The following is a 70,477-nucleotide window of genomic DNA, read 5'->3' as shown; positions in this document are numbered from 1 at the left end:
GCCTCCTAACCCTTTTTGTTGAAATAAAATACATAGATTTGAGATCTTTCATTCTCTCAGGCTAAGACAAATATTTTAATTTGTTACTAATACTTGTGACACTTCTCTGAAGCCTCTTCAAAACATAAAGGTCGACCTCTCGTCATGGGCAGCAGAACTGGACACATGACTGCAGGAGCAGTCGCACCGGTACCAAAACCAAAGGTAAAATAAATGTTCTACTTCTCCTTGAGATTCCCCATCTTATTATTCTAGGATCCCAATGGTTCTTTTGGCCACCAGGTTACACTGGGATCTCATATTTAGCGCATATTTAACTCTTCTTGCCCCTAAATTGTGTTCAGAATCTCTGTGCTTCCTGCCCATTAGAATCCCCCATCTTTCAAACATCGCTACTGTCTTTGTTCCACGACACTATATCCCAATTTTGTAAGTGAAAGGCCTGAGAAGGGTAAACAGCTGAGATGCAGACAAGTGTCTCTGCTTACTCTTGTCTGTTAGCACCTGTAATATTTGTCTCAGACAAACCTGAGTGGCTGCAAGAAATTGTCTCATCAAAAGAAACAAGGAAAATAACCAAGATGCAGGCCTGTAGCCCTAAATATAAGGAAATCTGTACCCTTCATGCTCCTTCTGTGGAGCTCAAAGTTATAGATTGTCCAGCATGATAATGTTCATTTCCATGGGGAAAACTTGCCTTCTCGGCTTGTGATAGGACAAGAACCAATGGGCTTAAATTGCACCAAGGGAGGTTTAGGTTGGACATTAGGTAAAACTGTCAAGGTGGTTAAACAGTGGAATTCATTGCCTAGGGATGTGGTGAAATCTCCATCACTGGAGATATTGAAAAAAAGCCGATACAGATGCAGCAGCATGGACTGGTAGAGTGCTCTTTGGGAGTGAGGCACACTGGCTGCTGGCCCCACCCCCAGGGTCTACAGAACAGATGACTAACCGATAACAATATATGACGTTAATTGATTATTCAATTAGACGACATTTAACATACCAAGTTACAATCTGCCGGGTGGTGGTTACACTGGAATTTTCAGGAAGTCTTCATTCAGCTGCCTAACAAGATGCCCAAGACCCTGTCCTCATTTCATGCAGCTCAGTTAGAATCTTGTAGGTGTTTGTGGAGTTCAGGCATTCTCCTCCAAGGGGGTATGTGTTGCAGTTACTGGCACTGATGTTCATCTGCCATCTTTCTAACCCTTCCCTTATTTGCTTGGCTCCCTCTGAGGACTGCTCTGGTCTTCACTATAATTTGAGTAATCCAGGGCCATGGGCAATTGTTGCCACCTCACTGCTCAAGCCCCTTTCTCTATTGTTTATAACTCTACAATATTGATCACATTGTTTGTTATCAAGCCTGCAAAACCCCTCATTGTGCTTCCCTCCTTGCTCAGGCACCTTGAGATTGTTGAGAGGAATCCACGGTGTCCCGACTTCATGGCAGCTTTTAACCTCAACGCCTCTGACCCTTCAACATTCATCCTCATGGGCATCCCTGGCCTGGAGGCTGCTCACATCTGGATTTCCATCCCTTTCTGAGGGTGCTATCTCATTGGCTTGTTGGGAAATTTCCTGGTTCTGTTTTTTGTAGTCAAAGAGCAGACCCTGCACCAGCCGATGTACCTGCTGCTCTGCATGCTGGTGTTCACAGACATTGCCACCTCTTCCTCAGTGGTGCCGAAGGCCCTGTGTATATTTTGGTTTAATTGGAAAGGGATTACTCTGGCTGGCTGCCTCACCCAGACATTCTTCCTTAACACTGTTGTAGTTACGGAATCAGCTGTGCTAGTGGCAATGGCCTTCGATCGCTACATTGCCATTTGTAACCCCCTGAGGTACAGCACCATCCTCAGCAATGAACGAATAGCTAAGCTAGGGCTAGTGGGTTTGGTAAGAGCCCTTCTCATCATTCTGCCTATGCCTCTGCTTTTGAGCAGGTTGCCCTTCTGTGACAACCGCATTATCCCCCAAAATGACTGTGATTGCATGACTGTGGCGAAGCTCTTTTGTGGGGACATCGCCGTCATCAAGTTGCATGGTTTGGTGACAATGGTTGTTACCATGGGGATAGATCTAATGCTCATTGCCCTGTCCTAGGGTACGTCTAGACTACAGGCTTCTGTCGACAGAACTTTTGTCGACAGATACTGTCGACAAAACTTCTGTCGACAAAGAGCGTCTAGACTACATTGAGTTCTGTCGACAAAGCAAGCTGCTTTGTTGACATGGCAGTGTAGTCTAGACGCAACCCTACAGGCAATAACACCTTCTGTCGACAGAAGGTGTTATGCCTCGTAAAATGAGGTTTACCAGCGTCAACAAAACTGCTGAGTTCTGTCGACGTTATGTTGACAGAACTCAGCGGTAGTGTGGACGCAGGTATAGTTTTGTCGACAAAAGTCCACTTTTGTCGACAAAACCCTGTAGTCTAGACACACCCCTACAGTCTGATCATCAGGGCTGTCCTCAGAATCCCCTCCAAGGAAGCCCACCTGAAAGCCCTCAACACCTGCACCGCCCACCTCTGTGTGATGTTGTTATATTGTGCTCCCAGCCTGTTCTCGGCGATGACACACTGGTTTGGTCAGGGAATCGCTCCTTACGTTCACGTCATCTTCGCCAACATCTATCTCCTTGTCCCTTCCATGCTCAACCCCATCATTTATGGGGTCAAAACCAAAGAGCTTCATGAAGATGCGCCAGTGCCTCCGGAGAAAGGGTTGGTGTCCATCCCTGTAAAGGGAGAAATGCAAAATGAGGGTGGTTGCAGGATGTGGGAAATAATGTATAGCTATGAAAAATGTGGAAAGTGGGTTGTACGGAGTGGTGTCAACATTGACAACATTGACAGACGGAGCCTGATCATTCAGATTATAGAGAAGTTCAGAGAACTCTTCAGGGGGAACAGACCAAGCCTAGTAAATGATCAGCCAGATAGCAGAGGAATTTTAGTATCAGATACTGAAATATCGGCGACCCCCAGAGTGCAATGCTTGAACTTCATGAACACCTTATGAGGTTCTAATTTAATGGTACGAATTGGGAACAGGCACTTAGGGAACTTCAAGCATGGAGGGAAATGATCACAAACATTAAGATCACAAACATCACGATCACAGGATGAGCGTATGGGGAAATTTCTTAATGTTCAATCTAAACCTCTCTTGCTGCCCATTGCTTCTTGAGCTATCATCAGAGGCCAAGGAGAACAAATTCCCCCCTACTTGTGGCACCCTTTTAAATACCTGAAAACCTCTATCATGTTCCCTCTCAGTCTTCTCTTTTCCAAATTAAACAAGCCCATAGCTCATGTTTTCTAGATCTTTAATCATTTTTAGTGCTCTCTGGACCTTCTCCTATTTCTCCTCATCTTTCTTGAAATATGGCACCCAGGACTGGACACAATATTCAACATGAGGTCTAATCAATGCATAGTAGTGACTTCTTGTGGCTTGCTCATAAAACTCCCATTCATGCATCCCAGAATCATGTCTGGTGACTCTTGTTTAGCTTGTGATCCACTTTGACCCCTAGATCCCTTTCTGCTGTACTCCTTCCTAGACAGCATCTTCTCATTCTGCATGTGTGAAAGAGACTATTCCTTCCTAAATGGAACACTTTGCATTTGTCCTTATTAAACTTTGTCCTGTTTATCTCTGACCATTTCTCCAGTTTGTCTAGATCATTTTCAATTATGACCCTACCCTCCAAATCAGTTTTTGTGGAAGAGCAAATGCGCTTCTTTGGAAGCCTCTGTATTCCTCATGCCACGAGGAAGAAAGGGGCTTTTGAAAGAGGGTTTTTTCCTGACATTTGGCCCAGTCTACATGGGCCAAATTTCAGAAAAGCCTCTTCCGACAAAAGAATCGGAAAAAGCTACACAAAATTCGGTGCGTATTTTGCGTAATTTTTTCTGAAAAAAAAAGCAGCAGTGTAGACCTAGCCTGAAGGCTGTTTTTCTATTTATGACTGAGTTTTATTGAGCTGAGATGAATTGCTAAGCTTCAGAAAGCCTGAAGGAGAAACTAAATATATCTGTTGGAAAGTGCTAAGACGGGAAAGAATCTATAGGAACTGAGGACATTCTGCTGCAGCTTATTGGTGAGAGCTCTGAAATTGTATGTTTTTGAGAACTGGACTGTGTTACCCTGGAGCTGAGAGGTCCGTATCCCACAATGCGATCAGGCCCATTGTGCACTCCGCCACTGTGGATGAATAAAATAGAGCACCAGATATGGAAGGGTTCATTGGAAAACAGGCTTGTAGATGCAAGATCAAAGTCTGGCAGGTTTGGACAATCACAATGAGAGGTGTGGCCAGGCAAGTATTCGTGGGAGAAAGAAAGAAGAGAAGTGAATGAAAACTTGGGTCTAGATGCCTTTGATATGAGACATTGATTGGAAGTGAGGAAAAATGGTGATCCAGTAGGGATCCTATTTTCTTTGTACAAGGTTTAAATCGTTAGCGAATACAGGCTACTTTGGAGCAGTCCTCTGAACCATCTTGAGATATGTTTTCCTGAAAATGTTTTTCCCCATCAGGCTCTGGGAACATGTTGTAAATTACTCAGTACCTTACCAAATGTTACGTAAACATCTGGGATGCTCCAACTGTTTGATATTCTCATATCTTACACTAATATGTTTAAAGAAGAATGAACAAAGATACATTGTGAGGCATTTCCCACAACCCAATGGGACTAGCAGTAAAATGAGAATTGCTAAGTATTGATCTAAAGTGCTATAGCTTATAGTAGGAATTCCTATCACATTCGTGGTCCATTTTTGTCCAGTTCACAGCCATAGGGTTTTCAAATTGGTCAATTCCACAATTTCACGTGTTTCCATCTGATCTTTCATGGTCATATAATTCAAGAGGTCCCAATACACAATGGAATTATGGAGGAGTTTGTGAAATTCTCATTGGGGGTCCCAAGAGTTTCACCCTCATTTCTATGGGGTGCTGCATAGGCAGAAGCCTTCAAGCTTCCTGAAGTGAGAGGTGGCTCTGGGAGCTGGAGGTCTGTAGGAATCTCTCATGGAGATTGCCAGACAAAGGATTCTAGTTGTTAGTTTATGCAACTTGACAGATTAAGTCAGATTTTCTCAACCAATATAGGAAAAATAGGTGCCCCCATCCCAGAAAAAGCACCAGGAGTGGTAACGCCAATGAGACATCCCAAGCGACAACAGGGGCCCTGGGAGAAGAAGCCCCAAGCTCCCGGTACAGCTGTGGACATGAAGCCTGAGTAATCTTGAACCTGGATGTCCCTGAGTCTTGGTGAGGGGTGCAGAATCCCCGGGTCATGCTGGCACTGGGAATGTGTGGAAATCCCAACCCTGGGTTGTGGTAGCCCTAAACATGATAGCTTTGTGGGAGGAGGTCAAAGTCCCAAAGCCCAGGGGGTCATCCCAATATAAAATGCCTACAGCAGATGGAGTATTGGAACAATTGTGACCTGCCAGATCGATATCGACTTTTGTTCACCGCAATGGATAATGGTAAATACCTGTAACCCCCTTTTTCCTCCCCGAGTTACTCGGGAGCAGGTCACACTCACAGGTGTGCCTGGGCGCCTGATGGTTTTAATGTAAAAGGAGATCCTGAGTACCCCAGTGCTGATGTTGTTTAGTTGGGGAAACCCTATCCACCCCCTTGCTGCTGTCCCTTGCTCATAAAGAACATATAATGGTGGTGCCTCCACCTGGCTGGCCCTGTACACACTTACTGGTGTACCTTGGGAACCTCCAGGAATAAACTTATTCCAACAATAAACTGGATCTAATTCCAGAACAACAATTACAAATCATAAATAATATACATCTAATCATAGAATCATAGAATACTAGGACCGGAAGGGACCTCGAGAGGTCACTGAGTCCAGTCCCCTGCCCTCATGGCAGGACCCAGTACTGTCTAGACCATCCCTGATAGACATTTAGATTGCTTTAGAATGAACAACCTTTACTTAACTTAAAGAAACAGGATTTAACGATTAACAGTGAATAACATCAATTAACAAAGTACACAGACGTAAAAGGAACTTATCAAGCTGCAATTTGCACTGCCAATAGTTATCCCACCCCAGAGTGTGCACACCCCTGGACTCAGAGTCCCAGACTCTTGCTTGCGTGGGCACGCTTGAAGAACTGCAGCTGTAATAGAGATTCTCTATAGCTAGTGTGTATGTGGGTCCAAGCTAGGCAGCAGCTCTGGTTCACCGAGTTGGCCTCTCTGCCTCTCTTAGGACCCAGAGTTAGTCTGTATCTCTGAGAGGGCCGGCCTGAGCCCTTTTGTCGCCCTGGGCTCAGGCGCGCGGTGCTGTCCCCGGGCACAAGGCGCATGCGCGGGCCCGCCCGTTGGGCGTGGGCCCGCACCCCCAGGGTGTGCAGTCCTGCCCCGCGGGGTGCACAGCGCATGCGCTGCCGAGCCTGGCCCGGCCAGTGCTGCTGGCGCACGTGCCGGGCCGTGTAGGGCCCTGTAGCCATGGGGGGAAGGGCGTTGCTGGCCGGTGCTGAGGGGCTGGTGCCGCGGGAGCCGGGCGTGTGCTCCTGATAGCAACTGTAAGGGATGCCACACGCCCCTTACAGCTGCCATCAGGCGCCCCTCATCAGTTGGCGTCCTGGGCAGCTGCCCGGCTTGCCCATGCCTCTGTCCGGCCCTGATCTCTGAGGTCTGTCCCAGGCAACATTTTCCCAAAGATGCCCCATTGTTCACAGTCTCCTTCTGTGTGCTGGATGCAGAGTAGCTTCTAGCCACAAGTACAGCCCAAGGGCTTCCCCTCTAGGGCAATCCGAAGCAGCCTGCTAGATCCCAGTTCCAAAGGCTCGCTGTCCCAGTCTGTAACTGCCACATAACAGCTCCTGAACTGGATCAAACTCCTCCACTGCAGCCTGGCTCCCTTTCTGCTCCAAAAACAGAGGGAAGAATCCACTGCTGAGTCTTCCTCCACACACGTGGAGAGACTCAGATCTCCCCAACAAGAGTCACTTCCTTCCTGTTTTTCCCCAGGGCTCATGGGAATTGTAGTCCGTGAGACTGGATTGCAGCACCCAGGGTCTTCCCAGAAAATAAGCAAAGGCACCTTTAGTAAGGGGACTACATACCTTTCATGCCAGAATACTGGGAACAAAAGAAGTTTACACACCCTTTGGCTTACAGGAATTCAGGATCCTGCTAGTTGATAGCAACAGGGGGTCAGTGAGTTTTCAGAGGCTAATAGATATTACGGTTGTATGGGCGACGTGCAGCTGTATTCTGCTTCACAGTCATTTGGATCAACTTTTGGTCCTGTGTCTTGTGGTCCCATCCCCAGACATGGGGCAGATGGAAGTACATTGCACACAATAAAAAAAAGCCATTGTCAATGTCAAGGCTGAATGTTCTGAACAACTCAATTGGCAATGACAATCTTGTCTCTTGATATTGTTGCATCATTTCTTCACTCCTGGGGGAGGGTCTCAAGCTGTTGTTCCCCAGGGTTTATTCTCTGTTTTTCATGGTGACCAGGGGATTGTCTGGGAGTGCTGCCAACCTGAGATGGGGCAGGGACTGTTCAGAGGAATTATAAAGGTTTCCGTCCAGCAGAGCATGTGTCAGACGTGTGAGACTCATACACTGATTCTCAGGGCTCTGCCGCCTGTCGCAGTGAGATTTCCCTTCTCTGCTGGGTGTCATTTAGGTGAGTGACTCTCTCCTCATGCAAATTACTGCTTAAGGTCTCAAGGAATGGCCAGAATTTGGGGAGGAATTCAGCAGGGCAGAATTTTGAAACTTTTTGCACATTCAGAGACGCTGAGGGGTTTCTGTGGTGAAATTGAATCTACTAATGTACAGGAAAGGGTTCAGGAAAATATTAATTGTAAGGCCCTCCATTTGTCTCTTTCTGTGTCCCTCTATGTGCCTCAGTAGCCTCCTTCTTTTGGATGTTGAGGTTTTTCTTCTGGCTTTGTGCAGGTTTGAAATTCCTCTTCTTTGCTTCCTTGTTAGGAAGTGCAGCCCAAGCCTATGGGATGGGTGTATAAATTTCTGGTGGACTCACATTATACCTTTCCTGCTTCCTGGAGAGCAAAATCAGGGCCCCTGAGTTTTTACTCACGCCCTTTACAGGCAGCCTCTGAAAGCCAAACAACCGAAAGGGTTCCTTCAGACCTTTTCAGTGCCCTGACAGAATAATAAACTCGTTAGCGGGACCCAAAGCCTTGTTTATTGCAGCTTGAAGCTGAAAGTTAAACAGTATGAATCTGGCTCCATTGAGCTCACCGCAAAACTCCCAACAGTGCCAGGAATTCACCCTAAATCGATGGAACGGTTCACACTGCCCATGAGCCTCCAGGGACTTTTATTGGATGCTTCCTGTGGACTCTAGGAACAGGTGAGAACATTTCAGCCAAGAACGACTGATGGGAGAGTGACGGCAGATGTTACAAACTGACCAGGCTTCATGGTTCAAAATGAAAAGGGAAAAGCACAATCACGTTGGCGTTGTGATGCTTGAACAGCAACAGTGAATACTGTTCACTGTGGCACTTTTCAGCCATTTTTATCATACGTCAGAAGGCGCTGTCTGTATCTACACTGGGTTGTCTCTCATTTTGTTCTATACTCTCCATAAAAATCATGGTCAGCAATTGGCAGCCCTGACCACACCACAGCAGATAGTGTCAGACCCCGTCTCCTCCCTCAAGGAACCCAACTACAGTCCTGTGGCTGCCAGCAGTTGCCAACATGGAGAAGCCACCTCAGGATGACATGCCCGTGTTTCGATAGGGCTGCAATATGTCTGAGCTCTGTGTTGTTTTAGGGAAGATTGACTCCTGCTGGCTCCTTCCAGTCACCATGTCTTCCCTTTCTCCTGCCGGACCAACCCCTCCCTCCTTCCCTGCACTGGCTGAGCTGCTACTGGGGGGTCTCTTTGTCCCCAGAGAGGCAGGTGAGGCTGATCTCCCCCTTTTCCCAGGTGCGGGCAGACCCTGAGTTTACCTTTGGCTGAGAAGGTGTTTCTATGAAGTCTAGCAATTGGATGTGGTGAAAGCTTGTGACCCCGGGCGAGGGCTCTCACTATGTTGCAGGACTGCAAGTTCTAGGGGTGGGGGACCTACATAAACAAGCACCCAGCCCTGGGGGTTGTGGGGCAGGGAGCAAGATGCACATGGGAAGGTGGGCAGAGTTATGGACTCAATGTTTTGACCTGTCCATGACTTTACACCATACCCTGACAAAGTCTTTGGTGCTCTGGGAGGTGCTGGGTGTGTTACGGCTGCTCTCGGAAGGGTGACGGCTGGGGGACCTCCAGGTTGCTGGCATGCTGCAGTGGGGGATGGACTGGGACCAAGGCAGCTGATGCTGTCAGAGGAGGGGATGGCCCAGGACTGTGCTTGACATAGGGTATGTCTACACTACCACCCTAGTTCGAACTAGGGTGGTTAATGTAGGCAACCGAAGTTGCAAATGAAGCCCGGGATTTGAATTTCACGGGCTTCATTTGCATCTTGCCGGGCGCCGCCATTTTTAAATCCTGGCTAGTTTGGAGTCCGTGCCCACAGCTACACGCGGCATGGAGTAGGTAGTTCAGATTAGACTTCCAGGTGTACCGGTAGTTCGGAATAGGAAGCCTAATCCGAACTACCTACTCCGTGCCGCCTGTAGCTGCGGGCACGGAGTCCGAACTAGCGGGGATTTAAAAATGGCGGCACCCGGCAAGATGCAAATGAAGCCCGTGAAATTCAAATCCCAGGCTTCATTTGCAACTTTGGTTGCCTACATTAACCACCCAAGTTCGAATTAGGGTGGTAATGTAGACATACCCATAGCTGGTAGCTGACACCCCCACTTCTCCAGGTCTGCATTGCTTATACTAGCAGGTCACAACTCGGGACTGCAATGCTTCTGCTTCTGGCGAGCAGCTCCACAAGTCCTGGAAAGCCCCATTGCAATGGGGAAAAAGGGAGACTGGAAACGGCCTAGTGCTAGTAGGCAGCATCTTGGGATTACCACCGGAGACGGGAGATGGGGGGCTCACAGGGCTGCTAGGTCCAGAGCTATCCCAGGAAGGCTGACATATTGGCTTCTTTAGCTGCTCAGGAGCCCCTGGGGTCATTTTCACTTCCTGGGTGCTGAAGTACATGAGATCCTGGCAGGTCATGGAATCCAAGACTTCTGTCACCTCCATGACAGACTCGCTGCTCTACCTCTGAGACATGGACTCTGTGACCTTACAAGTGCATGTGAAGAGGCTACAGAGCTCTGGCCTTCAATTTAGGGAATCTGCACTTTCCTCACAAATGGGGCTGGGAGCCAAGATTTGAAACAATGGGTTTTTGTCGCATGGTAAGCTGTATAAGGAAGGAGCGACATTGTCAGTGGATCTGCAATAATCACACAAGAGTAAACACCTGTGGCGAGGGAAACCACTGTTTGGGGAACAAACCTGAACTTCGTGCATTGTTGTCCCCAATTGTGCATTGTTGTCCCCACATTGTGGGAGGAGCAGTCTGGGTAAGAATTCCATCCTGGTTGTAGTGTGGACCCGGGCAGGATTATACAGCAAGGAGGACCTGGACCAGAGAATTGGTGATTACTTTGGTCGTATTCCTTTTCTTGCTGGTTCATGCAGTAGCAGGTTAGAGAGCTGGCATGTAACTGCCTGTGTGAATGCTTGTAGAAGGGTAGGTCTGGAAAATCTCTCTGCAGCTTGTCACAGCAGCACACGGAGAAAGGAAACCCAGTCTGGTTAGTCTGATGGCTCATTGGTACCCCGATCCCATCGTTCATACCAGCAAATGTCCCAAAAATAGTCCTAGAGTTGATCATTTAAGGAAACATCCAGCCTTGATTTAAAATATCTAAGGGTACGTCTACACTTGCTCCATAGTTCGAGCTAGGGATGCAAATGTAGTCAACTGAAATTGCTAATGAAGCTGGGATTTAAATAACCCGCGCTTCATTAGCATAATCTCGCCTGTGCATTATTCTGCTCAAAGGCTGATTCGAACCAGGAAGTGCGCTCCAGGACACATTCGTTCAAATCAAACCCCTTGGTTTGAACTGATGTTACTCCTCATTTTTTGAGACAGAAGCAGCAGCATGGAGTAGCAGGGGGCTCCCTGGGAGAAAGGTGCACTGGCTCATTTTCTGAGGAGTAACCTTAGTTCGAACTGCAGTGTTTGGTTCAAACTAACACGTCCCAGAGTGCACTTCCTGGTTTGAATCCGCTGTTGCACGGAATAACACACGGGCAAAATTATGCTAATGAAGCACGGGATATTTAAATCTCCGCCTCATTAGCAATTTCAGTCAGCTACATTTGCATCCCTAGCTCGAACTAGGGAGCAAGTGTAGACGTACACTAAATGACGAGGAATTTATGAAGATTCCTAGTAAACTGCTCCAATGGTTAATTACTCTCCCTGCTAAAAATGTGTGCCTTATTACCCATCAGAATTTCCTTAATTTCATTTTCCAGCCATTGGATTCTGTGACACCTCTGTATAGTAGTCAGAGAAGCCTATTGTTAATTATTTGTTCCCTTGATTTGTACTTAGAGGCTGTTATCAAATCACCTCCTAACCATCCTTGTTAAAATAAAATACATAGATTTGAGAACTTTGAGATCTACGACGGAGGCAGCAGCACAGACTGGCAGGGGGCTCCCTAGGAGAGAGGTGCACTGGCTGCTGGCCCTGCCCCTAGGGACCATAGAACAGTTGACAAACCGATAATAATCCACGAGGTTATTCGACTATGCAGTTAACCGATATTGAACATCTCTAGTTGGAATCTACCCGATGGCGGTTACACTGGAACTTTCAGAAAGGATTCATTCAGCCGCCTACTAAGATGCCCAAATCCTTGTCCTCATTTCATGCAGCTCAGTTAGAACCTTGTATGTGTTTGTGGAGTTCAGGCATTCTCCTCCAAGGGGGTCTGTGTTGCAGTTACTGGCACTGACATTCATCTGCTAATTTTCTGACCCTTCCCTTATTTGCTTCGCTCCCTTTGAGGACTGCTCTGGACTTCACTTTCGTCTGAGTAATCTGGGGCCATGCATAATTGTTGCCACCTCACTGCTCAATCCTCTTTCTATATTGTTTATAACTCTACAATATTTATCAATTGTTTATCAAGCCTGCAACCGCCCTCATTGTGCTTCTCTCCCTCCTCAGGCACCTTGAGATTTTTTAGACCAATCTACGGTGTCACAACTTCATGGTAGCTTCTAACCTCACGACCTCTGATCCTTCAACATTCATCCTCATGGGCATCCCTGGCCTGGAGGCTGCTCACATCTGGATTGCCATCCCTTTCTGTGGGTGCTATCTCATTGGCTTGTTGGGAAACTTCTTGGTTTTGTTTGTTGTAGTCAAAGAGCAGACCCTGCACCAGCCGATGTACCTGCTGCTCTGCATGCTGGCGTTGACAGACATCGCCACGTCTTCCTCAGTGGTGCCGAAGGCATTGGGTATATTTTGGTTCAATTGGAAAGGCATTACCCTGGCTGGCTGCCTCACCCAGACGTTCTTCCTTAACACAGTTGTGGTTACGGAATCAGCTGTGCTAGTGGCAATGGCCTTTGATCGCTACATTGCCATATGTAATCCTCTGAGATACACCATCATCCTCAGCAATGCACGAATCACTAAGCTAGGGCTGATGGGTTTCATAAGAGCTGTTCTCTTTATTCTGCCAATGCCTCTGCTCCTGAGCAGGCTGCCCTTCTGTGACAACCACATTATCCCCCAGACATACTGTGAGAACATGGCTGTGGCAAAGCTATCTTGTGGGGACATCACAGTTGTCAGGTTCCATGGTTTGGTGATGATGGTTGTAACCATGGGGTGTGATCTAATGCTCATTGCTTTGTCCTATGGTCTGATCATCAAGGCCGTCCTCAGAATTTCCTCCAAGGAAGCCCACCTAAAAGCCTTCAACACCTGCACTGCCCATCTCTGTGTGATGTTGTTATATTGTGCTCCCAGCCTCTTCTCCGCCATGACACACCGCTTTGGTCAGGGCATCGCTCCTCACGTTCACATCATCTTGGCCAACGTCTATCTCCTTGTCCCTCCCATGCTCAACCCCATCATTTATGGGGTCAGAACCAAAGAGCTTCGTGACAAGATGGTCCAGTACATCTGGAGAAGGAGACTGTGTCCATCCCTGTAAAGGGAGAGAAGCACAATGAGGGTGGTTACTTGTTTTGTAATAAATAGTGTCGCAAATAGTGAGTTGTACGGAGAGGTGTCAACATGGACTGTGGGAACCTGGTCATTGAGATAATAGTGAAGTTCAGAGAACTCCTCAGAGGGAAAGGACCAAACCAAGTAAATGATCAGCCAGTTAGCAGATGAACTTCAGTATGAGAAACCGAAATATGGATGCCCCTTGGAGTGCAATGCTTGTACTCCACAAATACCATACAAGGTTTTAATTTAGCTGTATGAACTGAGAACAGGCACTTGGGGATTGTGGTTTCTTAAAGTTCAAGCATGGAGGGAAACGATCACAAACATCAAGATCCAGGATGAGTGTATGGGGAAATCATACTGAAAAATCAATGCTACGATGTAGGTCAGTGATTCAACAAAATTTGGATTGGTCGCTTAAGTGATTTGAATCAAACAATATATGTACTAATACAACCATGTAAATATCCCTATCCAGGAATCATAGAACACTCAAACTAGAAGGGACTTTGAGAGATCATCAACTCCAGCCCTCTGCCCTCATGGCAGGACTTAGCATGATCTGATAGATGTCTATCTAACCGTCTCTTAATTATCTCCACTCATAGAGATTCCACAACTTCCCTATTCAATTTCTTCTAGTGTTTAAACATACTGGCTACGTCTACACTGGCCCCTCTTCCGGAAGGGGCATGTAAATTTCACTAGTCGTCGTAGGGAAATCCGCGGGGGATTTAAATATCCCCCGCGGCATTTAAATAAAAATGTCCGCCGCTTTTTTCCGGCTTTTAAAAAAGCCGGAAAAGAGCGTCTAGACTGGCCCCGATCCTCCGGAAAAAGTGCCCTTTTCCGGAGGGTCTTATTCCTACTTCAAAGGCACTTTTTCCGGAGGATCGGGGCCAGTCTAGACGCTCTTTTCCGGCTTTTTTAAAAGCCGGAAAAAAGCGGCGGACATTTTTATTTAAATGCCGCGGGGGATATTTAAATCCCCCGCGGATTTCCCTACGACGACTAGTGAAATTTACATGCCCCTTCCGGAAGAGGGGCCAGTGTAGACGTAGCCACTGACACTTAGGAAGTTTTTCTTAATGTCCAATTCCCTATTTAGCTCCCTTGCTGCAGTTTAAGCCCATTGCTTCTTGTCCTAACCTCAAAGGCCAAATAGAACAATTTACCACCTCCTCCCTGTGACACCCTTTTAGATACCTGAAAACTGTTATCATGTCCCCAACCAGTTTTCTCTGTTCCAAACTAAACAAGCCCATTTCCTTCCTCCTTGCCTCATAGCTCATGTTTTCTAGACCTTTCATCATTTTTGTTGCAATTTTTCCACATCTTTCTTGGAATGTGGTGCCCAGAACTGGACACAATGCTCCAAATGAGGCTTAATCAGCACATTCTAGAGCGGAAGAATCACAGTCCATTTTGGTCAATTTCACAAGCAGAGGATTTTCAAATTGGTCAATTTCACAAGTGGAGATCTTTCATGGTGTTATAACTCAGGCGGTCCCAACCCCAAAGGGAATCGTGGAGGGGGTTGCAAACTTCTCGTAGGGTGTCTCACAAGTTTCACCCTCATTTCTATTCTGTCTAGGCAGCAGCCTTGAACCTTCCTGAACTTAGAGGAGGCTCTGGGAGGTGGAGGTCAGTAGGGTATCCCCCATGAAGATCTCCACACAGAGCCTTCTAGTTGCTCATCTACACAACAGGACAGATTAAGACAGGGGTTTCCTGGCCTGTCTGGGGAAAATAGGCACCTCTCTCCAAGAAGAAGCACCAGGTCTGGTAACACCAATGGGTTATCACGAGCCACAGCAGAAGCCCTGGGAGAAGACGCCCCCAGCTCTAGTTACATCTGTGTAGCTGAAGCCACAAGCCTGAGCAGTCTTGAACCTGGATATTCCTGAGCCCTGGATGAGGGGGTGCAGAATCCCCAGGTCATACCATGCTGGGAATGGGTGGAAATCCCAACCCGGGTTGTGGTAGCCCTAAGTCTGGTAGCTGTGGGGGAGGAGGGCAGAACCCAAAGCCCAGGGAGTCAGCCCAATCTCGAATGCTAGATTAGATGGAGTATTGGAACAATTGTGACCTGCCAGATCAATATCGACTTTTGTTCATCCCAGTTGAACAGACGGATTTTGCACCCCTTTTGACTTACAGGAATTCAGGATCCTGCTATTTGACATCAACAGGGAGGCATTGAGTTTTTAGAGGCTAATAGATATTGCAATTGTATGGGCGGCGTGCAGCCGTATTCTCCTACACAGTCGTTTGGATCTAGATTTGGTCCTGTATCTTGTGGTCCCATCTCCAAACACACTGCAGACGGAAGTACATTGCACACAATAAAAAAAAAGCCATTGTCAATTGCAAGGCTGAATGGTTTGCACGACTCAGTTTGCCCTGATGGTCTCGTTCCTTGGTGCTGTTGCATCATTTCTTCACTCCTGGGGGAGGCTCTCAAGCTGTTGTTCCCTGGGCTTATTCTCTGCTTTTCATGGCATCGAGGGGATTGTCTGGGCGTGCTGCCAACCTGAGATGGGGCAGGGACTGTACAGAGGAATTATAAAGGTTTCCGTCCAGCAGAGTATGTGTCAGATGTGTAAGACTCATACACTGATCCTCAGGGCTCTGCTGCCTGTCGCAGTGAGGAGATTTCCCTTCTGCAGGGTGGGATTTCGGTGAGTAACTCTCTCCTCATGCAAGTTGCTGCTTAAGGTCTCAGAGAGTGGCCGGAACTTGTGGAGGAATTCCCCAGGGGAGAACCGGGAACCTTTTTGCACAGTCAGAGACACAAAGGGGTTTCTGCGGTAAAATTGCATCGACAAATGTACAGGAAAGAGTTCAGGAAAATACTTATTTTAAGGCCCTCCCTTTCTCTGTTACTGTGTCCATCTATGTGGCTCAGTAGCCTCCTTCTTTTGGATGTTGAGGTTTTTCCTCTGGCTTTGTGAAGTTTTGAAATTCATCTTCTTCACTGCCCTTGTAGGAAGTGCAACCCAAACCTCTGGGGTGGGTGTATGAATTATTGTGGGACATCCAAGAATGACCCACACACACCGATCAGGTTTGGATTGACATTATGTCTTTCCTGGGTCGCTCCAGATGGATACGGGCTTCCTGGAGAGCAAAATCAGGGCCCCTGAGTTTTTACTCACACCTTTTAGAGCCAGGCTCAGAATGCCAAATAACCTGAGGGTTTCCTTCAGACCCTTTCAGTGCCCTGACAGAATAACACTCTCGTTAGCAGGACCCAAAGCCTTGATTATCGCAGCTTGTAGCTGAAAGTTAAACTATGAATCTGGTCCCACTGAGAGCACTGCAAAACTCCCAACTGGGCCTGGAATTCACCCTAAATCCACACTCGGGGACTTAAATAGATGGTTTTACACTGGCCCAGAGCCTCCAGTGACTTCTACTGGATACTTCCTGTGGACTGTAGGAATAGGTGAGAGCCATTCAGCCAAGAAGGACTAACAGGAGAGTGACAGGTATTGCAAACCTACAAGGCTTCATAGTTCAAAACCAAAAAGAACAATCACGTTGGTGTTGTGATGAAGACCTCGTCCCCCATCTGAACCATCCCTCCTCCCCTGAGTAACTCCACTGTAGTCCTGTGGCAGTGTCAGCAATTGTCAGCAGAGAACGGGTGGTTACTTGGGTCGTGTCGTTTCTCTTGTTGGTTCATGCAGTAGCACGTCAGAGGGCTGGCATGTACCTACCTGTGTGAATGTTTGTAGAGGAGTAGGTCCTGAAATCTGTCTGCAGCTTGTCACAGGAGAGAGTCCAGTCTGGTTAGTGGTACCCCAATTCCATCGTTCACACCAGCAAATGTCACAAAAATATTCCTTGAGCTGATCATTTAAGGAAATATCCAACCTTGATTTAAAATATCTCCTTGATGAGGAATTCATGAAGACCCCTGGTAAATTGTTCCAATGGTTAATTACCCTAGCTGTTAAAAAGTGTATGCCTTATTTCCCATCAGAATTTCTTTAATTTCATTTCCAGCTATTGGATCCTGTGTCACCTCTGTATGGCAGTCTGTTAAATATGTGCTCCCTTGTAGGTACTTATAGGGTGTTACCAAATCTCCTCCTAACCGTCTTTGTTAAAATAAAATACATAGATTTGAGATCTTTGATTCTGTCAGGCTAAGGCAGTTGTTTGGTGTGTTACTAATGCTTTTGACACTTCTCTGAAGCCTCTTCAATGTATAAACCTCAACCTCTCGTCATGGGCAGCAGAACTGGACACGAGATTGCAGGAGCAACTGCACCGGTGCCAAAACCAAAGGTAAAATTCTCCTTCTTATTATTCCAGGATCCCACTGGTTCTTTTTTTGGGAGGAGCACTTATTGCTACAGAGGAGAGCACACGGGAGTGTGAAACATTCACTGACAGGTCTCATGGCGTTCTGTTTGATTTTCCCCACACTCCACCTAGGTTCCAGTGCTGGGGATCATTTCCCTCCATGCTTGTGTATCCCACACACCTAGTGTGGTTCACTGTCCATTATTGTAGCAATTAGACCACTTACAGTGAGAGATAAGAACAAGGAAACTCCACAGCCTAAGCTGGGAGCCAGCTGGCTTTATAGCCCAAGTTGTAGAGGTTCGTGCACTAAGCTCCAGAGATGCCAAGTTTGAGTGTGTCTACCACAGTACTCAAATCCCTGTCCTTAGTTTGTGGAGTTCAGGCATTCTCCTCCAAGGGGGTATATGCAAGAAGTACAGGGAATAAGCAGGAAGAACTAGAAGTGCTAATAAATAAATACAGCTATGACATTGTTGGTATCACTGAGACTTGGTGCGATAATACACATGATTAGAATATTGGTATAGAAGGGTACAGTTTATCTGGGAAGGACAGGTGGAAAAAAAGGGAGGAAGTGTTGCCTTATGTATTATAAATTATACACTTGGACTGAGGTCGAGATGGACATAGGAGACATTTGTTGAGTGTCTCTGGGTTAGGCTAAAAGGGGTAAAAAACAAGGGTGATGTCATGTGAGGGGCCTAATACAGGCCACCTACCCAGGAGGAAGAGGTGGATGAAGCTTTTTTTAAACAATTAACAAAATCATCCAAAGTGCAGGTTTTGGTGTTGATGGGAGACTTCAACTATCCAGGCATATGTTGGGAAACTAAAACAGGGGGCACAGACTATCCAAAAAGTTCTTGAACTGCATTGAAGACAACTTTTTATTTCAGAAGATTGAAAAAGCTACTAAGGGGGAAGCTGTTCTAGATTTGATTTTAACAAATAGAAAGGAACTGGTTCAGAATTTGAAAGTGGAAGGCAGCTTGGGTGAAATTGCAAATGAAGCGTGGATTTGAATTTCCCAAGCTTCATTTGCATAATCACATACGGGCGCTATTTCGAAATACCCTATTTCGAAAAAAAATGCAGTCTAGACATGATTATTTTGAAAGAAAACCCTTCTTTCTAAATTACCCTTACTCCTTATAAAATGAGGTTTAATAGGACAGGGTAGGCCCACTGCTCAGTGAGGAGGAAGAAACAATAACAGGAAACTTGGAAATGGCAGAGGTGATTAATGACTTCTTTGTTTTGGTCTTCACCAAGAAGTCTGATGAAGGAATGCCTAACATAGTGAATGCTAGTGGAAATGGGGTAGGTTAAGAAGATAAAATTTAAAAATAACAAGTTAAAAATCACTTAGAAAAGTTAGATGTCTGAAAGTCATCAGGGCCTGATGAAATGCAACCTAGAATACTCAAGGAGCTGAAAGAGGAGGTATCTGAGCCTTTAGCTATCACCTTTGAAAAATCATGGAAGACGGGAAAGATTCTAGAAGAATGGAAAAGGGCAAATCTAGTACCCAACTATAAAAAGAGAAATAAAAACAACCCAAGAAACTACAGATCAGTTAAACTTCTGTGTCAGGAAAGATAATGGAGCAAGTAATTAAGGAATTCATCTGCAAACACTTGGAAGATAATAAGGTGATAGGGTACAGCCAGCATGGATTTTTAAAGAACAGATCATGTCAAACCAATCTGATAGCTTTGTTTGATAGGATAACATGTCTTGTGGATAAGGGAGAAGCAGTGGACGTGGTATGCCTAGACTTTAGTAAGGTATTTCATACAGTCTCTCATGATATTCTTATCAATAAACTAGACAAATACAATTTAAATGGGACTACCATAAGGTGGGTGCATAACTGACTGAATAACAGTTCTCAGAAAGTAGTTATTAACAGTTCACAATCCTGCTGGAAAGGCATAACAAGAGGGGTTCTGCAGGGGTCTGTTTTGGGACTGGTTCTGTTCAGTATCTTCATCAATGATTTAGATATTTACATTAAGTATGCTTATTAAGTTTGCAGATTATACGATGCTAGCAGGGGTTGCAACTGCTTTGGAGGAGAGGGTCATAATTCAAAATGATCTGGACAAACTGGAGAAATGGTTTGAGTTAAACAGGATGAAGTTAAATAAGAACAAATACAAAGTACTCCACTTAGGAAGGATACATACAGAATGGGAGGCGACTGTCTAGGGAGGAGTACTGCAAAAAGGGATCTAGGGGTCATAGTGGACCAGAAGCTAAATATGAGTTAACAGTGTGATGCTGTTGCTAAAATAGCAAACATGATTCTGGGAGGCATTAACAGGTGTGTTGTGAGCAAGACACGAGAAGTCATTCTACCGCTCTACACTTTTCTGATTAGGCCTCAGTTGGAGTATTGTGTCCAGTTCTGGGCACCACATTTCAAGAAAGATGTGAAGAAATTGGAGAAGGTCCAGAGAAGAGTAACAAGAATGATTAAAGGTCTAGAAAACATGACCTATGAAGGAAGACTGAAAGAATTGGGCTTGTTTAGTTTGGAAAGGAGAAGACTGAGGTGGGACATGATAGCAGTTTTCAGGTATTTAAAAGGGTGTCACAAGGAGGAGGGAGAAAAATTGTTCTCCTTAGCCTCTTAGGTTAGGACAAGAAGCAATGGGCTTAAACTGCAGCAAAGGAGGTTGGACATTAGGAAAAACTTCCTAACTGTTAAGGTGGTGAAACCCTGGAATAAGTTGCCTGGAAGGTTGTGAAATCTCCATCTCTGGAGATATTTAAGAGCAGGTTAGACAGACATCTATCACAGAGGGTCTAGGTGGTACTGGGTCCTGCCGTGAGGGAAGGGCACTGCACTCGATAACCTCTCGAGATCCCTTCCAGTTCTTGTGTTCTATGATTCTATATGTTGCAGTTACTGGCAGTGACGTTCTTTTGCCATCTTTCTGCTCCTTCGCTTGTTTGCTTAGCTCCCTCTGAGGACTTCTCTGGACTTCACTATAGTCTGAGTAACCCAGAGCCATGGGTAAATGTTGCCACGTCACTGCTCAACCCCCTTTCTCTGTTGTTTATAACTCTACATTATGAATCACATTGCTTGTTATCAAGCCTACAAAACCCCTCATAATGTTTCTCTCCGCAGGCACCTTGAGATTGTTGAGAGGAATCAACGGTGTCACGACTTCATGGCAGCTTTTAACCTCACCCTCACCTCTGACTCTTCAACATTCATCCTCGTGGGCATCCCTGACCTGGAGGCTGCTCACGTCTGGATTTCCATCCCTTTCTGTGGGTGCTACCTCATTGGCTTGTTGGGAAATTTCTTGATTCTGTTTATTGTAGGAAAGGAGCAAACCCTGCACCAGCCGATGTACCTGCTGCTCTGCATGCTGGCGTTCGCAGACATTGCCATGTCTTCCTCAGTGGTGCCGAAGGCCCTGTTTATATTTTGGTTCAATTTGAATAGCATCACTCTGGCTGGCTGCCTCACCCAGATGTTCTTCCTTAACACAGTTACAGTTACACAATCCGCTGTCCTCGTGGCAATGGCCTTCGATCGTTACGTTGCCATATGTAACCCTCTGAGATACACCACCATCCTCACCAATGCACGAGTAGCTAAGCTAGGGCTAATAGGTTTGATAAGAGCTCTTGTCATCATTCTGCCAACGCCCCTGCTCCTGAGCAGGCTGCCCTTCTGTGACAACCGCATCATCCCTCAAACATACTGTGAGAACATGGCTGTGGCAAAGCTGACTTGTGGAGACATCAGCTTTATCAGAGTCCATGGTTTGGTGATCATGGTTTTAGTCGTCGGATTAGATCTGACACTCATTGCTCTGTCCTACGGTCTGATCATCAGGGCCGTCCTCAGAATCTCCTCCAAGAAAGCCCACCTGAAAGCTCTCAACACGTGCACTGCCCACCTCTGTGTGATGTTGTTATACTGCACTCCCAGCCTGTTCTCGGAGATGACACACCGGTTTGGTCAGGGCATTGCTCCTCACGTTCACATCATCTTGGCCAATGTCTATCTCCTTGTCCCCTCCATGCTCAACCCCATCATTTATGGGGTCAAAACCAAAGAGCTTCGTGACAAGATGGTCCAGTACATCTGGAGAAGGGGATTGTGTCCTTCCTTGTAAAGAGGGAGAAGCACAATGAGGGTGGTTGCAGGCTTTATAACAAGTAGTGTGGGAAATAATTTATAACTATGAAAAACATAGAAAGTGGGTGGTAAGAAGAGGTGTCAGCATGGACAGATGGAGCCAGATTGCTTAGATTATATCAATGTTCAGAGAATTTCTCAGAGGGAACTGACCAAAATTAGTGAATGATCAGCCAGATAGCAAATGAACGTCAGTATCAGAAACAGAAATATGGACACCTCTTGGAGTTCAAAGCTTAAACTACACACATACCTTACACGGTTCTAATTTAATTGTGAACTGAGACCAGGGATGTGGGGATTGTGGTTTCTTAAAGTTCAAGAATGTAAGGAAAATATAACATACACCAAGGTCCAAGACAAGTTTATGGGGAAATCATTCTGAAATGATTTTCATGCTAACATGCCAGGAAGTTAAGGAAATATCGATTGGATAAATAGGCTGTAAGATGGATAGAAAGCTGGCAAGATTGTTGAGTCCAATGGGTAGTGATCAACAGCTCGATGTCAGGTTGGCAGTCGGTTTCAAGCGGAGTACCCCAAAGACTGATTCTAGGGCTGGTTTTGTTCTACATCTTTATTAATGACTGGGATGAGGGGGATGGATTATACCCTCAGCCAGTTTGCAGATGACACTAAGGTAGGGGGAGAGATAGATGTGTTGGAGGGCAGAGAAAGGGTCCAGAGTGATCTAGACAAATTAGAGGATTGGGCCAAAGGAAATCTGATGAGCTTCAACAAGGACAAGTGCAGAGTCCCTCACTTGGGACGGAAGAAACCCAAGCATTCTCACAGGCTGGGAACCGACTGGCTAAGTAGCAGTTCAGCAGAAAACGACATTGGGATTACATTGTATGAGAAGCTGGATATGACTCAACAGTGCGCCCTTGTAGCCAACTAGACTATTGGGGTGCATTGGGAGGAGCATTATTAGCAGATTAGAGACATTATTATTCTCCTTTTTTTGGCATTGGTGAGGCCACATCTGGAGTGCTGCATCCAGTTCAGGGTCCCCGATTACATAAAGAATGTGGACACATTGAAGAGGGTCAAGTGGAGGACAACCAAAATGATGAGGGGGCTGGAGCACATGACCTATGAGGAGATTTGGGCTTCCCATTCTGCATGTATGAAATGGATTGTTCCTTCATAACTGGAGCACTTTGGATTTCTCCTTATTAAACTCCATCCTATTTACCTCAGGCCATTTCTTCAATTTGTCCAGATTTTTTAATTATAACTCTATCCTCCAAAGCACTTGTAACCCCTCCCAGCTTAGTATCATCTGTAAACTTAATAAGCGTGACTCAGTTTGCCCTGCAGCTTCCGGGGGGTAGACGAGTTAGTCTGTACAGGATAAACTTAAAAAATAAAAACTGGTCTGGTAGTACTTTATAGACTAACAAAACACGTAGATGGTAACATGAGCTTTTGTGGTCACAGCCCACTTCTTTAGATGACCGACATTTTTTTCAGTTTGCCCTGACGGTCTCGTCCCTGGGTATTGTTTCATGATATCTTCACTCCTGGGGGAGGCTCTCAAGTTGTTGTCCCCCAGGTTTTGTTCTCTGTTTTTCATGGTGACCAGGGGATTGTCTGGGCGTGCTGCCAACCTGAGGTGGGGCAGAGACTGTACAGAGGAATTATAAAAGTTTCCGTCCAGCAGAGCATGTGTGAGACGTGTGAGACTCATAAGCTGATTCTCAGTGCTCTGCCTCCTGTCACAGTGAAGAGATTTCCCTTCTCCTCTGTGTGGGATTTTGGTGAGTGACTCTCTCCTCATGAAAGTTACTGCTTATGGTCCCAGGGAGGGGGAGGATTCACCAGGGCAGAATCTGGAACCTTTTTGCATAGTCAGAAAATCACAAAATGGTGAAACTGTATCTACAAAAGTACAGGAAAGAGTTCTGGAAAATATTAGTCTTTAAAACCCACTCTTTGTCTCTTCCCGTGTCCCTCTATGTGCCTCAGCAGCTTCCTTCTTTTGAGTGGTGAGGTTTTTCCTCTGGCTTTGCATAGTTTTCAAATTCATCTTTTTCACTGCCTTGTTAGGAAATGCAGCCCAAGCGTCTTCCTAACGAGGGATGGGTGTCTGAATTTCTGGGGGATACACATTCGGATCTCAGATTATGTCTCTTCTGGCTCTCTCCAGATAGATACTGTCTCCCCTGCAAAATCAGGGCCCCTGAGTTTTTACTCACATCTTTTAGAGGCAGCCTCAGAATACCAAATGACCAAAGGGTTCCCTTCAGACCCTTTCAGTGCCCTGACAGAATAACACTCTCGTTAGCAGGACCCAGAGCCTAGATTATCGCAGCTTGAACTCTAACTGTGAATCTGGTCTCATTGAGATCACTACAAAACACCAAAAACAGGGCCAGGAATTCCTCCGAAATCCACACACAGGGACTTAAGTAGATGGAATGATTCACACTGGTGCACAGCGTCCAGTGATTTCTACTGGATGCTTCCGGTGGACTCTAGGAACAGGCGAGAGCCTTTCAGCCAAGAACGACTGACAGGAGAGTGATGGGTGTTGCAAACGTACAAGGCTTCATGGTCATTACGTTGTCATTATGTTGGTGTTGTGATGCATGAACAGGGACGTCAAATACTCTTCACTTTGGCACTTTTCCACCATCTCTATCATACGTAAGAAGATGCTGTCTGTGTGCACATACCGTTGTCTCTCATTTCTTCAACACTCTCCATAAAAATCATTTTCAGCAGTTGGCAACCATGGCCATACACAGCAGATAGTCTCAGACCCCATTCTACCACCGGACCATCTCTCGTCCCTATGGTATCCCCACTGCAGTCCCGCAGCAGTGGCAGCAATTTCCAACACGGAGAAGCAGCCCCAGGGAGGCGTGTCCGTGTTTCTAACAGGCTGCGATGCATTTGAGCTCTGTGTTGTTCGAAAGAAATCTTACTCCTGCTCGCTCCTTTCGGTCTCCATGTTCTCCCTTCCTCCCGCCAGGCCCGCCCCACCCTTCTTCCCTGCACCGGCTGAGCTGCTACTGGGGTTCTCTTCGTCCCCAGAGAGGCAGGTGAGGTTGATCTCCCCTTTTTCCCTGGTGCAGGCAGACCATGAGTTTAACCTTGGCTGAGAAGGAGTTTTTCTGAGGTGTTGCAATTGGATGTGGTGAATGATTTTGATCCTGGGGGAGGACTCTGACTATGTTGCATGACTTCAGGGTCTAGCGGTGGGAGACCTACATAAAGAAGCAGGCAGCCCTGGTGGTTTTGGGGCCAGGAGCATGATGTACATGGGCAGAACTGAGAGTTATGGGTGCAGCTTTTTGTCCTCTCATGACTTCACACTAAGCCCCTGACTAAATCTTTGGTATTCGGCAGGGTGCTGGGTTTGTTGCTGCTGCTCTTGAGGGTGAGGGGGTTGTAGGACATCTGCTGGTGCCAGGGGACCTCCAGAATGGTGGTGTGCAGGAGGGGGGATGTATTGCCAGCCCTGAAACTTGCTGTTCCCATTCCTGACGGTTGGGGGTGGCCCAGAACTGTTTCAGACATTGCTGGTAGCTGATGTCCAAACCACTCCAGGACTTAGAATCATAGAATCATAGAATCATAGGACTGGAAGGGACCTCGAGAGGTCATCGAGTCCAGCCCCCCGCCCTCAAGGCAGGACCAAGCTCCATCTACACCATCCCTGACAGATGTCTATCTAACCTGTTCTTAAATATCTCCAGAGAGGGAGATTCCACCACCTCCCTTGGCAATTTATTCCAATATTTGACCACCCTGACAGTTAGGAATTTTTTCCTAATGTCCAATCTAAACCTCCCCTGCTGCACTTTAAGCCCATTACTCCTTGTCCTGTCCTCAGAAACCAAGAGGAACAATTTTTCTCCTTCCTCCTTGTGACACCCTTTTAGATATTTGAAAACCGCTATCATGTCCCCCCTTAATCTTCTTTTTTCCAAACTAAACAAGCCCAGTTCATGAAGCCTGGCTTCATAGGTCATGTTCTCTAAACCTTTAATCATTCTTGTCGCTCTTCTCTGTACCCTTTCCAATTTCTCCACATCTTTCTTGAAATGTGGCGCCCAGAACTGGACACAGTACTCCAGCTCTTCATTGCTTATATTAGCAAGTAGCAACTTGGGACTGCCAGTCTGCAGCTTCTGGGGGCAGCCTCACAAGCCCTGGAAAATGGGAGACTGGAGACGGCCTACTGCTGGCAGGTAGCAGCTTGGGATTACCACTGTAGCCGGGAGACAGGGGGCTCACAGGACTGCTAGTTCCAGAGCTATCCCAGGAAGCCTGACATACTGGCTGCTTACGCTGATCAGGTGCCCCTGGGGTCATTTTCACCACGTGGATGCAAACGTAGGTGAGATCCTGGCAGGTTGTGGAATCCGAGATACCTGTCACCTACATGACAGACTCACTGCTCTACCTCTGGGACATGGACTCTGACCTCACACGTGCATGTGAACAGGCCACAGAACTCTGGCTTCCATCTTAGGGAGTCTGCACTTTCCCCACAGATGGGTCTAGGAAGCAAGATTTGAAACAAAGTGGTTTTGGCACATGCTAAGTTGTGTAAGGCAGGAGTGATGTCAACAGTGGCTGTGCAATAATCACACAAAAGTAAACACCTCTGGTGGGGGGAAACCACTGTTTGGAGAACAAACCTGAATTTGGTTACCACAACTGTGCTTTATTCTCCCCACACTGAGGGAGGGGCCGTCTAGGGAAGAAATTCATTCTTGTTGGACTTTGGACCATGGCAGGACAGTACAGCTGTGAGGTCCTGGACCAGAGAACGGGTGGTTGGTTTGATCGTATTCCTTTTCTGGTTTTTTAACGCAGTGGCAGGTAAGAGAGCTGGCATGTAACTGCCTGTGTGAATGCTTGTAGAGGAGTAGGTCTGGAAATGTGTCTGCAGCTTGTCACAGCAGCTCATGGAGAAAGAAAGTCCAATCTGTTTAGTCTGATGGCTCAGTGGTACCCCATTTATTCCATCGTTCACTCCAGCAAATGTCACAAAAATATTCCTAGAGCTAATCATTTAAGGAAACATTCAGCCTTGATTTAAAGTATCTCAGGGTATGTCTACACTACCCTCCTAGTTCGAACTAGGAGGGTAATGTAGGCATACCGCACTTGCAAATGAAGCCCAGGATTTGAATTTCCCGGGCTTCATTTGCATAAGCCAGGAGCCGCCATTTTTAAATCCCGGCTCGTTTGAACCCCGTGCCGCGCGGCTACACGCGGCACGGACTAGGTAGTTCGGACTAGGCTTCCTCGTCCGAACTACCTAGTCCGTGCCGCGTGTAGCCGCGCGGCACGGGGTTCAAACGAGCCGGGATTTAAAAATGGCGGCTCCTGGCTTATGCAAATGAAGCCCGGGAAATTCAAATCCCGGGCTTCATTTGCAAGTGCGATATGCCTACATTACCCTCCTAGTTCGAATTAGGAGGGTAGTGTAGACATACCCTTAGTGATGAGGAATTTACCCTGGTACATTCTTGCAATGGTTACTTACCCTCCCTGCTAAAAAAAAAAGTATGCTTTATTGCCCATCAGAATTTCCTTAATTTCATTTTTCAGACACTTGTGACACATTTGTATGTCAGTCTGAAAAGCCAATTGCTAAATGTTTGTTCCCTTGTAGGTCCTTGCAGGGTGTTCCCAAATCACCTCCTACCAATATTTGTTAAAATAAACTATGGAAATTTGAGACTTTTGATTCTTACTACTGCTTGTGTTGCCTCTCTGAAGCCTCTTCAATGTATAAACATCGACCTCTGATTACGGGCAGCAGAACTGGACACATGACTGCAGAAGCTGTTGCACCGGTGCCAAAATCAAAGGTAAAATAAATTTTCTACTTCTTGAGATTCCCCTTTTTATTATTCCATGATCACGCTTGTTCTTTCAGCTACCAGGTCATACTGGGATTTCATATTTAGCTAATTATTTCTTCTTGCCCCCTAAATTGTGTTCAGAATCTCTTTGCTTCCCGCCCTTTCAAATCTCTCATCTTTAAAGCATCGCTACCATCTTTGTTGTATGACATAGATATCTACATGGCTATATTAGTACCTATCTTGTTTTCTTTCAATCACCGTAGCATCCAGTCCAGATTGTGCTGAAGCAGCAATCTGTCCTCTTCATTATTTACTATCTCCCAATTTTAAGGTCCGAGAAGGGTGAACAGCTGAGATGCAGACAAGTGTCTCTGTTTCCCGTTGTCTGTTAGCACCTGTAATGTATGTCTCAGAGAAACCTGGTTGCCAGGAATAAATTGACCAAAAGGAAGAAGAAAAATAGCAGCGGTGGAAGCCTGTAACCCTAAATACAAAGAAAATTCTGACCTTCATGCTCATTCGGTGGAGCTCAAATGTATAGATTGCCAAGCATGATAATGTCCATTTCCATGGGGCAAAATTGCCTCCTTGATGTCTGATGATAGGAGAAGAAGCAATGGGCTTAAATTGCAGCAAGGGAGGTTTAGGTTGGACATTAGGAAAAACTTCCTACCTGTCAGGGTGATTAAATAAGGAAGTAAATGTTGCAACCTCACTGCTTAATCCCCTTTCTATATTGTTTATAACTCTATATTATTTATCACATTGTTTGTTATCAAGCCTGCAACCCACTTCATTGTGCTTCTCTCCCTCTGCAGGCACCTTGAGATTTTTGAGAGGAAACCACGGGGTCAAGACTTCATGGCAGCTTTTAACCTCACCACCTCTGACCCTTCAACATTCATCCTCATGGGCATCCCTGGCCTGGAGGCTGCTCACGTCTGGATTTCCATCCCCTTCTGTGGGTGCTACCTCATTGGTTTGTTGGGAAACTTCTTGGTTCTCTTTATGGTGGGCAAAGAGCAGACCCTGCACCAGCCAATGTACCTGCTGCTCTGCATGCTGGCGTTTGTAGACATCGCCACCTCTTCCTCAGTGGTGCCGAAGGCCCTGTGTATATTTTGGTTCAAATGGAAAGGTATTACCCTGGCTGGCTGCCTCACCCAGATGTTCTTCCTTAACACAGTTACAGTTACACAATCCGCTGTCCTTGTGGCAATGGCCTTCGATCGTTACAATGCTATATGTAACCCTTTGAGATACACCACAATCCTCACCAATGCACGAGTAGCTAAGCTAGGGCTAGTGGGTTTGATAAGAGCTCTTGTCATCATTCTGCCAACGCCCCTGCTCCTGAGCAGGCTGCCCTTCTGTGACAACCACATTATCCCCCAAACATATTGTGAGAACATGGCTGTGGCAAAGCTGACTTGTGGAGACATCAGCTTTATCAGAGTGCATGGTTTGGTGGTAATGGTTTTAGTCGTTGGGTTAGATCTGACACTCATCGCTCTGTCCTACGGTCTGATCATCAGGGCCATCCTCAGAATCTCCTCCAAGAAAGCCCACCTGAAAGCCCTCAACACGTGCACCGCCCACCTCTGTGTGATGTTGTTATACTGCACTCCCAGCCTGTTCTCGGCCATGACACACCGGTTTGGTCAGGGCATCGCTTCTCACATTCACGTCATCTTGGCCAACGTCTATCTCCTTGTCCCCTCCATGCTCAACCCTATCATTTACGGGGTCAAAACCAAAGAGCTTCCTGACAAGATGGTCCAGTACGTCTGGCATCCCTTATACGCGCTTCAGAAATCTTGGTTTTCGACTTATATTTTGCTTTATCCAACCCAGCAAGGGTTGAAGTCCTCTGGCCAGATACACAGGCCCTTCAGGTAATCCTCCAGGGGTGGATCCAGGGGCCTCAGCCAGTCATCAGCTTCTCCCAGGAATGGTTCCTCACTGGGTTGGGCTGAGTAAGCTTCTGGCTCCCTTGCTGGCTGGGGAGAGGAGGATCCTGGCTCCTTTGGGCCCCAACTGGCGTTGTGGGCAGATCTTTTATATCCTCGGCCCCATTCCCTGGCTTCCTCCCAGGTGAGTCATCAAGGTGAGCCCACCAAGGCTCATGGAGAGGAATTCCCCTTCGGGGTGGGTTGGTGGACACTCCAACCCACTTGTGACCGTGCCCCCGTAGGTGAACCCGATGTCCCGAGTCCAACACCGTCCTCTTAAGTCCTCTTAAGTCTGGCCGACCAGCTCTTCCTCATCGTAACTTGCTTATCAGGCATCTCACTGCGGTTTGCCTCCACCCGAGATGGAGGAGAGAGGGGGGCCCGGGCCCACCCTCACTCGCGGGCCCTAGCCCAGGGCCCTAAGGACTTGGACCACGCTTTGGTCCCAGTCCGGCTAATGAGGTTGTAACCCTAAACGTGTCAGCCCATGCGCTTGGTTCCCCGCCCTGCCCTGGGCTACTTCCTCTCTCCTCCTTGTCGTCTTTCCCCTGCCCTTCACCCCTCTGCCAGGGTGATCCCACCAGGCTTTCCACTCACCTCCTACTGGGTCTCTCCGGGCGCCTTCTGCCCTTCTCCCGGGTCTGCTTCCCCCGCGCTCAGCCTCCCCTGCTTCTGCTCCGTCCGGGCGCCTTTTAAATCTCCTGCTGCCCTGGACGTCAGGCCGGACGTCGCCCTGACATCATCAGCTTACCACTGACCCCACGCCATCTTGCTGCGGGGTCGACTCCTCCCCCTCTCTGCAGCCATGCCGGTGCTCTCCCAGCCGTGCCAAGGCACGGGAGCACTTGGCGCACGGCCAGTAAGCACACCCCGGCAACACAACCAGGGCGCTTACTTCCCGGGGTCCAGTGCGGGGCTTCGGTGCCCTGTCACACCACTACAGGTGCATTGACAGGAGTGTCATGAGCAAGATACAAGAAGTCATTCTTGTGCTCTTTTCTGCACTTATTAGGCCTCAATGGTGTCTAGGTCTGGTTTACGGGTGGTAGCCCAGAAAAAACACCGTGTGCAGGGAACGCATCTGTTCTTCTGACATTTTTTGTGAAAATAGTTCTCCTTAGCCTCTGATAATAGGACAAGAAGCAATGGGCTTGAACTGCAGCAGAGGAGGTTTAGGTTGGATATTAGGAAAAAGTTCCTAACTGTCAGGGTAGTTAAACACTGGAATAAATTACCTAAGGAGGTTGTAGAATCCCTATCACTGGAGATATGTAAGAGCAGGTTGGATGAACATCTATCAGGCATGATGGATGGTGGTTTGTCCTGCCATGAGGGCAGGGGACTGGACTCGGTGACCTCTCGAGGTCTTTTTCAGTTTTAACATTCTATGATTGTGTGAATGCTAGGAGAAGGATTTCCAAATGCAGCTGTCTTCTGCTACAATCATTTGAACAGTTTTTTGTCCTGTGTCTTATGGTACAATTCCAAAACAAAGTGCAAATGAAAGTGCATTACATGGGGTGGGGGAGCCATCGTCACTTGCTTGACTGAACAGTCTGCAAGACTGAATTTCCTCTGACCATGTCAGCCCCTGGTATTGTTGAATCATGTTTTTACTCCTGAGGGGGCTCAGCGACTGTTTTTCTCAGGGTTGATTTTCTGCTCTTCCCATTGCTCATGGAGCCAAGAGAATTATCTGGGAACGCTGCCAAACTCAGAGTGCACAGGGACTGTACGGAGGAATTATAAAGGTTGCTGCCAAACGCAGCATGTATCCGACGTGTGATCATTCGCCGATCCTCAGAGCTCTGCCTTCCTCTCATAATAAAGCAATTCCTTTTCTCCTCTGGGCAGGATTTTGGTGAGTGCCTCTTTCTGCAATAGAGTTTAAAATGTCAGAGAGGGCTGAAGGATGCAAGCCAAGGGCTACCTTGGGCAGGAATTCACCACTAAGGGATTTGCTTTGTTAAATTAGAACTTTTAATGTACTGGGAAGAACTTAGGGATTTTTATTTTTTAAGATGAGTTCCTGGTCTCTTACTGGATGTATCTAGACTCCAGGGTCATTGCAGCTCTCCACCCCAGCCCGGCAAAGGATCGGCCGGAAAGGGCTCTCAGACTAAGGGGGAGGGGCATTCTCCAAGGCATGTGCTGCATGTCCTGCCCTGCACTGTGCCCCGTGATACCTGCCAATGAGCCTGATCCGGGTGGGGGAGAACTCACCCCCCTGGTAGTTCAGAGGATTCTCTTTCAAGTCTGGTGTTAAAAATGTCTTTGAAGCAGGATGTAGGTAATCAAGTCGTTGAGACGATGCCCTTTCTGGTTGAAATGGTTGAAATGGCAAGAAACCACAGGACATACCACACTAATACCAACCCTGGAACTTTCCCTTGCAACAAAACCCCGTTGCCAGCTTGGTCCACATATTCACTCTGCTGATACCATTATTGGACCTAACCAATTGAGTTATAAGATCAAGAACACATATTCCTGCGCATCCAGAAACATCATTTATGCCATCATATGCCGAAAGTGTCCGTCTGCTATGTACATTGGACAAACATCTCAGACACTTCGCCAAAGAATCAATACCCACAAAACAGATATTAGACAGGATCACAAAGAAAAAACAGTTTCTTACCATTTCAACCAGAAAGGGCATTGTCTCAATGACTTGATTACCTGCATCCTGCTTCAAAGACATTTTAACACCAGACTTGAAAGAGAATCCTCTGAACTCTCATGCTTAAATTTGACACTTTATGCCTAGGTCTTAACAAAGATATTAATTATCTTACCCATTACAAAGATAGCTTCCCTAATTATCACCTCTAATATCATTAGCTCACAGACATTTACCTCCCCCCTTCACCCCTCTTCTGTTCTGAAATTTGATTTGTCCTTTTCATATGTGTTCATTTTTTGATTGTATCTTTTGCTATATATGGTCACGCCGATTTTCTTCCACTATTTGATCTGAGGAAGTGGGACTGGCCCACAAAAGCTCATCACCTAATAAACCATCTTGTTAGTCTTTAAAGTGCTACATAATCCTATTTTTTGAATTAGCTATGTGATTTGTTATTTTAAATTTGTGATCTACTTTGCTCTGCTTATATTCACTTGCAATCACTTAAATCTACCAAATCTACCAAGTATACCTAAGCCTTTACTAAAGCATTTGATACAGTCTTGTATGATCTTCTTATCAATAAACTAGGGAAACACAATCAAGATGGGGCTACTATAAGGTGGGTGCATAACTGTCTGGATAATTGTTCTCAGAGAATAGTTATTAATGTCTCACAGTTTTGCTGGAAGGGCATAACAAGTGGGGTTCCACAGGGGTCTGTTTTAGAACCGGTTCTGTTCAATATCTTCATCAACTATTTAGATGATGGCATAGAGAGTACGCTTGTTAAGTTTGCAGAGGATACCAAGGTGGGAGGGGTTGCAAGTGCTTTGAAGGATAGGGTCATAATTCACAAAGATCGGGTCAAACTGGAGAAATGGTCTGAGGTTTCCCTGTAGATGTGCTATTTTGAAATAAGTTATTTTGGAAGAACTATTTAAGAATATGTTTTTCGAAATAAGCGTGCACATATCATTATAGTTTCTGTCTGATTTCCCAAAACCCCACTCCTGGACGGCACCATATTTCTATAGCAAAGTTTCTGTGAATTTTGAGCACAGTTGCAGAGAGTTGGTATCATAACACCCAGGCCAGTGTCCTCAGTATAGTTAAAGGAGGGTTAGGTGTTTGAAGAGTTCAAGATTTCTGCTCCAATTAATATAATTTCCTGCAGTATCTGACTTTGAAGTTCACCTGCTATCATTCTGACCATTCAGAGGGTTTTTCTAGCTCCCTCTGAGGATTTCTCTGGAGTTGACTATAGTCTCATTAATCAAGCACCATCTGTGAATGTTGCCACCTCACTGCTCAACCCCCTTTCTGTATTGTTCGTAATTATAAATTAATTGCCTTGCAATGTGTTAGAAAGCATGTAATCCCCCGTTCCCCGTTCCTCTCGCCCTTTGCAGGTACCTTGCACATTTTGAAGAGTGATTCATGTTCTGACAACTTCATGGCGGATTTCAACATCACCCCCTCTGATCCTTCAGCGTTCATTCTAATGGGCATTTACGGCCTGGAAGCGGCCCACCTCTGGATTTCCATCCCGTTCTCTATGTGCTATATTACCAGCCTGCTGGGAAATGTCATGATTTTGTTTCTTGTAGGCAAAGAGCAGACCCTGCGTAAGCCGATGTACCTGCTGCTCTGCATGTTGGGGCTCACGGACATCACCACGTCTACTCTAGTGGTGCCGAAGGCTCTGTGCATATTTTGGTTCAATTTGAAAGACATTACTCTGAGTGACTGCCTCACCCAGTCGTTTTTCCTGAACATGGTTTTGGTTACACAATCATCTGTCCTCGTGACAATGGCCTTCGATCGCTATGTTGCCATATGTAAGCCTCTGAGATACCCCACCATCCTCACCAATGTACGAATAGTGAAGCTAGGGCTAGTGGGTTTGGTTAGAGCTGCTCTCATGATTCTACCCATGCCCCTGTTCCTGAGCAGGCTGCCGTTCTGTGCCAACCGCCTCATCCCCCAAATATACTGTGAGAACATGGCTGTTGCAAAGCTCTCTTGTGGGGACATCACAGTCATCAGGATGTACGGTTTGGTGATAATGATCATAAATATGGGATTGGACCAAAGTCTCATAGCCCTGTCCTATGGTCTGATCATCAGGGCCGTTCTAAGAACATCTTCCAAGAAAGCCTACCGCAAAGCTCTCAGCACTTGCACAGCCCACTTCTGTGTGATGCTGTTATATTGTATTCCCAGCCTCTTCTCTGTGATGACACAGCGTTTTGGTCATGGCATTGCTCCTCATATTCATATAATCTTGGCCAACATCTATCTCCTTGTTCCTCCCATGCTCAACCCCATCATTTATGGGGTCCTAACCAAAGAGCTTCGTGATAAAGTGGAGAAATACATCTGCAGACAGTGGTCTGTTAAAGCTTAACTGAGCTCTCCTTTGTGAAAAGTCAGAGTCCCAGAAATTCCTTGTGTCTAATATCTAAATACTCCATCATCAAAGACTTCTCAATTCACTCTTTTTGTTATTCACCTGACTACTTTCCAACCTGCTACACACTTCCATTCATCCTCTCCATAGCTTCTAAACCACCAGAAGAAAGTACAGATTTCTGATGTAAGGGGGCTTTCCATTAATCTCTGTGGCATGGTCTACACTATGGGATAAGTCAACTTAGACACTCAACTCCAGCTATGTTAATTATGTAGCTGGAGTTGATGTATTTTAAATCATGTTTTCAAGCTGTCCATCCAGCGGGAGGTCAATGGGAGCAAATTCTCCTATCAAATGCTTACTCCTCATGAGGAGCAGGACTAGTGATGCTGCTGGTGGTGCCCTCTCATTTCGAATTAGCGCAGCTTCACTAGACCCACTCATTCGAACCCCAGCTGATTCACTGCAGCAGCGTCAATTTTCTGTGTAGTTTAGACATGGCCTCTGTTTGCTGAATTAAATTTAAGCCTACGAGTAGAGAAATGGCAATGTTGAACAGGGCTGCTTCTCTGGGCTTCTCTGCCTTATTCCTCGTGAAACGAGGTTTACAGAAGCACCCTTAGTGTTTTTGACAATACTAGACGGTTCAGAACTCCTGCAAACACCTGATAGGGGATGGGGAAATAACAGCATAGGAGAAGGACTGTTCCCTGTCTAACAGGATTTCAAGCCTGTGTATGGAAACTGAGAAACCTAAGCTGCAAAGCAAATGAAACTTTTGCCTGGTGAATCTGCCAGACTACTTTGCATTGTAAGAAACATCCAATTTGTAGTCAACATAACTAAGGACAGTTTTCATTTTCATTTATTTGCTCGGTAAGCTACGTTGATTTGTTTGCTATCCCCGATGATCATGTAAAATCTATTTGTGCTGGTGAATAAACTTGTTTTATTCTAAACATTGCGCGCCTGTAAGTGAAGTGTCTAGGGGTACAAATATTAGTGCAGTTACCACAATTGCTCACTGTACCCCCGCATTGAAGGAAGGGTGAAAAAATCATGCTGGTCCAAATTTCCACTGGGATGGGATGGTGCACTAGGCCAGGGAGCTGGTGGGGATTTCGGCTGTAACTGCTTTATTGTAGATTCATGCAGTGAGAGGTCAGGCGTGAATGCTGGTGGTGGTAGCAGACTGAGAGTGTGTTTGTAGCTTGCAGCACATTGAGGAAGGGAATCTAGATGGGTGATCCAGAGGGCTCAGTGGAACCCCAGTGTCAGGTATCCTCTGAGGGAGAACCCATTCAACTTTGCTCCTCAGCTGCTTCAATCTCCCATCATACTCTGTACCCCCAGCTGTATGCTTTTTCCCCATCCCAGGCTGCCATGATTCCAGTGGGATGCTGTTTGCCCATCTTCTCTCCGAGCTCCCCGTACGTCCCTCCCTCCCACCATCCCCAATCTGCCCATGCTGATTTAGAATGTGATTGTCTTCTCAACCGTTTGCTGCCGATTTCGGCACTAGGAGGGCTTGTAGCTTTTTTATTTGTAATCAGCTTTGTGCTAGAGATTGAACGCAATCTTTCCGCTGCCGTTTGCTGGGAAGACCAATGGGTGACTGAACTGCTGTCTTTCAAGAAATACAGTGGACCACTCTTAAGTGAGTTTTGAAGTGATATGGGGCTGTCTCTGCAGTAGAAATGGGGCAAGCCTTAAGAAGCACCTCAATCTGAGCTGGAGGCAGGGCAGCAAAAGCAGAAACATAAGGACCAGAGGAGCAGCCTAAAAGGCAGAGCTCAGCCATAAGAACAGCCATACTAGGTCAGACGAACAGTCCATCTAGCCCAGTATCCTGTCTGCTGACAGTGGCCAAGGCCAGTTGCCCCTGAGGGAGGGAACACAACAGGTAATCCTCACGTGATCCCTCTCCTGTTGTTCATTTCCAGGGTGTGTCTAGACTACAGGGTTTTGTCAAAAAAGTGGACTTTTGTTGAAAAAATCATACCTGCGTCTACAGTGCCGCTTTGTTCTGTCGACATAACATCGACAGTACTCAGCAGTTTTGTCGATGGCTGTAAATCTCATTTTACGAGGAATAACACCTTTTGTCAACAGATTTCTGTTGACCGAAGGCTTTATTGCATCTACACTGTCCTTTGCGTTTACACTCTCATGTCGACAAAGCAGCTTGCTTTGTCGACAGAACTCGATATAGTCTAGATGCTCTTTGTCAACAGAAGCTTTATTGACTGTATCTGTCAACAAAAGCCTGTAGTCTAGACGTACCCCCAGAGAAACAGAGGCTAGGGACACCATTCCTACCCATCCTGGCTCATAGCCATAGTCTGTCTAGCTCTTTTTTGAATCATGTTGAAGTCCTAGCCTTCGCTACACACCCCTTAATTCGAACTAGCTAGTTTGTACTAGGCTTAATCCTCATGGAATGAGAATTACCTAGTTTGAACTAAGCGCTCCGTTAGTTCGAATTAAATTCGAACTAACGGAGCTCTAGTGTAGTGCCTATGAAAGTTAGTTCGAACTAACATCCGTTAGTTCGAACTAACTTTGTAGTGTAGACATACCCTGAATTATCCAAAGCCAGGACTTGGTGATGATGGGGGACTTCAACACTCTGGACCTCTGTAAAGAAAATGACTCAGCAGGGTACTTTATCCAGCAAGATTTTGGGATGCATTGGAGGCACTTTGGCTGTGTCTAGACTGGCCAGTTTTTCTGGAAAATCAGCCACTTTTCCAGAAAAACTAACCAGCTGTCTACACTGGCCGCTTGAATTTCCGCAAAAGCAGGAAAGAAATCAGTGATTTTTGCGGAAATACTATGCTGCTCTCGTTTGGGCAAAAGTCCCTTTTGCGCAAAACTTTTGTGCAAAAGAGCCAGTGTAGACAGCTGAGATTTGTTTTCCGCAAAAAAGCCCCGATCATGAAAATGGCGATTGGGGCTTTTTTGCGGAAAAGCGTGTCTAGATTGGCCACGGACACTTTTCTGCAAAACGTGCTTTTGCGGAAAAGCGTCCATGCCAATCTAGACGCTCTGTTCTGAAAATGCTTTTAACAGAAAACTTTTGCCTTAAAAGCATTTCCAGAAAATCATGCCAGTCTAGACATAGCCTCTTTCTTTCGTTCTTTCGTTCTTTCGTTCTTTCGTTCTTTCGTTCTTTCTTTCAAAACGGGGACAAAGTTACTTAGGGAGTCTGTTATACAGCTGATGTTGACAAATAGGGAGGAACTGGTTGAGAAGTTGAAAGTGGATGGCAGCTTGGGTGAAAATGACCATGAAATGACACAGGATACGATTCTAAGAACTGGTGGGAGGCAGATCAGCAAAATAAGGACCATGGATTTCAAGAAGGTGGACTTTAGCAAACTCAGCGAATTGGTAGGTAAGAGCCATTTGGAAGCAATTCTCAGAGGGAAAAAATGAAGGCGGCAGCAGCAGTTTTTCAAGGAGACATTACTAAGGGCACATAAGCAAACTATCACCCTGCGTAGGAAAGATAGGAAGTATTTTAGGAGACTACCCTGGCTTAATCAGGAGATATTGAATGATCTAAAAATAAAAAAGGAGTCCTACTAAAAGTGGAGCTAAGTAACATTACAAAGGATGCATATAAACAAATAGCACAAGTACACAGATGAAAAAGTAGAAAGGCTAAGGCACAAAACAAGATCAAACTAGCAAGATACATAAAGGATAACAAGGGGTACATGTACACTGCAAGGCTATTTCGGGATATCAGAGGTATCCCAAAATAGCTACCCCACTTTTTTCGGGCACATCCGCTATTGTGAAATATAGCAGACCTGCTATTCTGGTATCCCTGTAAACCTTGTTCCACGAGATATAAAGGATGTGCTGTAGATTGTTCTCCTTGGCCTCTGATGACAGGCCAAGAAGCAATGGGCTTAAACTGCAGCAAGGGAGGTTTAGGTTGGACATTAGGAAAAAGTTCCTAACTGTCAGGGTGGCTAAGCATTGGAATACATTGGCTAAGGAGGTTGTAGAATCTCCATCACTGGAGATATTTAAGAGCAGGTTGGATGAACATCTATCTGGGATGATCTAGATGGTGGTTTGTCCTGCCAAGATGGCAGGGAACTGGACCTGGACCTCTCGAGGTCCTTTCCAATTTTAACATTGTATGATTCAATGAATGCTAGGAGAAGGATTTCCATAAGCAGCTGTCTTCTGCTATGATCATTTGAACAGTTTTTTGTCCTGGGTCTTATGGTACAATTCCAAAACATAGTGCAGATGAAAGGGGGAGTGGGGAAGCCGTTGTCACTTTCTAGACTGACTAGTCTGCAAGAATGATTTTCCTCTGACCATGTCAGCCCCTGGTATTGTTGAATCATGTTTTCACTCCTGGGGGAGGCTCAGCGACTGTTTTTCTCAGGGTTGATTTTCTGCTCTTCCCATTGCTCATGGAGCCGAGGGAATTGTCTGGGAACGCTGCCAAACTCAGAGTGCACAGGGACTGCATGGAGGAAGTATAAAGGTCGTTGCCCAATGCAGTGTGTGTCAGACGTGTGATCATACACGGATCCTCAGGGCTCTGTCATAATAAAGCAATTCCTTTTCTCCGCTGGGCAGGATTTTGGTGAGTGCCTCTTTCTGCATTAGAGTTTAAGATGTCAGAGTGGGCTGAAGGATGCAAGCCAAGGGCTACCTTGGGCAGGAATTCACCACTAAGGGATTTGCTTTGTCAAATTAGAACTTTAAATGTACTGGAAAAAGCTTAGGGAAATTATCGTTTAAGATGTGATCCTTGTCTCTTACTGGGTGTATCTAGACTCCAGGGTTTTTTCGAAAGAAATAGTTGCAGTCTAGACGCTCTCTTTCGAAAGAGGCTTGTAGTCTTGACGTAGCTACTGTGTCCTTCTCCATGTCTATGTAGCTTCCTATTTTGGGGTGATGCCATTTTTCCTCTGTGACTCCCCAGCTTTCAAATCCATCAGCTTCACTTCATGGTTGGGAGAAACAGCCCAAACCTCTGCACTGGGTATCTACATTTGCTGTAGGCTCCCAACAGGAATGGGCCACCTAGTAGCCAGATTTTGCTCTCGTATTGGGCCTTCATGGGGTGACCTCCAGATTGACTCTGAAAATTCATGGGACCTGCTTTTCATCCAAGGGAGACCAAACCCCAATCCCCGAAATCTTTCATAACTCCCAACAGGGCCTTCAATATATGGCCTGATATATACTTGCCATGACACCCCAGTGACTTCTTCAGGAGCCCTCCTGTGGCCACGAGAGAGAGGGAGCCCAGCCTAGAGAGTCTGAGGACTCATTGGAACCCCAGTTCCACGTGTTACTCTAGAGGGACCATCAAACTTTGGTCCTCAGCTGCTTCAATCTGCCACCATACTCTGTACCCTTCTTCCCCATCCCCAGCTCTCCTGACTCTAACACCGCACTGTCTGCTGGTCCCCTCTCTGTGGTCCTCCATCAATCTCCTGCCTCTCACAATCTCTAAACTTCCCCCCGGTGCTCCCTCCTCTTCTTCTGCAGGGGGCGGGGGCAAGGTGCCTCCTGTCCCGTGTGCTCCATTGGCAAGGAGAGCAGTGACTGTGTCTTTCCAGTAAGAAAGCTCTCACCCGAGTGACAAATGTAAAGGCTGGCACTCCCGTTGCACTGATACACACTGGCTGTGCCTACACTGGCAAGTTTTTCTGGAAAATCATCTGATTTTCTGGAAAAACTTGCCAGCTGTCTACACTGGCCACTTGACTTTCCGGAAAAGCACTGACGATCTAATGTAAAATAATCAGTGCTTTTCCAGAAATACTATGCTGCTCCCGTTCGGGCAAAAGTCTTTTTCTGAAAGACTTTTGCCCGAAAGGGCCAGTGTAGACAGCATAGTTCTGTTTTCCGCAAAAATGGCGATCGGGGCTTTTTTGCAGAAAAAAGCATGTAGATTGGCCACGGACGCTTTTCCGCAAAAAGTCCTTTTGTGGAAAAGCGTCCTGCCAATCTAGACGTGCTTTTCCGAAAATGCTTTTAACGGAAAACTTTTCCGTTAAAAGCATTTCCGGAAAATCATGCCAGTGTAGACGTAGCCACTGTGTTTTGTGCTTCAAGAACTGCCATGAGAGGAATTACTTCCAGGCTGAGAGTTTTCAACATTACGTAGCTGGCACCTGTGGGACATGTCAGGGCTGATCTGAGTCCAGCTGCCACCTCTTGGAGCATCAGGCACTGCAACAATGGGGGATAGTGACACAGACGTTAAACCCAGGATGCTCTGGTACCATTTCCAAGTCAGATGTGATAGCCATGGAGCCAGTGCAGAGATTTAATGGGCTCGAAGAATGAATTAACTCTCCTAAAATGTTCGGCCATGCAAGATCCTTGCACCGTGTGAAATACACTTAGTTAACTTGGACCCTCCGGGAAGAAATTCTCATGCTACTCTGGTGTCTGGCCAATGTTATACTAAGTCATGAATTAAAAAAAAAATATCTGAGACTGCAGGCAAAATGCTTCTAGCTGACTCCTCAGAACTCAGAGGTTGACTCTAAGGACAGAAGGGAGCACTGTGATTATCTAGTCTCTCTCACTAGATAGCTGCTGTCCTGTGCAATTTCTCAGCCTAAGAGTTATTATCCAGAGAGTTGATCTTTTATGTGACCATGGAACCTGGATTTGAAAATTCTCCGTGATGAAGAATCTGCAAAGATCCCTGGATAAATTGTCCCAATGATTAATTATTCTTGGTGGTATTTCCAGTCAGAATTTCTTTTATTTCATCTTCCACCCTTTGGGTCCCATTACACCTCTGTGAGGAAGTCCTAAAAGCCTACTGTTAAATAGTGTTTCACCTGTAGGTGCTTCCAAGGCATCAGTTTAAGGCAGGTTTTCTAATCTTTTAGTAACTCTTGTGACTCTCCTCTGAAGCATCTTCAATGTTTAAACATCCATCTTACCTTATGGACAGCAGAACTGCCCAAATGAAATTAATGGGGAGCAGCTTTAAAGCTAATAAAAGAAAGTTCTTCTTCACACAGTGTGTAATCAACCTGTGGAACTCTTTGTTATAGTTCTAGCCTTCACAGCCTCCTCTGGCAGAGTTTAAAAAGAAGCTAGATAATTTCATGGCGGTTAGGTCCATAAAAGGCTATTAGCCAGGGGATAGAATTGATGTCTCTGGCCTCTGTTTGTCAGAGGCTGGAGAAGGATGGCAGGAGACAAATCGCTTGATCATTGTCTTCGGTCCACCCTCTCTGGGGCACCTGGTGCTGGCCACTGTCGGTAGACAGGATACTGGGCTAGAAGGACCTTTGGTCTGACCCAGTACGGCCGTTCTTATGTTCTTATGTTCTAGAACTAGGCAAATGATTCCAGGAGCAGCTGCACCAGTGCCAAATAAAAAGATAAAATACGTTTTCTGCCTCTCCTTGAAATTCCCCTAATAATTTCCCCAGAATCACATTAACTATTTTTGGCAGAGGGTGACTCTGGGACCCCATGGTTAGCTAATGATCTCTTCTTGGCCCAAAGTTGTTTACAGAAATATTATGCTTCCAATGAGTTTCCCCCAACGTTAAGCACAGCCTGAGTTCTTCATTCCTTGACACAGATACCTCTATGGCTGTTCTAGAACACCTATTGTTGGCTTCAGATCACTTTATCAACAACCCTGATGGCTTTGAATCAGTAACCTGTCCTCTCCATTTTTTACTGTCCCCCGATATTGTGCTTTCTGCAAACTCGAGCCATGAGAAGGGTGAAGAGTTGACTCGGTGACATGCATCTCTGCTTAAGACCGTTAGGTAAGACCTGTGACTTACATCTCAGATAAATCTGGGTGACTGCAAGTCAGTGTCTCATTAAAAGAATGGAGCAAGCCTGTCCCCCAAAATACTGAGAGGCTTGTGTTCTTCATTCCCATTCTGTGGAGCTCCAAGGAATGGAGAATCCAGCCTGAGAATGTCTTTCCATGGAGGAAACTTGCCTTCTTGGCAATATAGTAATTGCAACATGGATCAGATGTATGAGCCATCTAATCCAGCATCCTCTCTTTGTGGTCAAAAGAAACTGAAAGAAACCCAATATTATGGGGATGGAGGTATAACTTCAGCTTCAGAAGGGTGTCTCCCTATTGCAAACAGACAGCGGTCATCTTGTGCTCTGAGACATGTGAGTACACAGGCTATCCAATATGTTTTTAGTCTCTCCACAGTATTTTTAGGCTCTCTATGGACCTGTCCAAACCCTTCTTGTGTCATGCTTAGCTCATGGCCTCAATTGCCTCTTTTATCAATGAGTTCTTCAGTCTCAGTGAGGCTCTGACGGTTTCAAACCCCACCCCCCTCCGTGCTATTGCTTTAAGAAATTGACTTATGGACTCCAATATGCATAACTCAAAGATGCTTAGGAGAAAATGCCTCCTGTCACCTATCGATTGTAATGTCTCAGTCTGCTGGATCTGTAGATGTTGTCTTGGAGTGTGTATCGCTCTTGGGTGTAAAGTTAGAGAAATGGAGAATGGAATGGTTTATAGTTTTCCATGTTCACAGGAAAGCTATCCAGGGTGCTTCCCCCAATATCCGGGTGATAACCTGTGAAAGGCTCCTTTGGTCCTTTAAGTCTTAGTAGTGGTTGGACTTATGAAGTCATGTGGCTTCGACCTCCCTCACAGGGAGGAGCTGACCAGGTAATTTTCCAAGGAAGGGGAAAATGTAAAACAGAGAACCCCAGACTGAAAGGGAGGCAATTTAAAATGCAAAGTTTTTAGTCTCTTTGGCTATGTCTAGACTGCAGAGTTAAATTGGAAAATGATGCACAATTTGTGGTCCGCAAATTGCGTACCTTTTTCCGCTTTACTGTTGAAAGAGACTTTTCCGAAATTTGGTGCCAAAAGGGAATCCAGGTAGAAAGATTTTCTCTCATTTGCAGGCTTAGCTGGAATAAGAATAGTTTTAAGGTAAGTTTGTAATAAGTGTTAGAATTAGCTATGTGATTTGTTATTTTAAATTTGTAATCTACTTTCTTCTGCTTATTTTCACTTGCAACCACTTAAATCTACCAAATCTACCAAGTGTACCTAAGCCTTTTCTAAAGCATTTGATACAGTCTTGTATGATCTTCTTATCAATAAACTAGGGAAACACAACCAAGATGGGGCTATTATAACGTGGGTGCATAACTGGCTGGATAATTGTTCTCAGAGAATAGTTATTAATGTCTCACAGTTATGCTGGAAGGGCATAACAAGCAGGGTTCCACAAGGGTCTGTTTTAGAACTGGTTCTCTTCAACATCTTCATCAACTATTTAGATGATGGCATAGTGAGTACGCATATTAAGTTTGTAGATGATACCAAGCTAGAAGGGGTTTCAAGTGCTTTGGAGGATAGGGACATAATTCAAAACGATCTGGAGAAATGGTCTGAAGTAAATAGGATGAAGTTTAATAAGGACAAATGCAAAGTACTCTGCTTAGGAAGGAACAATCAATTTCACACACACAGGCTACGTCTACACTGGCATGATTTTCCGCAAATGCTTTTAACGGAAAAGTTTTCCATTAAAAGCATTTTCAGAAAAGAGCATCTAGATTGGCATGGACGCTTTTCCGCAAAAGCACTTTTTGCAGAAAAGCGTCCGTGCCAATCTAGACGCGCTTTTGCGCAAAAAAGCCCCGATCGCATTTTAGCCATCGAGGCTTTTTTGCGCAAAACAGCACTGTGCTGTCTACACTGGCCCTCTTGCGCAAATGATTTGCGCAAAAGGGCTTTTGCCCAAATGGGAGCAGCACAGTATTTCCACAAGAACACTGACGATCTTACATGAGATCGTCAGTGTTCTTGCGGAAATTTAAGCGGCCAGTGTAGACAGCTGGCAAGTTGTTCTGCAAAATCATCTGCTTTTGCGGAAAAACTTGCCAGTCTAGACACAGCCACAGGGAGGAGTACTACTGAAAGGGATCTAAGGGTCATAGTGGACCACAAGCTAAATATGAATCAACAGTGTGACACTGTTGCAAAAAAGCAAACATGATTCTTGGGTGCATTAACAGGAGTGTTGTAAGCAAGACATAGGGGCTACGTCTACACTGGCCCCTCTTCCGGAAGGGGCATGTAAATTTCACGAGTCGTCGTAGGGAAATCCGCGGGGGATTTAAATATCCCCCGCAGCATTTAAATAAAAATGTCCGCCGCTTTTTTCCGGCTTTTAAAAAAGCCGGAAAAGAGCGTCTAGACTGGCCCCGATCCTCCGGAAAAAGTGCCCTTTTCCGGAGGGTCTTATTCCTACTTCAAATTAGGAATAAGACCCTCCGGAAAAGGGCACTTTTTCCGGAGGATCGGGGCCAGTCTAGACGCTCTTTTCCGGCTTTTTTAAAAGCCGGAAAAAAGCGGCGGACATTTTTATTTAAATGCCGCGGGGGATATTTAAATCCCCCGCGGATTTCCCTACGACGACTCGTGAAATTTACATGCCCCTTCTGGAAGAGGGGCCATTGTAGACGTAGCCGAGAAGTCATTCTTCCACTCTACTCAGCGCTGGTTAGGCCTCAGTTAGAGTATTGTGTCCAGTTCTGGGCACCACATTTCAAGAAAGATGTGGAGAAATTGGAGAAGGTCCAAAGAAGAGCAACAAAAATTATTAAAGGTCTAGAAAATACCTATGAGAGAAGACTAAAATAATTGTGCTTGTTTAGTTTAGAAATGAGAAAACTGAGAGGGGACATGATAGCAATTTTCAAGTACCTAAAGGGGTGCCACAAGGAGGAGGGAGAAAAATTGTTCTCCTTGGTGTATGATGAACAGACAAAAAGCAATGGACTTCAATTGCAGCAAGAGAGGTTTAGGTTGGACATTAGGAAAAACTTTCTAACTGTTGGGGTGGTTGAACACTAGAATAAGTTGCCTATGGAGGTTGTGGAATCTCCATCACTGGAGATATTTAAGATCAGGTTGGATAGATATCTCTCATGGATGGTCTAGATGGTGCTTGGTCCTGATGTAAGGGCAGGGGACTGGATTCAACGATCTCTCGAGGTCATTCCCATTCTAGTCTGCTGAGATTCTATGAAATCCTGTTCCTTGTACTTAATAAAATCACTTTTATTTATTATCAATCCCAGTGTAAATAATTGTTACCCAAGGGGAGCAATCAGTGTGTACATCTTCCTTTCATTGCTCAAGGGACTTTGCCGGAATGATTTATTTGAGGCTATCAGGAATAATAGCTATTTCGAAATTAGGCATGTGGAGACACTCCACTGCTGCTATTTTGAAATAGCCCCTCACCAGGCTCTAAATCGAGATAGCATGTCTACATTAGGGAAGGCCGCCTCAGACTAATGTTGAGGCTTTCCTGCAGTGTAGATGTACTATTTCAAAATAAGCTATTTTGGAAGAACTATTTTGGAATATCTTCTTTTGAAATAGTCGTGCAGTGTAGAGACACAGTCTCACTGACTGGCCACATTACATTATATTTTCTGTCTGATTTCTCAACCCCTCCCTCCCTCCTGGATGGCACCATATTTCTGTAGCAGAGTTTCTGTGCACTTTGAGCATGGTTGCACAAAGCTGGTATCATAACGCCCAAGTCAGTGTCCTCAGTGTAGTTAAATGAGTTAGGTATTTGAAGAGTTCAAGATTTCTGCTCCAATGAGTATAATTTCCTGCAGTATCTGACTTTGAAGTTCATCTGCCATCCTTCTGACCATTCAGACAGTTTCTCTAGCTCCCTCTGAGGTTTTCTCTGGAGTTGACTATAATCTTCTCAATCAAGCATCACCTGTGAATGTTGCCACCTCACTGCTCAACCCCTGTTTGTATTGTTCATAATTATACATTATTCACCATACAATGTGTTAGAAAGCATGTAATCCCCCCTTCTCCATTCCTCTCGTCCTTTGCAGGTACCTTGCACATTTCGAAGAGTGATTCATGCTATGACAACTTAATGGGGGATTTCAACCTCACCCTCTCTGATCCTTCGGTGTTCATTCTAATGGGCATTTATGGTCTGGAAGCGGCCCACCTCTGGATCTCCATCCCGTTCTCTATGTGTTACATTATCAGCCTGCTGGGAAATGTCATGATTCTGTTTCTTGTATGCAAAGAGCAGACTCTGCACAAGCCAATGTACCTGCTACTCTGCATGTTGGGGCTCACAGACATCGCCACATCTACTCTAGTGGTGCCGAAGGCTCTGTGCATATTTTGGTTCAATTTGAAAGACATTACTCTGAGTGGCTGCCTCACCCAGTCGTTCTTCCTGAACATGGTTTTGGTTACACAATCATCTGTCCTCGTGACAATGGCCTTCGATCGCTATGTTGCCATATGTAAGCCTCTGAGATACCCCACCATCCTCACTAATGTACGAATAATGAAGCTAGGGCTAGTGGGTTTGGTTAGAGCTGCTCTTATCATTCTACCCCTACCCTTGCTCGTGAGCAGGCTGCCGTTCTGTACCAACCGCCTCATCCCCCAAATATACTGTGAGAGCATTGCTGTTGCAAAGCTTTCTTGTGGGGACATCACAGTCATCAGGATGTACGGTTTGGTGATAATGATCATAAATATGGGATTGGACCAGAGTCTCATCGCCCTTTCCTATGGTCTGATCATCAGGGCCGTCCTCAGAATATCTTCCAAGAAAGCCCACGAGAAAGCCCTCAGCACCTGCACAGCCCATCTCTGTGTGATGCTGTTATATTGTATTCCCAGCCTCTTCTCTGTGATGACACAGCGATTTGGTCAGGGCATTGCTCCTCACGTTCACATCATCCTGGCCAACATCTATCTCCTTGTTCCTCCCATGCTCAACCCCATCATTTATGGGGTCCTAACCAAAGAGCTTCGTGAGAAATTGGGCAGGTACATGTGCAGAGTGTGGTCTGTTAAAGCTTAACTGAGCTGTTCTTCGTGAAAGATCAGAGTCCCACAAATTCCTTGTGCCTAATATCTAAATACTTCATCACCAAAGACTGCTCTCTCTTTCTGTTTTTTACCTGACTGCTGTCATGTCATCTGTGAGCTGCCAGCCTACTACATGCTTCCGTTCATCCTCTCCGTAGCTCCTAAACAACTGAAGAAAGTACAAATTTCTGATGTAAGGGAGCTTTCCATTAATCTCTCTGGTATGGTCTACACTAAAGGAGAAAGACAACTTAGACATGCAATTCCAGCTATGTTAATCATGTAGTTGTAGTCGATGTATCTTAAATCGTGTTTTCAGGCTATCCATTCAGCGGGAGGTCAATGGGAGCAAATGCTCCTGTCAAATGCTTACTCCTCATGAAGAGCAGGACTAGTGATACTCATGGAGGTGCCTTCACTAGACCCGATCATTCGAATACCAGCTGATGGACTGCAGCAACATCAATTTTCCGTGTAGTTTATATGTGGCGTCAGTGAACAGGATTCTTGAGCAGTTTGTTGAATGAAATCTAAACCTTCAATAGCCAAAGAGTAGAAAAACAGCAATGATCAACATCATTATCATATGTACCGTTGTCCAGCAAGCAAAATTTGCCTGATTTTCTTATGTCCAATCATTCAGGAAGCTGGGGGAATAAGCCAATTAATGACAAATTACTTCAACACAAAATATGGACAGTGTCTTTTATCATGGAATGAAATCATAGAATCATAGAATCATAGAATAATAGGACTGGAAGGGACCTCAAGAGGTCATCGAGTCCAGCCCCCCGCCCTCAAGGCAGGACCAAGCTCCGTCTACACCATCCCTGACAGATGTCTATCCAACCTGTTCTTAAATATCTCCAGAGAGGGAGATTCCACCACCTCCCTTGGCAATTTATTCCAATATTTGACCACCCTGACAGTTAGGAATTTTTTCCTAATGTCCAATCTAAACCTCCCCTGCTGCACTTTAAGCCCATTACTCCTTGTCCTGTCCTCAGAAACCAAGAGGAACAAATTTTCTCCTTCCTCCTTGTGATACCCTTTTAGATATTTGAAAACCGCTATCATGTCCCCCCTTAATCTTCTTTTTTCCAAACTAAACAAGCCCAGTTCATGAAGCCTGGCTTCATAGGTCATGTTCTCTAGACCTTTAATCATTCTTGTCACTCTTCTCTGTACCCTTTCCAATTTCTCCACATCTTTCTTAAAATGTGGCGCCCACAACTGGACACAGTACTCCAGCTGAGGCCTAACTAGCACAGAGTAGAGCGGCAGAATGACTTCACGAGTTTTGCTTACAAATATCAGAAATAATTTATTAGAAATGTCAGCGTCCTTTCATATGTTTTGGACAGTTTTTAGGCAATTTTTAAAGTACGCATTTGTGATTTTTGCTATCAACTATCTGCTAATTTTCAATCAGAATAATAGAACAAGAATGGGAGTTGTGGATTATGTCTACACTGAATGCTTATTTTGGAATAAGCTGTTCCAGAAGATATATTCCAAAATGGCTTATTTCTAAATGAACAACAAGAAGTCCTGTGGCACTTTATAGTTGGACAGATTTATTACAGCATAAGCTTTCATCAGATACATGGTTCTTTGCCCACGAAAGTTTATGCTGCAATAAATCTGTTAGTCTACAAGGTGCCACAGGACTTCTCGTTGTTTATGCAGATTCAGACTAACTCGGCTACCCCTCCGATATATCGAAATACAGTATCCACACTACAGGGAAGCCTCAAAATTAGCCCGAGACAGGCTCCCCTAATGCGGATGCAATTTAAAGCCCCTGGAAGCACTAGGGAGAAATTATGTAAAATAGCCCTGGTGAGGAGCTATTTGGAAATAGTAGCAGTGGAGCGTCAACAATACCGCTATTTTGAAGTAGCTGTTTTGGAAGAGGCATTATTCCTTGTGGAATGAGGTGTACAGAAGTCAGAATAAGCCTCCCGTGATTTCAATATTATTTCAAAATAACGGAATCGCTGTGTAGATGCTCCCATTGTTATTTCGGAATAACACTATTTATTCCAAAATAACAGTGCAGTGTAGATGCGCCCTTGGTTTTGAATATAGTTGTCATCTTAAAGCTTCATTGCTGAGGTCATCCAACTCATGCTAGGGCGTGTAGCTTTATACATTTTTAAGGAAATATGCATTAGCTATTGAAAGAACCCATTCATTTGCTACTGGATGTATAGATGAATGTGAATACAAATACTGTTTCTTGAGAAACAGACCGGACTATTTCAGGTGTTTTAAGTGACGCTGGCCTATAAGGGCATTAAAAATCTGGAAAACCTTACTCAGCACCTCAGTTTGAGCTGGAGGCAGAAACATTAAGAAGCTCAAGCTAAGACGGAAGCAGAGCAGCAGCAGACAGAACCACAAAGCCCAGAGAAGCAGCCCTCAAAGCCGAACTTGGCCAGAGGCAGAGCAGCAGCAATGAGACAAAAGAGGTATTCCCAGATCCTTGATCTTTCTTGTTCCCCTTCCCTTAAGCCCGCTAGTTCTGGAACACCATGTGTGAGAAGAGTGCTTCATCAGACCAAGAAACTCCTTTCCAAAAGATGTAATGAAAGAGTCCTTCGCCTTCTTGTGTAGCATCTGAGGCTGTCACTGTCAAAGAGAAGACTGTCAACGAGATGGATCATAGCAGTGAACCACAAAACAATTACGATATTACAAAGAGGGCAAGTTTTCACTATGGAAACAGACGTTATCATGTTGGGTTATCTAGAACTTTATGAACCACAGGATAGACATGAAAGGTACTCAGCTCCTGATATTCAGGTCTACAGACCTGCACCGGTGTTAATTTCCTTGTTTCTTTTGGAAGTACACTCTCAGAGAATGTCTAGACTGCAGAGTTTTTCTGAGATACTAGAGGTCCAAGGAACGCTTCTACTCTTCTGAGATGTAGATTACTGGTGTTAACCAATACGTGTAAGCAGAGAGGTGTCACCAGTTCAGCTGCTAACCTTTGTCACTCCTGAAGTGTATAGAAGACACAATTGTGGGATTGTTAATAAATAGGACAGATCACTGAGTCGGCACAATCTATATTGGCTTACTCCAGGCAAACAATTTGCCCTCTAATATAGCCATTATGGGAAGCATAACTTTGAGCAGAATATGGGACATAAAAGGATAATTAGCTGAACATGGGCTCACAGTGTGGCCTGGTGGCCCAAAAGAGCCCATGTGATCCTGGGATGGCAACCAGGGGAATCTCAAGGAAAGGTAAAGAAGTTATTTTAACTCTGTGTTTGGCACTGGTGTGACTGCTCCTGAAATGCAGTTCAGCTGTCATGATCCATGATGGATGTGTATACATTGAAGAGGTCTCAGTGACAAGAATTAGTAAAAGAGTAGAAATCGGCCTTACACTAGTAGACACAAAGGATACGTCTAGACTACAGGGTTTTGTCGACAGAAGTTTTGTCGACAGATACTGTCGACAAAGCTTCTGTCGACAAAGAGCGTCTAGACTACATTCAGTTCTGTCGACAAAGCAAGCTGCTTTGTCGACAAAACCCTGTAGTCTAGACACAACCCTGCATGCAATAACACCGTCTGTCGACAGAACTCTGTCGACTGAAGGCGTTATGCCTCGTAAAATGAGGTTTACCAGCGTCGACAAAACTGCTGAGTTTTGTCGACGTTATGTCGACAGAACTCAGCGGTAGTGTAGACGCAGGTGTAGTTTTGTTGACAAAAGTCCACTTTTGTCGACAAAACTCTGTAGTCTAGACACACCCAAAGAGCTCCATCAACTTATTTGAACAAATATGGTTAAATAGTGACTTGATTACAGCCTATAAGAATCTACATGGGGAAGAACAATAGGGCTTCACAAGCAGGCCTGAATATCTGTATCCTAACTCTCCACCCATTTCTTTTTTTTTTGCGGGGGGGATTGTCCTTCTCAGGTAACCCATGCATCTGACGAAGTGGGTCTTTGCCCACGAAAGCTTATGCTCCTACACTTTAGTTAGTCTATAAGGTGCCACAGGACTCCTCGCTGCTCCTACAAAGCAGAGAACCTAAGGCACACATTCCCTGATAGGGCCAGGCCTGGAGGTGGAATGTATCAATCCTTCATCTGTCCCACTGTCCCTTGTGTTAGACAGGGCCCTACACAGCTATTCCAAGTAGTGTTCCATACTTTTCATTTGAGTGGGCCTGAGAAGGTTGTGTCTTGGTTGTCTAGTTCACTATGGGGGAACGTGTACTACTTTACTTTTGCCTTATAACGAGTGTCTCTTCTTTAGAGGATTGTGCCCCTCTCAATTGTTTCCATATGTGATGCAACACAAGTGTACTTAACAACACACCAGCCATTGTGGTAATCCAGATCTTATGCTTTCAGGTCTTGTTATTTCAAACTATTTTATCAGGCCCTAAGTTGGGATGCTATTGTGCTGTCCCGGTGGGATGTATTTCCATATTTCACGTGCTTTTAGCAGGGCTAGCGGTTGTAGTACTCAGAGACACTGATTGGCAGGCAAAGATCAGCTTTTTTCAAGGCCTGTCTGTTCCTCCTCGTATAACCCTTGCTAACTTTGGTTCAGGCACCAAAGACATTCAAGACCAGGTTCTTGCATATAAGACACGGCTCTGGCTTGGTTGTCTAGTACACTGTGGAGGAGGGCTTACTTTTACATTGTAATTAGTGGCTATTCGTTAAAGGGTTATGCCCCTCTCGATTGTTTCCATCTGCAACGTAGCACAAGTTTATTTAACAATGCACAAATTGCTACAATATTCCAGAGCCCCACATGTGTCCTCCCCACTGCAGCACAGTCTAACGTACTGGGCAGCACCAAAACCACTGCTTTGCCTCCCTCAGTTGGGTTAGAATTCGGTCAGCACCATCCTGAAGTGTGTATGATGTGCCCAAATACTGGCAATCTCGCTAAGTTGCTTCTGAATCATTGTGTGCTCTTGTCCATAGGATGTGTCCACTAACTATCCACTGTGTCCACACCCAGCTGGCCTATTTGGGATGGGATAGGATCATGGGTGCTGATTTGATTCTTTACAAAGTTAGGTCCACTGGTCCCTGAGTGCCCCATGGTCCAGTGGAAATGCATAGATGTTTATAATTTGGTTATATACTGGTGTGATTCTCTCTCCTTGTTTGGATTATATTCCCAACAGAGTACATCGTACCCCATAGAAATTGCACCTAAATGCCTCCCTTCCCTTCACTTGCTTGGTGATCCTGATCTTCAATAGTCAGAGCAGAGGCACTTCCAGATGCCTCCTCCGTATATACAATTGATTAGCATAACGATAGTCCAGTTCACACCATTCCACCCTCCCTGACTATTTCCTGTTTGTTCCCTCTGTACTCCTCCTCTTCTGTTTGCTTCCACAGGACTCATGGGACCACCTTGTTGCATGCCCTTCCCATGGTCTCATGGTAACAATTATACAAGTTGTGGAGGCAGGAAAAGGGGATTTGTGCGCAGCCATCTTAGGTTTGTCGTAGCAGAGCAAGAGTCAGGCTAAGTGTGTAGCCTGACAATGCGAGAACTGTAAGAGGCGCTCTCACCTCCATACGGAGATAAGGATAGAATGCTGACTCCAGTGAGAACCTTGAGATAATGTAGCATCTGGGAGGAACTAAGAGATAATTGTTAGTTTGTTACTTATTGTTGTATGTAATGGGAAAGTATACATACTTCTGCTTTTATTGTTTGTATTTGAAGATCTGCTTAAGAAGGGGGGCCCTCCCCCCACCGTCCGACTGCAGTCTTCCCCTTGCAATTGCTTGGAAATAAATGTCTCTGACTTGTTGCTTACTAAACACAGAGCAAGGACCTTGTTTTCTTCCAAAAAGTACTGCCCCCACAGGTTGGGAAGGTATTGTCCAGGTGGAGAAGTGGCCTGCTTTTGCAAGGGTGGATAAAGATGAGCTAGCCTCCTGATGTAACACCAAAGCCCTTTATTTTGACCATGTTTTTCTCATGCGATCCATTAACATTATTCACCCAGCATTTTGCATATCTCCACACAGTTCTCCCTGTGTTAGTCTTTCAAAGCAATCCCCCACCCACGACACAAGCTCGCCTGCCCAATAAGTTAAGCACAAGTTAACTTTATTGCTGTCCTCTACCCACTGGCAATCCCAAGAGTTGCTGTACCATTTATTCATTGGTTTGTTTTTGACATTTCAAATTTTGGCTTATCAAAGTTTTGCTTACCCTCTTGTTCCCTGATGAAGATTCTCTGTGTGTCCCTTCAGTCACCGTTCAAACTATTCCTTCCTCCCTTTCATGTATGAAATTCAGTAGTGAGGAATTTGGTCCCCCACCATGCCATGCGACGTACCACACATGTTCTCAGCTCTAGGCTGTGGCCGATTCAAATTTGGATTCACCCAAAACAACAAATCTACATGGTTCCCTCGATGGAGCCTTGTAGTTTAGACGTACCCTAAGGGTACATCTAGGCTATGGGTTTTTTTTAAAAGGAAATATGCAAAGTATGTGCTAATTTGCATATCTTCTTCTGATTGCTTTTTCTAAAGCAGGTTTTTTTGGAACGTGAAAGTACTCTGGATTTGGGGTTTTTTTTCAGAAAAAAACCTCCTCTTTTTCAAAAAACCGCATAAACCTCCTTTTTTTAGGATGAGAGGTTTTTTTTTGAAAAAGGGTTTTTTTTCCAAAAAAAAAGGGTCCAGACGACTTTCACTTTCAAAAACACTTTCGAAAAACCAATTGGAAGAAGATATGCAAATTAGCACCGAATTTGCCTATCTCTTTTCGAATAAAAAACATAGTCTAGCCGTACTTTTATTTCCCTTATTTTGAAATAGCAGGGAGACTGTCCACACTACCAACCCTGTTATTTCGAAATAATTACTCCTGCTTTCCTCAGGGAATAAGACGTATTTCAAAAGAGTACTTTTGAAATAGCGGCAGTGTGGATGCTCCACTGCTGCTATTTCAAAATCATGACTCCCCAGAGTCATTCAAAGTAATTACTCCCCAGTGCTTCCTGGGTCTCTGAGTCGAGTTCATGTGTCCACATCAAGGGAGCCTGACGAACTAATTTCAAGGTTTCCCTGTAGAGTGGGTATACTATTTTGAAATAGTTATTTCTGGAGTTATTATTTGGAAATAAATTCTTTTGAAATACTTTCCTAGTGTAGACAGGCCCTGTGTTACCTCCCACTGAGAGGACTTTTCTGTACTAGACTCAACCCTAAATAACTTTGTGCCATCTCTGACTTTTGCCACTAGGGCTCAACCCCCTTTCTACATGGCTAATTACTATAAATAATTGATGGTATTATTTGTTCTAAGGTGCATAACCTTCTTCACTCTGCTTCTTTCCCTTTACAGATCCCATGAACATTTCCAAGATTGATGGATGCATTGACCACCTCATGGCGGCATTAAATTTCACCCCATCTGATCCTTTGACATTCATCCTAACAGGCATCCCTGGCCTGGAACATGCCCACATCTGGATTTCCATCCCCTTCTCTGTGTGCTACATTATCAACCTGTTGGGAAATTTCATGGTTCTGTTTGTCATAGGCAAAGAGCAGACCCTGCACAAGCCGATGTACCTGCTGATCTGCATGCTGGCACTCAACGACATCGCCACGTCCACTCTAGTGGTGCCGAAGGCCCTGTGTATATTTTGGTTCAATTGGAAAGGCATTACCCTGGCTGGCTGCCTCACCCAGATGTTCTTCCTTAACACGGTTTTGGTTACGCAATCAGCTGTCCTCATGATAATGGCCTTTGATCGCTATGTGGCCATATGTGACCCTCTGAGATACACCACCATCCTCAGCAATGCACGAATAGCTAAGCTAGGGCTAGTGGGTTTGGTAAGAGCTGTTCTCTTCATTCTTCCTCTGCCCTTGCTCCTAAGCAGGCTGCCATTCTGTACCAGTCATGTGATCCCTCACACGTATTGTGAGAACATGGCTGTTGTGAAGCTGTCATGTGGGGACATCACCGTCATAAACATGCATGGTTTGGTGATAAGTATTGTTATATTACAGTGATGGGAGACCAATACGGCAATACACAGACAATCCAGGAAGTTTTTGGAGAATGTTGGGGATAACTTCTTGGTACAAGTGCTGAAGGAATCAATCATGGGCCATGCACAGCTTGACTTGCTGCTCACAAACAGGGAGAAACTAGTAGGGGAAATAGAGGTGGGTGACAACCCGGGGAGCAGTGATCATGAGATGGTAGATTTCAGGATCCTGATCAAAGGAAGAAAGGAGAGTAGCAAAATACACACCCTGAACTTCAGAAGAGCAGACTTTGACTCCCTCAGAGTCAAAATTGATGAGCAGGGTTCCCTGGGATGCTTACATGAAGGGGAAAGGAGTCCAGGAGAGCTGGCTATATTTTAAAGAAGCCTTATTAAAGGCACAGGAAGAAACCATATTGATGCGCAGTAAGAAAAGCAAATATGGTAGGCAACCAGATTGGCTTACCGTGGATATACTTGGTGAGCGTAAATACAAAAAGGAAGCTTACAAGAAGTGGAAACTTGGACAGATGACTAGGAAGGAGTATAAATATATTGCTCAAGAATTCAGGGGAGTTATTAGAAAGGTGAAAGCGCAACTGGAATTGCAGTTGGCAGGGGATGTGAAGGGTAACAAGAAAGGTCTCTATGGGCATGTTAGCAATAAGAGGGTGATCAGAGAGGGTGTGGGGCCCTTACCGGATGACGGAGGTAACCTAATGACAGATGATGTGGGAAAATCTGAAGTACTCAATACTTTCTTTGCCTCTGTCTTTACAGGCAAGTTCATCTCTCAGGGTATGTCTACACTACCCCACTAGTTCGAACTAGCGGGGTAATGTAGGCATACCGCACTTGCAAATGAAGCCCGGGATTTGAATTTCCTGGGCTTCATTTGCATAAGCCAGGTGCCGTCATTTTTAAATCCCGGCTCGTTCGAACCCCGTGCCGCGCGGCTACACGCAGCATGGAGTAGCTAGTTCGGATTAGGCTTCCTAATCTGAACTAGCTGTACTCCTCATTCCACAAGGAGTGAAAGTCACTCCACTTATGCCGGCTCAGTGACCATGACCAACAGTAAGCAGAGATAATAGGGTGGTCAAACTAAGAGGCTGTACATCGTGCCCTTGACTTAACCCATATTGATACGAACACACAACTGTCGGCGGGGGGAGGAATCTCCCGCCCAACAAGAACATCTGGCAGTCCTAATTTAGCTATCTTCCTCTCTTACAAGTGTAAATTAACTTGTAACCTGCTTGTAAGAACTGGCAGCACAAAACGGACCAGTAAAATTTGGCCTCTTAAGATAAGAAAGGGTATGTCTACACTACCCTCCTAGTTCGAACTAGGAGGGTAATGTATGCATACCGCACTTGCTAATGAAGCCCGGGATTTGAATTTCCCGGGCTTCATTAGCATAAGCGGGGAGCCGCCATTTTTAAATCCCCGCTGCTTCGAACCCCGTGTAGCGCGGCTACACGGGGCTCGAACTAGGTAGTTCGGACTAGGGTGCCTATTCCGAACTACCGGTACACCTCGTTTCACGAGGAGTAACGGTAGTTCGGAATAGGACCCTAGTCCGAACTACCTAGTTCGAGCCCCGTGTAGCCGCGCTACACGGGGTTCGAAGCAGCGGGGATTTAAAAATGGCGGCTCCCCGCTTATGCTAATGAAGCCCGGGAAATTCAAATCCCGGGCTTCATTAGCAAGTGCGGTATGCATACATTACCCCGCTAGTTCGAACTAGCGGGGTAGTGTAGACATACCCAAAGAGAATACGGGCCCCCAGGGGTATAAAGATGGGTCCAGCAGCATATTTTCTCTGAGTGTAAATCTACCATCTATCTGCTGGTCGGGTTAGGTGTTTGATCTCCTGAGGTTCCAGAGGGGACGCCCACCTCATATTCGTCTTTCCTAGGAATTGAGAGACCGGCCCTGGCCTGACATGCTGGAGTCGAGAGGCACAGAAAGGGGTAAAAATTGTACCTGGATGTGGTCCTTTGTTTAAGAATATATACATAGTGTTAGAGCTCTTTAAAGATTAAGCCGTCACTTGGTACCATTATTTCTATTTTCTATCTTTACCTTTTTCCTGTAATCATTGTTAAGACCTATATATATATATATATATTTGCTAGCATTTAAGAAATAGAGCAATAGCCTTTGTAACCATATGATTTATAAGCTTCTTTAATAAACCAGTAACTGTTTAAGCTTTAACCTGACTCCTTCAGTTGCTGTAATAGAACCAAGCACAATTTAAAAAAACTTCAGCCAGTCATAAAGGGACAGACATAGGAAGAGCTTGGGCGTTTGGATCTGTGTCACTCCCAGGTGACAAGATCCGTTGGGGCACTTTTCAGCCTTCCCCAGGCTGCCCGCTGCGGAGGAACCCCTGTGTTCTAGCAGCTAAAATCTAAGGTGTAATAAGCTCTTCCTATATAACGGGGCATCTGTTGGCCTGCTGGCCACCCTCTGCGATCCTGGTCCTAGCAGTAAAGACACGGACGTTAAACCTTTTCTCGGAAACACACACACTGCCCTGACCGTCGGCTGACAGTCATCCGTCTCCAGCCTCTCACAAACAGACGCTAAGGACACCATTCCTCCCCCTGGCTAATAGCCTTTTATGGACCTAATCTCCTAGCTTCTCCTTAAACTCTGTTATAGTTCCAGCCTTCATGGCCTCCTCTGGCAAGAAGTTCCATAGATTGACTATGCACTGTTTGAAGAAGAACTTTCTTTTAATAGTTTTAAACCTGCTACCTATTAATGTCATTTGGTGTCCTCTAGTTCTTATATTATGGGAACTAATGAATCACTTTTCTTTATTCACCCTCTCCGCACCACTCATGATTTTATAGACCTTTATCATATCCCCCCTCATTCTCCTCTTTTCTAAGCTGAAAAGTCCTAATCGCTTTAGCCTCTTCTCGTGTGGGACCCGTTCCAAACCCCTAATCATTGTGGTTGCCCTTTTCTGAACCCTTTCCAAGGCCAAAATATCTTTTTTTGAGGAGAGGAGACCACATCTGTACACAGTATTCAAGATGTGGGCGTAGCATAGTTTTATACAGGGGCAGTAAGATATTCTGGGTCTTATTTTCTATCCCTTTCTTAATAATTCCTAGCATCCTATTTGCCTTTTTGACTGCCACAGCACACTATGTCCATCCTCTCCTCTCCCACAGGCTCCCCTGTGGCTAGATGCCACTTGTTTCTAATGGTCCATTGAAAGGTGGCTCCAGGGTGCTTCTGACCACCGATGGAACCCAGCCACCTCCTGTCCCCGGGCTTTAGTACAGGCAAGAAGAGGTTATGGCTGAAGGATACACAATGTGCCAAAGCCTAGGGACCCTGACTCCAGGGGTTGGCCAGGGAGATGGCCTTGCAGGGAAGGGTGCCTAGGGGGCAGAGCATCTCTGCATTGCCTGGGAGCAGCACCTAGCACAGGGGCCATGTGTGAAGAGGGTGCTAAGCCCTGCTGCAGAGCCTGAAGGGGTACGCCACCAACAGGCTGGAAACTGCTTCTTCCCACCCCTCCAGAGCTCAGCCGGTGGGAGGAGAAGCTTCCACAGGACAGGTCTGAGCAGGGCTTTGACACATGCAGGGCTTGTCTCCTCTTGGCCAGAGCCCCAGGCCAGAAGGTCTTGTGCTTCCCCTGGGTGCCAGCCCAGCCGGACGTGGCGGGGGAGGAAACGTCCTGCCAGCCAGGCTGTTGGGGAGCTGAGTGATCGGATTGGGGCTGAGTCTCCACTCAGTGCTGGGAGCAGGACGCACCTTGTTGATGGGGAGAGATGAAGCACCAGCAGGGCTGAAGGGGCACAGCAGAGAGAGGAGAGTCAGGGGGAGAGTGTAAAGGTCGAATGAGTGGGCAGAAGAGGTGACAGTATCCAGACCTGGTGTCGGCTGGAAACAGGGTAGGGAGGGAAGCCGTCTGGCCAAGAGGAGGCTGCACTGATGGATCAGCAGGGAGAACGTCTGTCCCCACACATTACAGCTTTGCCTACCCACCGGACAAGCACACTCACCTCCAACATCAGCCGCTGGGTGCCACCAGGCATTGCTGGGGTGCTGCTGGTGAGCATGGATCAGGCCAGCGGGAGAACCCACCGGTCCTGGGGGCAGGGGAAAGAAAGAAAATGGGACAATTTGTCCATTTTTAAGAAAAAAATAGAGAAACCTGCAGCAAGGCTTAAATACAGGACTGCGCCTTGAAACATCTGATCACCATAACGTTAAGGCAGAAAGGGGCACTCACTGATATCCTGACCTGCAGGGAGAAGAAAACACCTTCCTGCGGCAAGCGAGCTTTATAAATGATCTGTGAAGTCCCTGCGTAGTCTGAGATGGGCAGCACTGCTAGGCAACGCCCCACGAGCATCGGGAAGGTCAGAAAACCAACCCTGGGGAACAACCACTGGAGAGCCTCCCCCGGGAGTGAAGAAATGATTCGCCAATACCAGGGGATGAGATTGTCAGGGCAACTTGAGTCTTCCACACAGTTTACGTTAGCCATTAACAATGGCTTTGTGTGTGTTTGTGTGTGTGTAATGTACTGTAGTGGGTGTACAATTGGGAGGTCGAGGAAATGAGGTGGTATACCGCAACAGGTGTTGTCTTGCTGGCTCCTCTGAGTTGCCATCTTCTTGCAGCTGACCAATTATCCAAGAACACTAATGGCATATGACCAATCAGATTGCCTTCTATGAAGAGGTAACTGGCTCTGTGGACATGGGGAAGTCAGTGGATGTGATATATCTTGACGTTAGCAAAGCTTTTGATAAGGTCTCTCACAATATTATTGCCAGCAAGCGAAGGAAATATGGATTGGATAAATGGACTGTAAGGTGGATAGAAAGCTGGCTAAATTATCAGGCCCAATGGGTAGTGATCAACGGTTGGCAGTTGATGTCGGGTTGGCAGTCAGTTTCAAGTGGAGTTCCCCAAGGATCACTTCTAGGGCCGTTCTTTGTTTAACATTTTTATTAATGTCTTGTGTGAAGGGAGGGATCGAACCCTCATCAAGTTTGCAGATGACACTAAGCTAGGGGGAGAAGTACATACATTGGAGTACAGGGATGGGATCCAAAGTAAAGTAGACAAATAGGAGATTTGGCCAAAAGAATTCTGATGAGGTTCTACAAGGACAAATGTAGAGTCCTGCACTTGAGACGGAAGAATCCCAAGCACTGTTACAGGATAGGGACTGACTGGCTAAGAAGCAGTTTGGCGGAAAAGTACCTGGGGATGACAGTGGAGGAGAAGCTGGATAGGAGTCAATAGTGTGCCCTTGTAGCCAAGAAGGCTAATGTCATATTGGGGTGCATTAGGAGAAGCATTTCCAGTAGATCTAGAGAAGTGATTATTCCCCTTTATTCGCCATTGGTGAGGCCACTTCTGGAGTATTGTGTCTAGTTCTGGGCCCCCTATTATACAAAGGATGTGGACCCACTGGAAAGGGTATAGCAAAGGGCAACGACAATGATTAGGGGACTGGGGCACATGACCTGTGAGGAGAGGTTGAGGGATTTGGGCTTATTTAGTCTGCAGAAGAGAAGAGTGAGGGGGGATTTGATAGCAGCCTTCAACTTCCTGAAAGGAGGTTCCAAAGAGGATGGAGAAAGGTTGTTCTCAGTAGTGATGGATGGCAGAAAAAGGAGTAATGCTCTCAAGTTGCAGTTGGGGAGGTCTAGGTTGGATATTAAGAAAAACTATTTCCCTAGGATAGTGGTAAAGTACTGGGACGGATTTCCTAGAGAGGTGGTGGAATCTCCATCCTTAGAGGTTTTTAAGTCTTGGTTGACAAAGCCCTGACTGGGATGATTGAGTTGCGATTGGTCCTGCTTTGGTCAGGGGGCTGGACTCGATGACCTTCTGAGATTTCTTTCAGCCCTAGGATTCTAGGATTCTATGATATTGGTTACATTAGGAGGAGCATTTCCAGCAGAGCTAGGGAAGTGATTATTCCCCTTTATTCGGCACTGGCGAGGCCACATCTGGAGTATTGCTATCAGTCCTCATGTCACAATCCAGTGGATCTACTTGTCTTATTTTGATATATGTATCGTTCTTGTGTGTACAGGTAGACATACGAAGCATGGAATGCTTTCCCTTTTTAAATGTGTAAATGGAAAGCCACCAAGGGTGATTCCACTGCTGGGAGGCCTCAATGTCTGTGCAATCATATGCAAATAGCCTTTTGTCGTTAAGTCTTAGCAGTCGTTGGTAGGGACGGGGTAGGTGACTTCCCAAGCAATAAGGGAATCTTTAAAAACAATAGGATAGGAGGGGCATTTGGTTTTTGGCTGGCCCACAATAGGGAAGGAACCAAAGTTTCCAGGGTGAGGAACAGCCCTGGTTTGGAGGCTTAACTGGAAAAGAAACAGTTTTAGGGTGAGTTTGTAATGAGTCTGTAATAAGTTTGTACTGAGGTTTCAATGTAGAATTAGCTCAGCGTTTTCTGTTATTTTGAATTTGTAACCTACTCTGCTCTGCCTGTTCTCATGTATAACCACTTAAATCGTACTGCTTGAACTTTTATTTACTATCAACCCCCGTGCAAACAACTGTTGTCTGGGACGTTGGGGTGGGAATCAGTGTGCACATCCCCCCTTTTTCTAAAGGGGGTTTACCTCAATAATCCATGTGGGGTTCCGATCCCATCTGGGGAGTTGTATCCTGGGAAGCTGGGCTCTAAACTGCATTCCCCATGGACCCGAAGAGATTCAGGCCCAGCAGGACCGAGCAATGAGAAGCTCCAGAGAGCAGGAAGGCAAGTGGCAGTGGTCATGTCAACACTCTGGGAAGTACCTCCAAGGGGTCTCCTGTGACTTCACCCCATCACAGTGGACACAAGTGGGTCCATAATTCCTGGGTGGCAAAACATCCAGTCTCAACATGGTCGCTTAGGACAGAGATGTGTGTGTCTCCACTCTGGAATACTCTGGAATACTCTCTACGCATCAGAGACTTCCCTGACTCAGTAATCACGACATTCATTTCAAACCAGGAATAATTTCTTACATGGCAACTATGGGTACGTCTAGACTACAGGCTTTAGTCGACAGAAGGTTTGTCGACAGATACTGTCGACAAAGCTTCAGTCGACAAAGAGCGTCTAGACTACATTCTGTTCTGTCGACAAAGCAAGCTGCTTTGTCGACATGGTAGTGTAGACGCAAAGGACAGTTTACATGCAATAACACCTTCTGTCGACAGAACTCTGTCGACAGAAGGCGTTATGCCTCGTAAAATGAGGTTTACCAGCGTCGACAAAACTGCTGAGTTCTGTCGACGTTATGTCGACAGAACTCAGCGGTAGTGTAGACGCAGGTATAGTTTTGTCGACAAAAGTCCACTTTTGTCGACAAAACTGTAGTCTAGACACACCCTATAAGAAAAAAAATGGGAAAAAAGGGAAAATTAAGGTAACAAGGAACCCAGCTCTGCGGGCACAGTGACAACATAAATATATTTGAGTGTAGGATGTAAGGAAAAGCAACAAAAAGGATGAAAGGTCTAGAAAACATGACCTATGAGGGAAGACTGAAAGAATTGGGTTTTTGTTGTTGTTTGTTTGTTTAGTTTAGATAAGAAAAGGGGACATGATAGCAGCTTTCAAGTACCTAAAAAGGTGCTAGAAGGAGGAGGGAGAAAAATTGTTCTCCCTGACCTCTGAGGATAGAACAAGAGGCAATGGGCTTAAACTGCAGCAAGGGAGGGTTAGGTTGGACATTAGGAAAAACTTCCTATCTGTCAGGGTGGTTAAACTCTGGAATAAGTTGCCTACGGAGGTTGTGGAATTTCCATATTTTAGAGGTCTAGATGGTGCTTGGTCCTGCCATAAGGGCAGGAGCCTGGACTTAATGATCTCTTAAGGTCCCTTCCATTTCTATTGTTCTATGATTCTACATTGTTTTGTTTTCCTCACACATCCCAGCCATCCTGCCAAGGCCCTGGCTGAGCTCAGGTGATACCACAGCTAAGGGACCTGTTGTATATCTTACAGTTCTAAGTCTCAGGACTCTTCTCCCTAGCATATGCCCACTCATTAGACTCATGTCCCCCCTTCTGAGTTCAGCCATTGTGACTGTCTCCCCTGGTGATGTCTCCCTGTGCTAGGCCCTCAGCCCATGTCCTCACCTTGCTCTCCTCAGCTACTCATTGTAGATGGCTGCTGTGTTATTTGTGGTAAGGCTGATGTCAAGTGTCCTGGCTCTGAACCTATTGGTTCAGCCTTGGCTCCCTAGTGAGGCCGCTGTACTGTGCCTCTTCTCCTCTTCAGCTGTTCAGTGGATGTAAAACTTCTTTCCAGTTTGAGCAATACTGATCAAGTGTCTCCCATCTGTCAATGTCAATGTTGCACTTGAAGTTATCCTTTAGCAAGTCCTTATAATGCTAAAATCATTTACCTCTCACCTAAAAGTAGTCCACTCTGTTTTTTGAAAGAAAGTATTTTTATTCACACATTGATCTGTACCTCACATAAATGACAAAGTTCTTTCTGTACCTAATGCAGATCTCATTACAAAACAAACAAGCTACAAGTCCCAGCAGGGAGCTAATGCACATCAGCAGCCAACTTAGGAGATGACTATCAAGGTCAAAATCATAACGTGCATGCTTGTGTTTCTCTTCTGATTAAGGGTGGGAAGTTATTTCAAACAAAAAATGGCATATTAGGCATTAACATACCCTAAAGTAGACCAAAACATAGGAATTGGGAAACAACAATCATATTTTTATATAGCACTCGACTGAAGAAGTGAGATTTGCCCACGAAAGCTCATGATGATATATGTAACCATTGTTGACTTCGTGTGCAGAATTATTGTGAATCAGGGCATACTTTATCTTTCAAGTGTCCTAAAGGATTGGACACAAGAAAATTAGGTAAATATTGCTCACTGGATTACTGTACATATGAGGAGTTCATCATTGTAGTTTCTTTCTTTTCTATTTGTTAGTCAGAAAGTGTAGTTGGGTTTGTTAAATGGATCCAAAATGCTGTTTGCACATGGCCCAGTGCAAAGACACCTTGAGTTAAGCACTAAGTTCTGGTAGCCTCGGAGCTGTAGAACGGCCTACGTTTGCAGGATTGGCAGCTGACCGTTAAAGAAGTCGAGCGCACAGCAGAATTTCAACCACGGAGAGATCAGTGAGGTTGTCAGGAGACTCTAAGCCCACACAATGCTGAGGTCAACCACGCTGTGACAGAGAAACCTTGATTATTAAATAGTGATAGAAATGTAGCCGTGTTAGTCTGTTGTAGCTGAGACAAAATACAGGACTATGTAGCACTTTAAAGACTAACAAGATGGTTTATTAGATGATGAGCTTTCGTGGGCCAGACCCACTTCCTCAGATCAAATAGTGGAAGAAAATTGTCACAACCATATATACCAAAGGATACAGTTAAAAAAATGAACACATATGAAAAGGACAAATCAAATTTCAGAACAGAAGGGGGATGTGTGTGGCGGGGGGAAGGTAAATGTCTGTGAGCTAATGGTATTAGAGGTGATAATTGGGGAAGCTATCTTTGTAATGGGTAAGATACCCAGGGTCTTTGTTGAGACTCACGCGTAGAGTGTCGAATTTTAGCATGAATGACAGTTCAGAGGATTCCCTTTCAAGTGCGGATTTGAAAGGCTTTTGGAGCAGGATGCAGGTGATTAAGTCGTTGAGACAATGCCCTTTCTGGTTGAAATGGCAAGAAACTGTTTTTTCTTTGTGGTCCTGTCTAATATCTGTTTTGTGGGCATTGATACTTTGGCGAAGTGTCTGAGGCGTTTGTCCAATGTACAAAGCAGACGGACACTTTCGGCACAGGATAGCATAAATTATCTTTCTGGATGCGCAGGAATATGTGTTCTTGATCTTATAACTCACTTGGTTGGGTCCAATAATGGTATCAGCAGAATGAATATGTGGACAAAGCTGGCAACGGGGTTTGTTGCAAGAGAAGGTACCAGGGTTGGTATTAGTGTGGTATGACCTTTGGGCTCACCATCTAATAAACCATCTTGTTAGTCTTAAAAGTGCTACATAGTCCTGTAATTTGTCTTGATTATTAAAGAGCTACGCTTTTCCTTTCTGTCACAGAGGTTATAAGTCATTGGCCCTATAGGATCACAGACTGCAAATGTATTTGATGACTTTGTCTCGAAGTTCTTTGGTTTTTACCCCATAGATGATGGGATTGAGCATGGAGGGAACAAGGAGATAGAGATTGGCCAACACTATGTGAATGTGAGGAGCGATGCCCTGACCAAACCGGTGTGCCATGTTGGAAAAGAGGCTGGGGGTACAATATAACAGCAGCACACAGAGGTGGGCTGTACAGGTGTTGAGGGATTTTAGGTGGGCTTCTTTGGAGGAGATTCTGAAGACAGCCCTGAGGATCAGACCATAGGACAGAGCAATGAGTGTCAGGTCTAACCCCATGATTACAATTGTTACCACCAAAGTGTGTATCCTGATAACTGTGATGTCACCACAAGAGAGTTTTGCCACAGCCATGTTCTCACAGTAGGTGTGGGGGATAAGGTGGCTGGCACAGAACGGCTGCCCACCCAGGAGCAGGGGCATGGGCAGAATGAAGAGAACAGCTCTTATCAAACCCACTAGTCCCACCTTCCCTATTTGTGCATTGGTGAGGATGATGGTGTATCTCAGAGGGATACATATGGCCACATAGCGATCAAAGGCCATTGCCATGAGGACAGCCGATTGTGTAACCAAAACCGTGTTTAGGAAAAACATCTGGGTGAGGCATCCAGCCATAGTAATGCCTTTCCAACTGAACCAAAATATGCTCAGGGCCTTCGGCACGATGAACGTAGAAGTGGCAATGTCTGCCAATGCCAGCATGCAAAGCAGCAGGTACATCGGCTTGTGCAGGGTCTGCTCTTTGCCTATCATCAAAAGAACCATTAGATTTCCCAACAAGCTGATAACATAGCACATAAAGAAAGGAATGGAAATCCAGATGTGAGAAGCTTCCAGGCCAGGGATGCCCATTAGGAGGAATGTGGAAGAGTCAAAGGCGGTAAAGTTGAGAGCTGCCATGCAGTCGTCAGAGTGAGGATCAGTCTCAGAAATGCTCAAGGTGCCTGGGAAGGGAGACAAGTTCAATCAAGTAGGTGGCACAAATCATAACAAAGAGCATGGTAAACAATGTATAGTTATGAACAACCTAGAAAGAGGGCTGAACAGTGAGGTGGAAACATTCCCAGGTAACACTGGATTATTTACATTTGTTCAAGCCCGGAGAAGTCCTCAGAAGGTTCTAACCACACCAAGTGACTCTTCACCATGATGACAGATGGATCTCAGTGTGAGAAACTGCAATATGTATGGCCATTGGAGCAGAGAACTTGAGCTCCTCAAACGTTTTAGTAAGTTCCAGGTTAACTGTACGGACTCAGGGCAGGGACCTCTCTCTGCAAAATGATGCATGCCTCCTCTGGAAGTGGTCTTTCCCCATGAGAATTCCCCTAGAACATAAGAACGGTCGTACTGGGTCAGACCATGGGTCCATCTAGCCCAGTAGCCCGTCTGCCAACAGTGGCCAACACCAGGTGCCCCAGAGAGGGTGGACCGAAGACAATGATCAAGCGATTTGTCTCCTGCCATCCTTCTCCAGCCTCTGACAAACAGAGGCCAGGGGCACCTTTTCTATCCCCTGGATAATAGCCTTTTATGGACCTAGCCTCCATGAAATTATCTAGCTTCTCTTTAAACTCTGTTATAGTCCTAGCCTTCACAGCCTCCTCTGGCAAGGAGTTCCACAGGTTGACTACACGCTGTATGAAGAAGAACTTTCTTTTATTCGTTTTAAACCTGCTACCCATTAATTTCATTTGGTGTCCTCTAGTCCTTCTATAATGGGAACTAATAAATAACTTTTCTTTATCTGCCATGCGGCGGGATCCTCAGTCCCTCCCTCTTCTCCCCAAGTTCTGGTCCCTTTCAATGCAGGCCCTGTGGCCTAGTCCATTCTCTGGGTGGATGGGGTAGGGGGTCCAGGCCCTCCCTCTACACCAGACCACAACCCAGGGCCCTATTAGTGGTGGGTGGTTCCCACCACTGGCTTGGTGGGGGGTTCTCCCCGAAACGCACCGAGCCCATTGGGGTGTTCCCTGCCCCTTGCCCTGGGTTGCTTCCTACCCCTGCCCAGTGGCCGACATAGACCCCAGCTGCAGATGCTGGACTGGCGGCGCCTGTGACATTGGCAGGTCCGGTGTCTGGGGCAGCAGCAAAGGAATTGTCCACTGCGGTGGGGCGGGTGGCTCCCCGGAGTCGGCGTTGCAGGAGTGCTCAACCTGGGGACAGAAGCAGCAACGGCGGCGGTCCCGTCAGCTCTTGCTCCCGCAGCAGGTCCGGCTGTGGCTCTGGAGGTTGGGCAGGAACTCCTCCCTCCCCGGAGGCCAGCCCCAACTGAGCAGCCCGGCAGCCTTTGATACCGGGGCTGCACTGCGAGCATGCCCAGCAGGGCTGTGGGGGAGGAGCATATTCCACCCAATAGGTGGGCTTTCAGCCCCCCTGTTCAGTGCGGGGCAGGCCAGCCCCTTCACATGCCCTTTCCACACCACTCATGATTTTATAGACCTCTATCATATCCCCCCTCAGTTTCCTCTTTTCTAAACTGAAAAGTCCCAGTCGCTTTAACCTCTCCTCATATGGGACCCGTTCCAAACCCCTAATCATTTTAGTTGCCCTTTTCTGAACCCTTTCCATGGCCAAAATATCTTTTTTGAGGTGAGGAGACCACATCTGTACACAGTATTCAAGATGTGGGCGTATCATAGTTTTCTACAGGGGCAGTAAGATATTTTGTGTCTTATTTTCTATCCCTTTCTTAATAATTCCTAGCATCCTATTTGCCTTTTTGACCGCCGCTGCACACTGTGTGGAAGTTTTCAGAGAACTATCCACGATAACTCCAAGATCTCTTTCCTGATTTGTCGTAGCCAAATTAGCCCCCATCATACTGTACGTATAGTTGGGGTTATTTTTCCCGATGTGCATTACTTTACACTTATCCACATTAAATCTCATTTGCCATTTTGTTACCCAGTCACTCAGTTTGGTGAGATCTTTTTGGAGTCCCTCACAGTCTGCTTCTGTCTTGACTATCCTAAACAATTTGGTATCATCTGCAAACTTTACTACCTCACTGCTTACCCCTTTCTCCAGATCATTTATGAATAAATTGAAAAGGATCGGTCCCAGGACTGATCCTTGAGGGACACCACTAGTTACCACTCTCCATTTTTGAAAATTTACCATTTATTCCTACTTTTTGTTTCCTGTCTTTTAACCATTTCTCAATCCAAGAAAGGACCTTCCCTCTTATCCTATGGCCATGTAATTTACACAGGCGCCTTTGGTGAGGGACCTAGCTCTTTGATCATTCTTGTTGCCCTTCATTGAAATCCTCCCGTTCCACAAAAATCCAGTACTGGAGAGATTCAATGAAGGGCAACAGGAATTCTCATGGGGAAATAGATTGAAAAAAACCGAGATACTGGCCTTACACGGGAGATGAATTAGTGGGTATATGAGAAAAGTCTTTAAAATACTGACTGGTAGAGTGTCAGTCGAGAATGTGGCCTCACACCATACAATCAAGAGGCTACTCGGTTAAACTGAAATGTGGCAAGTACACACAAAGAAAAGATGACTGATTTCTTCATCGAAGCCAATGAACTCATTGCCAGAAGAAGTAGCTGAGACCATGGGCCAAGTAGTAATTAGATACAGAGTGGTCTCTTCGAAGGATAGTGAAATGCTCCAGTGAGTATATATATATATATATAGCTAAAAAATCTGTACCTCTTTCGGAAAGCTTGTGCGCTAATGGGTTCCAAGGCACCAATGATTCTTAGTTGGTAACGAGCCGCCCTTCTGACGGTCAGATCACGCCGCTGTCCCCATAACGCTAGGCTTCTTACACCTTCTTCTGAATCACTTGAGGCTCTGACTGTCAGAGAGAGGACAATGAACTAGATGAGCCAGAGGTCTGATTCAAGACACAATCTCTGTATTAGAAAGGAGACACGGTTTCCCGATGGACATAGAAATTATCATGCTGGGCAACGTTCCTTCTAATCTTTTCCATCCATGAGCAGATGTAGAAACAAAGAAACTTAGCTGTGGGCCCTGTGCTAATCAGCTGAGCGGCATTTGAATATTTCCTGAGTAGCCACCAAAGCACACAGCTTACAAAGAACACTGACCGGGCTTTTACATTCCGTTGAACAGAGTAGGCATGAAAAACACTGGAATCTTAGGTTGTCCTCTGCTGTTGCTTTCCTTGTTTCTTTTCCCAAGACACTTCTCTGCAAGCACTCAGCTTTGCCTAAGACATACGTTACAGACCTGAACTGAGAAGTATGAGCAGAGACATGTGTTAGCCACTCAGCTGTTTTTCCTTTTTACGACTCAAGTTTGCAGAAGACACAACACTGGGGGATAGCACATAATAAAGAGGGAAGGTTACAGATTGAGTGCAATCTGGATTTGTTCCTCAACTGATCTCATAGAATCAGGGTATGTCTACACTACCCTCCTAGTTCGAACTAGGAGGGTAGTGTAGACATACCCTCAGAGGGTTGGAAAAGACCTCAAAAGGTTATTGAGTCCAACACCCTTCTAAAAGCAGGATCAATCCCAACTAAATCATCCCAGCCAGGGCTGTGTCAAGCCGGGACTTAAAAACCTCTAGGGATGGAGATTCCACCGCCTTCTTAGGTAACCCATCCCAGTGCTTCAGCACTTTCCTAGTAAAATAGTTTTTCCTAATATCCAACCTAGACCTCCCCCACTGCAACTTAAGACCACAGCTCCTTGTTCTGCCATCCATCGCCACTGAGAACAGCCTTTCTCCATCCTCTTCAGAACCTCTCTTCAGGAAATTGAAGGTTGCTATCAAATCCCCCCTTACTCTTCTCTTCTGCAGACGGAACAAGCCCAAATCCCTCAGCCTCCCCTCATAAGTCATGTGTTCCATCCCCCTCACCATTTTGGACC

At 45.7% G+C, this 70,477-nt stretch overlaps 7 protein-coding genes and 1 pseudogene across 7 annotated transcripts; 7 read left to right on the top strand and 1 right to left on the bottom strand.

Moving 5' to 3' along the window:
* Window positions 1-1,452: 1,452 nt before the first annotated feature.
* LOC142829166 (olfactory receptor 52D1-like) lies at window positions 1,453-2,112 on the top strand (annotated as a pseudogene).
* A 10,110-nt stretch (window positions 2,113-12,222) lies between these two features.
* LOC142829164 (olfactory receptor 52E2-like) lies at window positions 12,223-13,179 on the top strand. Its single transcript, XM_075927579.2, has one exon. It carries the CDS (start codon window positions 12,223-12,225, stop codon window positions 13,177-13,179), a length of 957 nt encoding a protein of 318 aa, XP_075783694.2.
* A 7,417-nt stretch (window positions 13,180-20,596) lies between these two features.
* On the top strand, window positions 20,597-21,658 carry LOC142829156 (olfactory receptor 52D1-like). The gene has a single exon (XM_075927484.2). It carries the CDS (start codon window positions 20,597-20,599, stop codon window positions 21,656-21,658), a length of 1,062 nt encoding a protein of 353 aa, XP_075783599.2.
* Window positions 21,659-28,376: 6,718 nt separating this feature from the next.
* LOC102460746 (olfactory receptor 52P1-like) lies at window positions 28,377-29,414 on the top strand. Its single transcript, XM_006120147.3, has one exon. It carries the CDS (start codon window positions 28,377-28,379, stop codon window positions 29,412-29,414), a length of 1,038 nt encoding a protein of 345 aa, XP_006120209.3.
* Window positions 29,415-33,533: 4,119 nt separating this feature from the next.
* On the top strand, window positions 33,534-34,983 carry LOC102460987 (olfactory receptor 52B2-like). The gene has a single exon (XM_006120148.3). It carries the CDS (start codon window positions 33,553-33,555, stop codon window positions 34,504-34,506), a length of 954 nt encoding a protein of 317 aa, XP_006120210.3. The 5' UTR covers window positions 33,534-33,552; the 3' UTR covers window positions 34,507-34,983.
* An 11,465-nt stretch (window positions 34,984-46,448) lies between these two features.
* Window positions 46,449-47,402, top strand: LOC102461220 (olfactory receptor 52B2-like). Its single transcript, XM_006120149.3, has one exon. It carries the CDS (start codon window positions 46,449-46,451, stop codon window positions 47,400-47,402), a length of 954 nt encoding a protein of 317 aa, XP_006120211.3.
* A 141-nt stretch (window positions 47,403-47,543) lies between these two features.
* Window positions 47,544-55,457, top strand: LOC149526036 (olfactory receptor 52P1-like). The gene is made up of 3 exons (XM_089781039.1): window positions 47,544-47,631; window positions 54,781-54,876; window positions 54,979-55,457. Exons 1-3 carry the CDS (start codon window positions 47,544-47,546, stop codon window positions 55,455-55,457), a joined length of 663 nt encoding a protein of 220 aa, XP_089637165.1.
* A 10,115-nt stretch (window positions 55,458-65,572) lies between these two features.
* LOC102451206 (olfactory receptor 52P1-like) lies at window positions 65,573-66,511 on the bottom strand. The gene has a single exon (XM_006129905.3). The coding sequence runs from the start codon at window positions 66,509-66,511 to the stop codon at window positions 65,573-65,575; it is 939 nt and encodes a 312-aa protein (XP_006129967.3).
* Between the last annotated feature and the right edge of the window lie 3,966 nt (window positions 66,512-70,477).

Source organism: Pelodiscus sinensis, chromosome 1 (genome assembly GCF_052426305.1).
Source record: "Pelodiscus sinensis isolate ZL-2025 chromosome 1, ASM5242630v1, whole genome shotgun sequence".
Taxonomy (NCBI): Eukaryota; Metazoa; Chordata; order Testudines; family Trionychidae; genus Pelodiscus; species Pelodiscus sinensis.
The sequence above is the reverse complement of the archived record's forward strand: the minus strand, read 5'-3'. Positions and strand labels throughout refer to the sequence as shown.

Excerpts from the sequence above, each read along its gene's own strand:
- LOC149526036 (XM_089781039.1), top strand. The coding sequence starts at position 47,544 with ATGCTTCCGTTCATCCTCTCCGTAGCTCCTAAACAACTGAAGAAAGTA. Across the intron at positions 47,632-54,780 it reads GCTTTCCATTAATCTCTCTG|ATCCCATGAACATTTCCAAG; the intron begins GTATGGTCTACA and ends TTCCCTTTACAG. Across the intron at positions 54,877-54,978 it reads TTTGACATTCATCCTAACAG|GCAAAGAGCAGACCCTGCAC; the intron begins GCATCCCTGGCC and ends TGTTTGTCATAG.
- LOC102460987 (XM_006120148.3), top strand. The coding sequence starts at position 33,553 with ATGGCGGATTTCAACATCACCCCCTCTGATCCTTCAGCGTTCATTCTA.
- LOC102451206 (XM_006129905.3), bottom strand. The coding sequence starts at position 66,511 with ATGGCAGCTCTCAACTTTACCGCCTTTGACTCTTCCACATTCCTCCTA.
- LOC102461220 (XM_006120149.3), top strand. The coding sequence starts at position 46,449 with ATGGGGGATTTCAACCTCACCCTCTCTGATCCTTCGGTGTTCATTCTA.
- LOC142829156 (XM_075927484.2), top strand. The coding sequence starts at position 20,597 with ATGAATCACATTGCTTGTTATCAAGCCTACAAAACCCCTCATAATGTT.
- LOC102460746 (XM_006120147.3), top strand. The coding sequence starts at position 28,377 with ATGGCAGCTTTTAACCTCACCACCTCTGACCCTTCAACATTCATCCTC.
- LOC142829164 (XM_075927579.2), top strand. The coding sequence starts at position 12,223 with ATGGTAGCTTCTAACCTCACGACCTCTGATCCTTCAACATTCATCCTC.